Consider the following 57,630-nt stretch of genomic DNA (forward strand, 5'->3'; position numbering starts at 1 on the left):
TCATCATCATCATCATCATCACTGAAACACAATGTAATACAATACAACTCAACACATCATAACATGTCATCATCATCACTGAAACACAATGTAATACAATACAATACAACTCAACACATCATAACATCTCATCATCATCATCATCATCATCACTGAAACACAATGTAATACAATACAACTCAACACATCATAACATGAGCATTGAGCATGCAGGATATACATTGAATATGAATAATCGTAATACGTATTTTCTGTATACACGATAACATTTCTGAATCTATGGGATAAGATCTACAATTTTAACATTCATTCACAACACATTGTAAGAAACACAAAACATCCCCCCATTTTGGAATAAAAAGAGAATAACACGCGCCATAACCAACACATCACATCAAAGAAAGTAATTAAGACTTACAACAACCCCCCCCTCCCCAAAAAAAAAGAAAAAAAAAGAACAGTACAAAACACATTCGCACAGAATACAGAAAGTTACGTCAAAGTATCACATAACACAAAACAATATTTCCCAAAATATATACTTGTCTCGCACAGACACGCTGCTGCCATTTGGCTGAAATGTTGCTGCGTGCGGCGTAAAACAATACATGCATTAACTCATACGCATAACGCATCACAAAGAAAATCAGCATTTGAATATTTCTCTTTGTTATATATTCCTTGTTTGACATCAATGTTGATGAAATGGAACAATAATTATTTCGGGTTTATTTTCAGAACTCTCAGCCAAAATCAGATACGTGTACTCGGAGAGTTCGATCTGCGATATTTGGAGCACCTCTATAAATTGTAAGTATGTATATGTCATCTGTGAGAATTATTTGCATACCACAATTGTCAGAAATGTATAGTGAAAAAATGAGTAGGATCATAAATAGTTTTGAATTGGAGACTAAGGACGAATCTTTCTTAAATAGCATTAAAACATTCAAGATCCATGGTATATTAGGCTTAGTAAACATAACATACTCTCAAAACATGGTCGAAGGAAAAACAACCACGGTTGAGTGATTGAATGAGTGCGTGAGTTTAGAGCCGCTTTAAACAATAAAAATGTTTAGTTTTATCTCGGTTGTCTATGCCAGGAGTAGACGCGTAATTGAACCCACGACGAAGTGTTTATTAGGTGCTTAATGGGCAGAACTTGCAACCCCATAGACACTGCCATCAATGCCTCTGCAACAAGCAAAAAGATGCTGATATGAAACAGTGTGAACACTGAAGACAAAGTTATAGGCGAACAATTGATTTTGCATGTGTCTATAACGTGTGCCACTGGTGGGACAGGCAGTTTTCACCTTTTCGCGAACAGCTGTAACCATCCCTATTTACTATGATATAGCGGGGGTGGTACATCTGGCTATGGAATATGGACACATTTTTGTCGATTTCATCATGTTTGTTGTTGACCACATACGCCTTCATTCTCGTTCCTGTCAAGAGTTATCTATTACCGTTGATTCCAGCATATTGCTGCAATACCGCTCAATGAGACCTTACAATCAACTCCTTAATATGTGTCAATCTCTTCCCTGCCAATATCTGTAAGGGTCTTGCACTGAAATACAGTCAGTCTGTTTTGGAACCGATAAGCGAAAAAACCCCAAACATGAAGTTTACCAAGTCTATAGCACGTCTGAAGATTTGTGTCGCCGAAGTCCCTGACTCTTAGACTACATTCTCAGCCATCAGCAGCCAACTGGATAATTCTTATTATAGTTCCCCGATCATCATCGCTATTCAATTACCTACACATAATTGTCATGCAATTCTGCACTTGATTTCACCTGTTGTGATTGTCATGTGTTTTACAGAAATCTGGCAAGGAATAAAATCAGCTTAATAGAAAGCGGTGCCTTTTCATGGACGCCCCATTTACAGGATCTGTGAGTAACCGACTTAATGACTCGTTGCCAACATTGGGGAGAATGCACTAGACATTACGGCATTCTCTACCTTTTGGGACTGGATTCCAATTTGATTATTTTCCGCCTCAGCGTCAGAGACATTTCCCTTTAGTTTCATTCATATTTTATCCAAACCACTTGTATACTAGTGATTTGTAGAAGAAGGTGAAGATACTTGCTATATGTGATTTGTAGAAGAAAGTGAAGATACTTGCTAAATGTGATTTGTAGAAGAAAGTGAAGATACTTGCTATATGTGATTTGTAGAAGAAAGTGAAGATACTTGCTATATGTGATTTGTAGAAGAAAGTGAAGATACTTGCTATATCTGCATTATTTCATAATTATGACCGGATTTTCACAAGAGAATATTCTGTAAATCCTCACTCATTGATAGTGATTCACGAACACTTGATCGTGATATATCAGAATGCGAAGAAGTGATGAAAATTGCTATATCGGCATTATTTAATAATTATGACCGGATTTTCTTCTGAACATATTCGATAAGACACCATTGATTGATAGTGAATCAGATTCATGAACTCTTGATCGTGATAGAGTCAGAATTCTTCAATGGAACCAATGGAATTTAGATATTTCATATAATTACAGAAAGGCATTTTTCGCTTTTAATTATATCTGACATATTTGTGTAAAGGGAGTGCATGCTTAACATTATTTTGAGACCTCTTACTTTTTTACGCAGCCATATTTCTAATTGTATCGAAAAACGTGAAAACAATGTTTTTAAAAAGTTCCGCAGCGTTAGCGCCTTCAAGGTCATCGACGCATTGGCGAGATATTAAGAGTATTGCATGCTACACGTGTTTTGAGGTTAATAAAGATCTGTATAACCGTCTTAATCGACATCGACCAGTGTCCACGTCAAGTTGTCAATTCCATTCTTGAAACAGCAAGCTGATTATTGATATCACGTTGATTTCACGTTTTCTTTCAGAGATTTGAGTGGTAATGGACTGGCGGAAATCCGCCCGTCATTTTTTGACCAGCTTCACCACCTTCACAGGCTGTAAGTATAAAAGACCCCTTACTAATCATAGGGGCAATTATAGCTCTGACATTTTTAAGGAGGACTCCGTGTTTCCGAGGAGGATGAAAGTATTGATGTTGCGTCAGCTAAATGTATTTCTGAATGACAGATGACGTCAACGTTATAGAAACACTGGCAGTCCTTTGACTTTGAGAATAGCATCATTATTTTTATACTTCTTTTTAACAGGGTGCATAACCTTTAGGGAATACATTGATGACTAGGGGCTGTAACATATATGGAAGTGACAGAAATAAATAAAACCACTTCCCTGTACGTGTAACTACGTATGAATAAATTAAGCGTATGACGTGAATGGCGTTTGAACAACATACGTCTGGATATACTACGTGTTAACGGACTTTAAATATGGAACGTGGGAAATTTTCAAGCAAATATAGTTAGCTAAATCTATTTCAGGTTACCTATTATTCGGTACTATTTGGATACAAGGGCATTATATTCATCTCAGAAGTGCTTCACTCATTCTTAGTTAGTCCCATTATGGTCGTGATAATACTATTGCTGATAGTAAAAGCTACTGTACTGAATGACGTCGGTATTTGGCCATAAATCGTTAGCACAATTTTGGCGCTCTTAGGACCTCTCTTCGTTTTGTATGGCACTGGTGTTTTCTTTATCCATTGTAGAAATTATGTCCCCAGAGTAAGATGGAAAATTCAAAGATTTACGTGTATGATGTTAATTATAAATTATATATTCCAATTTTATACAACACTAGCAGAATCTTTTGTATGAGATATCGGATAATGATTTAATTAAATTTAAATGAAACTGGTGCGGGTTGATGAAAGACATTACATAGTCATGAATCCATAGAGTGTTTTAAAGCTAACGGTATGATCGATAATTTTAGAAATACGTTTACACCATATAAAATCTTACAATTTCCATAGTATGTCGTAATAAAATTAGACATTGTATTGAAGAATTTTTAATTTTTAATTGAACCAGTGCATTTATTTCTGTCATTCTTGCGTCTAAAATAGAACCATTATTTATCTGTTTTGGGGGCCATCTTTGGGTATCCTAAAAGGGATAATTATTTTTCGCATTCGTTTAAAACTGTGTTGCAGTAGTTGAAGACTTGTGGGAATTCGATCCAATTAGGAATGTGTAGCATCTCAAACCTATAATAGGGATCGGGACGTTTGGGTAGTACAGTGGTTAAAGCCAGCTGACGCTTTAACCAACTCTAAGTCCCCCGTGCAAAAGAAAGTATTCGCCCATGCTTGATGTTGCTAAAATGAAAGAAACAAGACATGGTTATTCAGTGGTGATCGTTTAATAAGGAGGGCGCGGTGGGCGAGCTGGCTAAGGCGCCAGGCTAGTGATCCAGCGAGGTTGAGGTGTCGGGATCGAGCCCACCTGTGACCGGGTATAAAAACCTTGGAGTCAACTTTGTGTGCAGACTCTTTCAGTGTTGTCACAACCCCTAGTGTACAGTACACAACCCTGTGCACTTAAAAGAACCCACGAATCCGTTGGTATTTGACCAGATGGTGGCCACATAAATACGTGCAAACACCTAGTTGCGGGTACAGCAACGTGCAGTGAACATGGACAAAGTACTGTGACTATGTGTCCCAGTCCACCCAGCTGTGAATGGGTATATCGTGATTTGTTTCAGGAATTTATGTTTGTATCACTTTTGTAGCTGTTTCTGACTTATACCGTGTTAATATGTATAATTTTGGGGTCCTATCCAATTTTGAAATGTACGCTTTCTTTTGACCAACATTTTCAAATATGCTTCCAACAAAGAGGCACACCTATAGGTCATCGTCTACAGTCACTGGCATTTATTTCTTGCAGTATGCTGTCCTACAACAATATCGAGTATATTGAAGCTGGTTCGTTTGCAAGCATGAACGAACTAAACATATTGTAAGTTGGAGTGTGCGAGAGTGGTGAACACTTGGTGCCTACCTGCTTAACTACAGAAAAACTTTGTTCGAATCCCATGACAGAGCGGTTTATAGTAACAGGATACAGTAACTGTTTTTTTGCTTCTTATAGGTTCAAGTGTACTGAAACAGGGATTTAGCGGTTAAGATTTTGGCCTAATGAACCAACTCTGTTTTGTTTTTACCTAAATCGATTATCGATATAAAGCTGGCAATTTGTTGATAAAGCATCGAAAGATTAAACACGCGATACCACAAATGTCAAATGAATATATAACAAGACGTTTCATTTAACCTAAATGTTAGTTCTGCATTAACCCACTGTATGGCATATTTCGCAAAGGTTGTGTATGTGGACGTGCCAATCTTCCTGATGTAGAGTTCAATGTTCCATCATGTCTTTAATGTTTATGCTTGATTTTGTTTTTCAAGGAGCCTGTCGCATAACAAGATACCCGGTCTCATGAAAGGAACGTTTGACGGCCTGGGGCAGCTGACAATGCTGTATGTCTCTATGTGTGCCAATTCTCATTCGGTGGATAAGACTGACTGACTGAGTTTGGTTTTACGCCGCTTTTAGCAATATTCGAGCAACATAACGGCGGGGGACACCAGAAATGGGCTTCACACATTGTACCCATGCGGGGATTCGAACCCGGGTCTTCGGTGTGACGAGCCAACGCTTTAACCATTAGGCTACCCTACCGCCCCAAACAGATTAGAATTAATGTTAACACTGTTTAGTAATGGGTACAATTCCAGCGGTACTAGCACTAGCAGTAGTGTTGTTTTTAGTAGTAATATTATTACCAGTGCCCCTTCCCTCAAAGCGATCGTAGCGCTACGACTGTCGTAAGTCTATGTTAATGTATGGGAGTTACGATCATCTTAGCGCTACGATCGCTTTGAGGGAGGGGGCACTGGTAATAATATTACTTACGACAGTCGTAGCGCTACAATCGCTTTCAGGAACGGGACCTTGGACATGTAGCCCCGGTGGATAAGAACCAAAAAACTGGAATATGATAACAAAAACAACAAACAACAAACAAAAGCAAAACAAAACCGAAAAAGAAAACAACCATGCAAACAAAAATGTTACATACCGTAATAATGAAATATGTATGCTGTTTCGTTACATGTATACATTACCACATTGCTGTGAAGATATGTTATTTCAGTGTTTTTTCTTCTACTGTTACTTTGGTATTTCACTGACGACATTTCAGGAAAACTCATTTCATCTGGAACAGTAGTTTCATTTTTAATCACCATATACCTTTTTGTGCAGGTTTCTGATGAAGAATGACATAGGAACTATATCTGAAGGTGCATTCGACCCGCTGTCGTCCCTGCAATCGGTGTAAGTATATACCGGAAGCCATGGCAGTAATCGGCGGTGAGGCAGCCAAGAGGTTGCAGTGATCTCTCGTCACGCCGGATGTCTGGCTCTGTTCCCTGCATTAATACAATGTGTTGCTGGAACATTCATTTGGGAAACTTCCGAAAAGGCATCGTCAACTCTCTTTACACAATGAAATGATAGCTAAAATATCTTATTCCCATTATTCAGTGGAGTTCTCCACACATTACGTTCAAATGACGACATCCTAATTTCCCGTTTCCCTTTGCCAAATCGCATTACCTGAATTTCTCTCGAGGGTTGATTAAACGGGCACGACTTGGCGGATACAATTAAATTTAAAACAATGAGCATCATCAAATGGCTATGTCTGACATAAAATCTCGCTTAAGATGAAGTTTAAAGGTGTTTCTGAATCTTATAATCTTATGTTTCATATATACCTTCTTCTGGGATCCTTTAATACGATCCTTGCGTTGAATGATACGTACAATTGTATTGTATTTCAGAGACATGACGCTAAATCCGTTTCGGCAGATACCCAAGGAGACATTTACGAAGATCCACGGACTTAAGTTCATGTAAGCAACATTACATAAACATTAAATGCTAGTTTATGTTTATAAAAGAAAATACTTGGATATCTTTGAAAAACATTTACACTGTCCGCCGATCATGAATATCTTTCTCTACGTTTAATGTGATTGACTTCTAGTTACTGACAAGAAGCAGCGAAAAAAGCTTCCCAAATATATTGTAATGTTTTTGTGCAACACTTGGTGGCGCCTATCTACTTAATGTTAATCCCAGGATACCTATAACAGTACGTTGACATTTGTAGCCATGGCAACCACAAGAACTTACCAAATAACCACAAACAACCTAACAGTGTTGTGAAACCATCACTGAATTGAATTGACACATCCCAAAACCTTACCGCATCTTCTTCACACTGCCTAAAAGAAAACAACATAAATTGTTTTCATCTATTAGTTTTATTAATCAAATGTTACTGATTTCTTAGTTTTTTAACGTTTTATCACTCTCGATGTCATAAATGATTTGAAATTCTTATACTTTTCTCTAAAGGAATATTGCAGTGCAATAATGACTCTTGCTCGGATGTTAACCCTAATGCGTCTGGGTTGTTGACTTCATTAAGCACATGTCAGAGAAATTTACACAGACTCACGAAGCGTGGTAAAGCAGTGCAAAGTACTTTACGAACCTATAAACACTGAAATTTATTTGACGTTCCTTTTTGGAATACGATTGGCAGTTTCCTTTCAAACACATTTGTTCCACTTCAGGGCTGACACAATCGTATACACGTCCTTAATCAGAAAGGGTGGAGATTGCCGTCGGACGTTAAGATGATTAAAAGGTCGTAGAATATACCGGCGTTACGATGGCGTTAATGAAAAGGCTCCGGTATTTTCAGACGCAAGTGCATTGAGTGTATGCGGTGATATATCTCAAGCTTGACATTGATCTGCGAGTCTGGGAGTTTCAGATATTCAATAAAGCTATTCCGGGATAGGTAGTGATTAATAAGGCACCATGTTATGAAACCGTTCGCGGACGATGAGGGTTAAGTATTAACTGAGGAAATTGCGTTCAATAAGTTCCAGTGCATTTTTGTAATCTGTAAACTATTAAACAGCCTGTATCATTTTTGATCAATTAAACACTGACGGAATTGCTGCGTGTAGCATCATTTTTAGAATTCCCAAACTATTTTTAGAGTAATAATTTTCTCGATGTGTTATTCATAGTCTGAAATTATGAAGTAGATACTTTGGGGGTTCAATAAGCGTTCTTGTGACGAGATTGACGTTACACCAAGCAATAAACAGGCAGTTATCTGCAAGACCAATTTTTCAGAAAGTAACATTATTGAGTCATCAACATGACGTCCACTCATTTAACATGATGTTTCTTGTTATTAGTCCAGTTAAAGAATCCTTTGTCGATGACATGGGGTTTAGTGTTCAAATACACGCTCGAACATCGATAAATCAAACTACTAACCGAGAAATATATCTGAAGTCACGAATGGGTCCCAGCAGGTGTGATCTGAAAATTCGAATACTGTCATCAAAGTTGTTAGAACCATAAATTAAATAAAAATATTATATCAGTAACGCGCGTTTCGTATTGAACGATATTGACGTTGATAGTGTTTTCAGATACCCAATAATCAGAACACATCATCTGATAGCCCAAAGAAAAAGGGGGATCGGTTGGAAAATCTATGCCACCGCAATCATTGCGTGTGATGACGTCGTACAGAAAACAACTTATTATTTAGGTCAGACCAGTTTCGATAATGTACAGGTCAAGGTTAGATAAAAACACCAATAACCATTTGATTATTTATAAGACATATCTAAACAAATCAGATTATTTTTTAAGACTTATCATTGATGTGAACAATCAAATAGTGAACGCATGCAAACACGGTTCACTCACACTGCAAAGTTAATTTGGAATAGGAATTTATTTGAAAGGTGTAAATTGGCAATTATCCCCAATGTTCAGTATGATCATAACACATTTCAGAACCAATTCAAACACGGACACTAATATTGTAATAATAAACTCTTCTGTGACAAGAGCTCATCTTCTCCAAGCATACAAATATTGCCGTGGTTGTACCAACCTGACCTACATGTGAACCCTCTTGAAAATCTTCCCTGTCAAAAGTTGTATAGTGTATTTGTGTTTCTTTAATCATACCAATACTTTATATGGATGTGAAGCGTCTTTGAATCAATTTACAAGGGTTATAACATTTTCTATTAGGCGAAGACCTCGAAACCTCATAATTTGATTGTGAATCATGAACAAATATTGATGATAAAGTCGCACATTTTCAAACTCTGCACATATTTCTGCTGATAAAGGACATGGTTCTGTTGCTTGTAGTTACACCCTGTATCCATTGCAGAGTTTCAAATAGTGACATGACTGAAGAATAACCAACATGGGTCTTCGGTTCCCAGCTAATATAATTCTGAAACATTCAGCATTAATCCACGAAGGATAGATACGACTTACTAGGACTTGCTTCCATTCATGTATTGAGCATATTCGATTTGTCCGATAGGAGTTTGCATTAAAAGCAATATCACACTTCATTAGTCATTCTAACGATGTACCCGTGTTAGAACATACACCGAAACGTCGCTCTCACAGCAATACAGAAGTTGTTCATCCATATATTGTTATCCTTCCTTCACATCATAGAGTCCCCTTAACAAAGAATCAAACCAATGATACCGTCGACAATTATTAAATTGTCGAGATACTACTTAGTGAGACGTGACACTGAGTCTTTCACCTGTAAACAAAGTATCAGATTTGACAGTGTGTACATATACACAATGTGACACAATGTTAGAATGGAAAACATGCACAAACACTTGACGCTTTTGCATATGAAAATCATATATATTTTCTTTGTTTTCAGCTACTTTGAAAAGTTTTACATGTGTGCCTATGTACAAGACGTGGTGTGTACGCCCGATGGAGATGGGATATCCAGCAAAGACAACCTTCTGGAGAATGTCGTGCTTAGGATCAGTGTCTGGGTCGTGGCAGCTCTTGCTTGCGCTGGAAACATCGTGGTGCTTCTTGGGCGGTTTCTTCTGAAGGAGGACAACCAAATTCACTCATTCTTCATCAAGAACCTTTCTCTGGCCGACATGCTGATGGGCATTTACCTTCTAATCATAGGTTCCAGGGATAAAATGTACAGAGGTGTATACATGTTCCACGATGAAGACTGGAGGAACAGTTGGGAGTGCAACGTTTCTGGAATCCTGTCCACAGTCAGCAGTGAGATGTCTGTGATGACTCTGACTCTGATAACAATGGACCGATACATGAGCATCATGTATCCGTTGTCTTTCAGGAAGCGTGGTCTGAAAGTGGCATACCTTGCCATGGGGAGTTTGTGGACGATGGCCATTCTTATGGGAGTTATACCTGTTCTTGGATTAGACTACTTTGGAAAGTCGTTCTATAGTGATAATGCTGTGTGCATTCCGTTACATTTACACGATCCCCATGTGAAAGGCTGGGAATATTCGGCCATTCTAATACTTGGGGTGAACTCGGTGTCTTTTGCTTTCATCAGTTATGCCTACGCTGCTATGTTTCTGTCCATACAGAGGACAGCAGTTCCTCTTCGGACTACGAGAGAAAGCAGAGACCGGTGTTTGGTCAAGAGGTTCTTCTTCATTGTTATTACAGACTTTGCCTGCTGGGTCCCTATTATAATCATCAAAATACTTGCTCTTTCTGGTAAGTACATGACAGATAGAAAACGAGTTTAACACATGATATTTCTCCTTTCAGACAAGACCCGTTAGAAGGCGAGTAATGGGGTCGGGTGGTCAGGCCAGGCTCGCTGACTTCGGTGACAAATGGCATCGTATCCCAATAGATCGATGCTGATGCTGTAGATCACTGGATTTTCTGGTCCAGATTCAATTATTTACAGAGTGCGGCGTAAAACTAAAATCGCTCACTCATTCCTTTCAAACACGAACAAAATTGAAACTACCTTGAATATGTATTCAATCTTTTTGTGTTACCACCAAGTTTGTTACACGGGCAAACTTTCAGTCAATTGCAAGGGTAGGTTACTTTGAGTTCGAATCCTGGATTTGCCCAGCTGTCTCTCGGCACAAGTTCATGGTGCTTGGATTCGCTCCAAAAACGGATACGTCATGAATTGTAACAAAATAGTTCTCTCACTCACTCACCCACCCACTCACTCACTCACCCACTCACTCACTCACGCCATGCTATTATGATATGGTGACAGTTATCAGTCACGTTGTACTTGTTTCTGAGTATTCATGAAGTATTTTTTCATTTCTGTGAAAACCTTAAATAGAATTATGTTCATACTGTTTCTAATCTCGTCATACATGTAAGCCCATACAGCGCACAAAACACCCACGTTTACTGACAATAGGATTAGAGGGATGAGATACAAATTTAAACCAAAAGCAAAAACATGCACGGAAAAAACGCAAGGCTGAAGTATGTAATCCTTTTCACTGCAAATTAGAAACTTTATCTTGCTAGAATCCCTACTGATTGACCTTATTAAATAACGCGCAATATTATTTCAAGAAGCATGACTGGAATCTTTTGCCATTGACAATTTTCATAGGCTGGCGTCGGTCTGGATCCGACGTTATGTAATATATGGTGAAAGTAGATTAGTAGGATCGTCAGCTTCTACCCATAGGAAATGAATTGGATTTCTATAATTGGGTAATGCTAATCCCCAATATCTCCATGTATGGCTAATTGGTTTCAAAGGGGAATTCGTGTGCGTGTAGAATGACGATGAAATTGCAGGAAATATTATAAATGGCTTATTATTGCCTTCATTACTTTTGTGGGGAAAAGGGAACTTTTTATGACAATGGCAGCTGAACCTTTTTATCATCGCATTTATATTTTTCATTAATCGGTTGATTCTTTTTGTTAAGTTTGATCAGTCTGTCAGATTCCGTTTGCAAAAAATACAGATACGTATAAAAGATATTACCATTATTTCAACTCTCCAGAGAGTCAACTCAAAATCATATTGTTTGATGCGATGGCGATTCTAAGAATGTGTGGATTAGCACTTATGATAGGAATCCTACATTCTCACTAGATACCTACATGTATGGTGATTTTTTTTTAAAAAGGGGATTTGCTTAAGTTTTTGCCTGGACATACCTTAGCATTTTCAATTAATTTGTCAACAGATAAACTGACAAAGTTTCTGGTCATAACTTTACTAGTTGTATTCCTCGTCATAGTTTGAAACTGTTGAAAGACACGATGAAGCGCAGAATCCGGAGCTCGATGCTAATATTGAAGCGATATCGCAGCTTTGCTTCTTACTTCATTATTTCTAAGGCTGTTTAGACACACAATTCTGAGTACTGAGTAAACTGTCAGCCTCAATTGTCGCGTGGATTGAACGTCTAACAGGAGCGGTCTGATATCTACGTCTCGGCAAAAGACGTGAAAGATGGCACTTGTTATTGCCTTGCCTTGCGCCTGGGTTCTAGTAGATAAAGCAAGGAGGACTCCTCGGGGTCAGTATAATGAGCAGAGTATCCATGTTAAACTGTTACGTGGTATGCAGTGTATTCGAACTTTGCATTTGTACTAACTTGTACAAGCAGCTGTATTGACACACACACACACATGTGCGTACGCACATGCTATTGGAGACCTTCGCCACTGAGGAAATATTAAGATAAAATACCCCAAGACGCTTCGCTGTCTCACGTTGTGATAACAGCCTATATGAATTACTATATGCCTTTTGATTGCTATCCTAAGTACTGCCAACATCCATTATAGTTGATGTACAAGTGACAATACTCATTGAAACATAAAATTTCCTCCTTCACGACCAGACAAGAAATATCACGAACGGACAGGATTCGATCTGTTTGACCTTAAACAATATTCTGATACAATGGCGATCAGGCGTAGGATGTATCGTTGAAGTGGTGTGTATATGGTGCTGAATACAATATCCCAGAATTTCCTAGACAGATTTAAGAAAACTATGAGGCATTACATTGACTGCATTGACCATAATCTACTCCCAGACTGACTGTTTCCATGAAAGACACATTTGGATAGAAGACCGGTATTATGGAAATGCCCTGTCATCTGTCTGAAGCATCGGCAGTCTGTACATTGATCCATATAGATGAAGACGACCATGTACCATTACACTTGGTTATCCTTGATCTGTGTGCTTTTGGTGCTGAATATGCTGATGGGAGATGGAGTATGGCAAACGACTTCTATAAATAGTTGATATTGGTTATTCCTTTACACTAACGTTCTATATTGTGTACAGTTTTGTGATGTTCATTATTATCTCAATGGATGTATTATCCATAAGGAAGAGAGTTTTATGCATGTCAACTTCTTTGTTATGAGGAACACAACGTTTCGTAGTACATGTATATCCGTTCTCCTTCATTAGGTGAAAATTTCACCCTCTGTTCCTAAGCAGGTAGCAGTTAACATGGATAAATGCCATTCAAAGACCGGTATTATTATGTCCTAAGGTATATATTATGCTTCAGTTGGTTGATATGTGCGGTAGACCGAGTAGCAGTTATCATGAATTCATGAATATTCCGGTAACAGCTCTGCCGTAGATCCGGCAAACGGTCCTCATGTTGTACACCCATCGACGAGGTCAAGCGAATACTTCGGCCAGTCACTCACCCACCACATCTCATAGTTACAGATCGGTACCACTATATCGTTACACTGAAAGGAAGGGTACATGAATCTGAATTTGACCGAAACGTCACGTACGTTTAATACAATTGATGTTATGTTGTGACAAAGAAGAATACGAACATGGTGGCAACAGCCTTTGGTATTGTGATAAGACAATGTCTAAAGGGGCATGAATACAGGTTAATTGTTGAACAGGACTTCTCAATGAGCATCATGTTTTTTGCCGTGTGCTCATTGGCTTGTTGGTACGACTATTCAATAGTCTTCATTGTTTGAGAAGATGCCTATAGAAACATACTACCCATGAAGACGCCATCCATTGTTTGCTATGTATTGAAAGATTTTATGTGACATTATATATATATATTTCAAAAATAAACCCAGATCATTTCTTCACTTCAGACAACCACGTTTCTATATTTCTGAGGTCTCAAAACGTTAAGAAGAAAGATAATTTCTGTTTGCTTGAAAGTAATTTACTGAGGATCTAATGCAGCTTTGGTTATGACTTTTTGACGTTGGGACAGTGGTTATTTGGAATAAACGCATGCAGTTGTTAAATACAATGTCTGAGTTCTGTTTGAAATAGGAAGAGAATACCATGATTCATTTAACATGGCATGTATGTATATTTGGTGAAAATATAACTCCTTTAAAACTTCTTAACTTAACTAACGGCTAACTAAGCGTGGGTTGTGCTATCATTCGATACGACATTGTGAAGGACACTTCCATTACAACCCCTGTATCAATATACGCTGTGCAGTCTCTCAAATGAAATTGTTCCTATCGTGTACCGACTGGTAAAGGACGCTGTATCAGCTACAGCGCTTCCTCTCAAATAAACCTGTCATTCTCGATCAGTGGTGTCGGATAGAGTCTTGAAATTAACTGTCATTTATATCACCGTCGACGTCTGTAACGGCACACGAGGACGGAACATATCAAAGTAACGTCGTAGTATGCAATAGAAGTCGACGTGTACAACCTCAACATCGTTTATGGATGGTAGTGTCTCTTCTACATGTAAAAAACCTTACGCTCGTACGTCAATATCGGCTGTTCTGGATGTCACATATTCTGTAATGAAAAGCAGAAAAAATCATCCCAAGGCGCACCATCTTACTTTCAGATATTTTCAACAATTTCAGTCTTTGAGAAGCAAAGTTGAACAGTCAGAATCACTTATATTTGAGTATGAAACTTTAGAGGACATTCTTGATGAACGTATCCATGAATGTATATCATGTCATCTCAACAATGCTTTGCTTTCATGAATATTTAGCGTAACTGACTATATATGAGAAAGGCGGGAACCATGTTCACAGTTAATTGCATTTGGCGTCCTAAAGACTCTGGTTCTGCAGATATTCGAGACAGATTATTCCCTGGCGTGTAAATGATATTGCTCCGATGTGAAGATATGTGTCCTTGACGTGTCCCAGAAATCTGTGGTTTGAATCCTAGATTCACCTTGATATTGTTTATCGGTTTGCCTTGTCTACCTTTGTTACATCAAAAGCGTTAAACCCAATTCACTCACCCACTCAGCTTGTTACCACCTCAGAAGCTATAAATTCAATTTCCTTACGTGTTCTAGGTTTCTTGAAGACATTCTCTGTTAGAACTAAAGGAGGTCCAACTGAAGTCAAACGTTTTAACCCGTGAAGGTCCGGGTTAGAATATTGATCTTCAGTAACCCATGCTTGTCGCAAAAGGCGACTAACGGGATCGGGTGGTCAGGCTCGCTGTCTTGGTTGACACATGTCATCGGTTCCCAATTGACGAGATCGATGCTCATGCTGTTGATCAATGGATTGTCTGGTCCAGACTCGATTATTTACAAACCGCCGCCATATAGCTGGAATATTGCTGAGTGCGGCGTAAAACTAAACTCACTCACTAACACACTCACTCAAACGTTTTAATTGATCCTATAGTTTTACTAAGAAAGGTTTCACCAAGTTACTAATAGGCATATTTTCTCAGACTTGCTAAAAAAAGCGTAACACCACTGGGAAACCTTTGGGACGCTCAAAATGAGTGTTTTTATCTGTTGTACGTTAAACTTGTGTTTGTGACTGGAGAGAAGCAAACGCAAACAAGTCAGTAAGATGCGACCTACATCCTAGTACCTATATACAAGCTGTTGTGCAGCCTGTGATCGTTCGTTACTTTGTAGGTCAATATATACATTTCACGGTTACATATTCATAAAGGTAACAATATAGCGCAGGCTCATACATACTGAAACTCCACTGATGATGACAAACTGGATAGTGTGGATGCTTGAGATGATTGATGGGGTTACTTAAGCAAGCACACCAACTACGTGTGGAGTGTTCATTAACCGCGGCTGAAGTGCGCCCTGATTGGTGGTTTATGTACATCCATTCATTTCGACCGTGGCTATAGATTTGAGATAAATATCATGAGGAGTAGAGGTCAAATCAGGGTGTTGCTGTGTATATCTTCAAACGATGAGACATATATCTTGATAAAATTACGGACCTCTATGACTTGCAGCTATCACCTCTCGACCTTAGTCTCGCTGACGCAGCAATTTGTAAAAGGTTCCGGACACGATATGTACAGAGGGTACGCAATTAGAAGAAGATTATACCACGAGAAACGCCGTTTTAAACACGGATGCCGGAATATTTATATGACTGGTTGGTCTATTTTGGTTTCTAGACACTGTTTGTTAGCATCATTTAGTTAGAGGGGATCATGTGGAGAAATTTGGCCACCATAGATCGGTGGTAGTTGCTGATTGTTAGGAAATTATCCTTGCTTGTGCTGAGGAATTGGTTTACTTGCGAAATGTAAATGAAATTCGACAAGGTCATTTTTACGGGGCGTTATATTTTGAAAGGATAAAAAGAATCGATCACAGTCTGTTTAAGGACAGTGGGGTAGCCTAGTGGTTAAATTGCTCACTCGTCACTCCGGAAACCCTTGTTTGATTCCCCATATTGGTACGATGTGTGAAGCCTATTTGTGGTGTCCCCCGCCGTGATATTGCTAGAATATTGCTAAAACGGCATACAACAATAATCACACAAACTGTGTTCATCGCTTTAAGTCGATGAGTAAGTGGTTTTACTCCGCTTGGGTAGTGTTTCACTCGTACCACGTACGTTCTGTGTGGGAACAAACAAAAACCAAAACAACAAAAACAAAAAACACCCCCAAAATCAAAACAAACAAAACACAAAAACAACAACAAAAAACAACTAAAATAATAAACTAAAAACAACTAAATAAAAACCAAACAAACAAAAGAAAACAAAACAAAAAAACAATAGCACACACAGAAAAATACCCCCAGAAAAAAGATGAAACAAGAAATAGGCACAAAACCCCCAGACAAATACAACAAAATGTGACAAAATAAACAAAACAAAAAGACAAACACCCAACTGAAGTAAAACCAAAAACAGATTGAAGCAAAAAAACTCCTAATCAAACGCACCAAACATAAGAATACATCTATTCGTGTTATATATTTTTCGTTAACAATGTAATGATAAGTAATATAACAATGATTATAGCTATTCAATGTTATTTTGAAAAATCAAATTTATTTTAGTACAGTGAGCTATTGGATACAGTTGCTACTAAAGTACAGTCGAACGCAGTTTGTTTCGAAAAGCTTTCACTTCGATACAACCGTTAGATGGACACATCAAAGTTCGACTCAAATGTGTTTGACTGTGCCGGCTTTGTCTCTGGGTGACTGTATGGAACATATGTTGCTGATTCAAACGCGTTGGTTCATCACAGAGAATTCCTGGGTCTAATTCCTCTAACGAGTGCCATGCGTGAAATGCATTCCTTGTCAAGCCGATGCGATCATAACATTGGAATACTGCTGAAATCATCATTGAAGCAACTCTCGTCTATCCACACACAAACTCCCGCGTAGTCGATGAACGACGAATGGTGCCGCACAAGTGTGTTTATTTATCCGCGAAGAAACCAAATTTTTTATTCGGTCGATTATATTTATATTAACAACCGAATCAATCATTCTGAATATTTGAATTCGCATAAGAAATGTGATGTATTTTCCTTGAGCATGTCATGAGGTTCACGAAACTCTACAATGTCATTTTTACGCATTCTGCCAAAATTTCTAACTGCGTCATAAGACATTTGTTCTTTAAACAAGCTTTCAACATTCAAGGATTTCAAAATGTTTAAAAGTAAATATCTACAAAAGATTTCCAAGTTTGATGCAACATTAATTATGTCTCTTGCCATTTGAACATGTTTCTTTGAATGTTCTCATCTTCCACACGACTTCAGTAATCGAGCACGTTTTTTATCCCACCAAGATTTCAAAGAGCGCCATACGACTTCTGCTCAAGAGTTGTCAGTTCAGGGTCGCATCCTTCATAAGTCTTAGAAAAGCTTTCAAAAAGTTTGAAACTTCAGTGACGATGAGAATGTCTTATGCAAATTTGGCTTGTATCATATTACCTGCCCGTTATTTGGCCAGATGGACCCGCAACGATTGACTTTCCGTTGCGCGTGTTTGGGACGGATGTCACGTGTTGAGCAGGATATGCTCACCTTCTATCATGATTATTTGCTTATTATACTCATGCAATAGCTAAACAGAACAGTTCTCCATTGCCTGTATCGCCAGTTTTGGTGTTGTAGGGCAAACTGTAGACGTTCACGCCGATGACGAGGGGTGAGCATAGGTCTATGGTAATGGAGGTTCCCGCTGTTAAGACATCGGCGTACTGTATCAGTACTGATTGGTCTTCCGTGTGTTGCACTGTCTGACGTGCTGTTTCGGATGCCTGCATGAAGGGATTCTGTATATGCTGTCGCACAACATGGCAGTCTTGTCATCTTGTGGTCACCCTTGGTCTGCCAGTACGGGGGCGATCATTTGTGGTGGTGGTGGCCCGGAAACGTTGCTGCAGCCTGTAGATGGTTCGAACGTTGACCTGGAAGTGATTGGCAACGGCTTGTGCAGTGTGGCCAGCTTCAAGTCTTCCTAGCGCCTGGTTCCTCTGAGCTGTCGTGAGAAGGGACATCCTGCTGACGTTGTAATGTGAATGTTTCAACCAGGTTTTGGGGTGCATTTGATAGGGGCGGTCCTTGTGAACAGCACGTGCAGCATGAGTTTCATGAAAAACATGGAGAACACCGTACCATCTCCGAGATCAGGTTGCGTTTTTGAGACCCTTTCCTGGGTTCAATTCTGAGTTTAGGAAAGAACGTTTTTGCTCAGGTAAAGTTGGAGATGTGTTGCTTAGTATATGTTCTTTCTTCAAAGCTATAACCCTTCAAAAGTATCTGAAGTCATGATGATTCCAAATTATAACATACAGGTTTTATAACACATGCAGTTGTTGAAGAGTCAAGTATATCCACACACATTGCCCCTGTGTTTCATAATAAACAAACAAAAGTCGAAAAATGCCAATGAGTATCCTTTTTGGAAACTGTTTTCAGGCGTAGTGCCATTTGCAATTACTCTCCACAATCGTGACTATATACGCATGTGTGTATGTAGAAGAAAGGGTCAAATATCACATCATGGAACCACATAGAAGAGTTAAAACACTATAAATAAGCGACACTCTGTTTAATTAGGAAACAGTTAGAGATGGCACGTAGATAGTGTGTTGTTTAGGTGTTCCGTTGCTCCAGGCTTCAGCTGCACATATGGACATGAATAGGTAAAGACATTTACAGCATCCAGCTGTATGGGTAGCGCCATTTAAACAATGTATTTTTAACGGAAGCAAATGAAATCTCAAGTAGTTCAGGTCACCTTGTGTGCGTGTCACAGTAACAGGGCATAATGGTTTCCTTGGTCTGCCTGGACGCCGCCTTCAAGAAAATGTCATTTATCTTAATTTCATTAAGGCTATCAATTGTAATTTGAATTAAGTGGGTAATCATTTTATCAAACGCGTTTTGATGGCATCCTGAAAAACAATGTAGCATCTTATTCGTAATTTTTTTTACCGAGAATACGATATGGGACATGTGTTCGTCTACGTTCCTGAAAAACCGGATTTGTTATCTGCAATAAGAATATCGAATTCAAGTTTGACGTCGTAATCTTATCAAGTAGTTTTGAAGTTTCGATTTAGTGTTCAGATCATTTGACAATGAAGTTGATTATTTGTAGATTGTTTGACTTAATTTGAAAATGACGTATAGCATTTGAAAATGCTGTGCTTACTTTGATAACAGCGTACACATTTGACAATGCATCTATTGAACACTATCGTTCCCTGAAAGTTGAGTGATCCGCTGTGTCAGTTGGGTATAAATGCTTTATCGCGGGCTGTCGATGCTCTTACTTTTGATCAGAGGATTGTCTGGTCCAGACTCGAATATGCGGCGTTAAACAACATCCTTTCCATCAGAAAGCTAACAAGATGTACAGCCCGCAATATCACTGAAGCACTGTTTAAAGCGTTTCAGTTATGTCGCGGTCTGTATAACACTGCTGTAGAACACTTATAAACTTTCTCCACATATCTGCCATATTTTCCATATTTTGGAAGCTTCACTTAGTCCTAGAATAATGTAACCATCATTTTAATATCAGGCTCTTTGACAGAGCATGCTCATTTGTACCTAAAATGTGTGAAATGTCGATACCAAATGCTGGAGGCCTGTGTCTCTATGACGATAATGGTATCTGTGAAAAACCTGTTAATGAAATAATTTTCATAACCGTTTCAAAAGTTTTGTCTATTTCTTAAATCGTGTGTATTACGAGGGCCATAACGTGTCATTCTGTCCTTTTAAAAGCACATAAGTTTAATTTAATGTTAACACCAGGTGTTCTAAATGGGCGAGCATGTTCTTCCTGGTCGATAACAACAGCTGTGCGAGGTTGGGATAAGCATGCATTTGGTCAGAATCTATAATACTCAGGTCTTCGTGAGCGATGATTGTATGATGTATATCTACCAGCTTTGCTAGACCTTGTCAGGTACTTTGGTGATGGCGGTACAATTTAGAACTTCTACGAGCTCATACAACAACCTATTTACGTCATCAATAATACTTATACTGTCTTGAAGCAACATTAAATCATCCTATATTACTACTTGGCGATTTCAATTTGATGGCGGAGTGTCGTAATATTTTCTGGTCTGAAATCACGATCCCAAAATAACCCCAAATTCATCATGTAGACATTTTATTAACTATGACATTTGTAACTGTCTGGATATGATAGCTTCTTGGACGACCAATGGTAGAATAGAAGCACCAAATGTTAGCTTATATTGTTAAGGTCAGTATCATATGATTGCTACTTTAAAACTTCCTAGGTCTTAATGACTTTACGTTTTGTTAGATAAACACTGTACAAAACGCCATATGTGCAAACTAAAACACAGCCAGGTATCTTCTCAGATTGACATTATTGCTATCGTCTTTAGGCAACGTTATCAAGCCTCACCAGAGGCTGCAATAAGATTTGGTGGTAAGATGGATAACCTCCTTGCCCTACTGGCAGCCGCACGTGTGTATACAGCCTACTCCGGCTGGCCTTGCTATGTTCCTCGTTAAACGTGAGTGTCATAGGCACCGGAGATGCCCCTTTAAGATATAGGGAAAAGGTTGGGGCGTGTGGTTCTCAAAGTTGATATTAAGTGCATATTGATTCCAGGGATGGTGCGACCGATTAGTGGAATGTGTGATGTGTAGGATAAAAGACGACTCCGACGTTTTGGTTGAGAATGTTAAACCTTAAGGGAAGGAAATCCCGAGGGCGCTATAGCGCCCGAGTGATTTCCCTGACACTGAGGTTTTACATTCTGAACCAAAACCGAGGAGGAGTCTTTTATCAAACTTATAAACCGTCTAAGAAAATTACATATGTATTATTTTCAATTTGTGCATGTACTGTGTAGAACAACATTGATGGAACAGCCCGCAAATGATGGAACAGCCTCATGCAATCGTAAAACCTCTACCGAAGTTATTCCATAATGCGAAGCAACTGCAAGAACAATAGACAACATTGGCCATAGGTTTATAAGAGGCAAGATATAATATAATCACCAATAGGATATAATACATATGAATTATGTTGAATTAAACATAAAGTGGCATTGCGTTTCTTACAGTGACATATATTCAAACGTTTGTTTATGAGAGTAAGTGAGTGTGTGTAATTTTGGGCAGCTTTTACGAGGTAGCAATATTCCAGCAATGTCACGACTGGGGACCCTAGAAATAGGCTTCACACAGTGCATGTACCCATGTTTATTAGAGGCTATAGGCCCATATACATGACTGACTGAGTTTGGACGTCTGTATTTCTCTCACTTCATTAGGACAAACATTTCTGTCATCCATGAGAAATTCGCGTTCAAGCAGGGTCAATTGTACAATTCTGACTAAATACTAGAGAAGACTGACTGACTGACTGAATTTGGTTTTACGCCGCTTTTAGCAATATTCCAGCAACATCACGGTGGGGGACACCAGAAATGGGCTTCACACATTGTACCCATGTGGGGATACGAACCCGGGTCTTCGGCTTGACGAGACCACGCTTTAACCACTGAGCTATCTAACCGCCCCACCCATATACATGAAGTGCATATGGTACAGTATCAGATGATTTTAGCAAAATATTCCCTTTTCATATTATCAATCCGTTTCTGCTCTTGAAGTCACATTAGAAGTATAATATTACATATTTTAAATGGGAAACATGCATTCTTGTATTCAAGTTTAATACGTACCGAATAGATATTATCATAACAAACCCGTTTCAACATAGCATATTTTGTATGGAAATGTGAGGACGTGGATTATAATTACGATTCTTACTGTAAGTTATAAGTTACAGACATTATTTCACTATCATCATCATCTGTGGTTATATAATGTCTGTCAACATCGTAAATATAATCAACTGACCTGTCCGGTTGGAAACACGGCATAATATCTGATTAGAAGTATATTCTAATTTTCATTCTCTATGGCACAACTGATTCCAGAAAAGAACAAAAATTGTGGCATGTGAAGTTCATTGTACAGCACTTTAAGGCAAAACGGGGATCCGGACGTATAAGGCGTCGGTGTTGCGGTGTTCGGGAGCGCCAGAAACCTAAGAAGTTGGTCAGGCCCAAAATGGCAAACATCTATGTACCACAACCAGTGATGGATATTTTGAACGACAATACAACGGTTCCCCCGTTATAGTGTTGGGCGGTGGGGTAGCCTAGTGGTTAAAGCCTTTTCTAATCATGCCAAAGACCCGGGTTCGATTCCCCACATGGGTACAATGTGTGAAGCCTATTTCTGGTGACCCCCGCCGTGATATTGACGGAATATTGCTGAAAGCGGAGTAAGACTTAACTCACTCACTTATCCCATTATAGTGAGACACTAGGGCTGGAATATTAGCAAACAAACTCACTGTTGGTTGTTTAACTATAGCCAACTGTCACTCATAATGGAGACTGTAACATCTCAAATCGTAATGGTGAATTCTTTACATTCGTTATGAGATGAACGGTTGTTCACACACCAATTCAGCTAGTAAAACCCCGCACAATTCCCTGTAAACACGTTCCACATGCTCATTCGATTAAATGGCCTTGTACGAGACACACTGTACAAGACGCTTCAGAATGATGCTGCAGATAAGGCGATCATGTGATAAATGTAAGACGAAAGTCACTTTAAAAATGGTCACTTAAAATATTTCATTGCAAGGCACCTCTTCGATGTGACACATCAAAATGTACATTCATGTAATTGCACAACTGACTGACTTTCTTAATTGAGGGACAAATGAAAATATAACGACATTGTGTTTATGCAATTGAAAATTGACGAACTGTTGTCAAATTGGTTTTGTCTATTCCACCAATCATTGCTACAAAAGTTTTACAAAAATCTGTGAAAGAATCCGTGACTGGAAAGGTTTGTGTATGAATGAGTGATTAAGTGTCGGTGATGAAGACTTTGGTAGGAAATGGATTTGGAACCATATTTTTGTAAAGTTGTGACGAATACTGCACTTATTTTTTATTTTCATAGATAAGATATAGTATCGCCAATTCAAGATATTTTCAATTATAATTATAATTGTATACTCCCCAGGAAGTTGAGATTGATAATACGATGTGCCGTTGAGATTGACATCCAATGATCGAGGGAAAAAATACCAACGCCTTGAGCATGCACTAGTTCCCTGGATATGTGCGCTATGTAAATATCATATAATAATAATGATGATCCAGAAAGGTAGGGGATGGAGGAGGGAAAGCCAGAAGAGGACCTGGTAAGGGTGGTTGGGGTGTGTGTTTGGGTGGGGGTGGGAAAGGAGGATTCGGATGGGAGGCAAGTGGTTTAGGCGTGTGGGTACATGGGCACATGCATATGCCTAATACGGCGTAATACAATGTTGAATCACTCAATTTCCTTGAGGTAATATATATGACAGAAAATATTATGACATTCCTCGTAATTATGTTTCAAAGAGCACCATATGATTTCTGTTCAAGAGTTGCAAGCAATCACGGCCTTAGAAAATATTTCAAAAAGTTGTATGATATTGAGGACATATCCAAATGTGAAACTTCAAAGGCGATGATGATGTCTGATGCAATTTAGGGTTGTACCATATTACCTTCCCGTTATTTGGCCAGATGGACCCGCAACGATTGACTTTCCTTTGCGCGTGTTTGGGACGCGTTACTGATGTCACGTGTTGCGCAGGATATGCTCACCTGCTATCATGATTATTTGCTTATTATGCTCATGCAATGGCTAAAAACACAGGATGATAATGTTCATGGAAAGAGCTTTGTGGCTTTTACTACACCCGATTTTTCGATGTCCTTAAGATATAATCATTAATGTAACCCGTCATATGACTATATGTGATGAAATTTAAGTAGCAAAACGTATTTCACATTGGCAATGAATAAGTGCGTACACATCATTACACATGAGTACTTGTATAACTATCTTTCTGCATTTGTCAGTTATGTTCTTGCTTTACACCTAGGGCCCTACAGAAGTGTCTGAAGTGAAGAGGATTCCAAATTATTACTTAAAGGTTTTAACAAATACTTATAACAAATTCAGTTGCAATTGTGGAAGAGTCAAGTATATTAACAAATATTGCGCCTGTGTTTCATGATAAACAAACAAAACTCGAAAAATGCCTGTGATTATCCTTTTTGGAAACTATTTTCAGGCGTAATGTCATTTGCAATTACATGTACTCTTCCCATCCGTGACTATAGGCATTGGTGCATGTAGAAGAAAGGGTGAAATATCACATCGTGGAATCAAACAGAAGAGTCAAAACTCTATAAACAAGCGACACTCTGTTTAATTAGGAATCAGTAAGAGATGGCACGTAGATAGTGTGTTGTTTAGGTGTTCCGTTGCTCCAGGCTTCAGCAGCACATATGGACATGAATAGGTAAAGACATTTACAGCATCCAGCTGTATGGGTAGCGCCATTAAAACAAGGTATTTTTAACCGAAGCAAATGAAATCTCAAGTAGTCCAGGTCACCTTGTGTCCGTGTCACAGTAACAGGGCATCATGGCTTCCTTGGTCTGCCAGGACGCCGCCCTCAAGAAAATGTCATTTATCTTAATTTCATTAAGACCGCCAATCGTAAATTGAATAACCTGTGTAATCCTCATATCAAATGCATTTTGATGGCATCCTGGAAAACAATGTAGTAAAATGGGACATTTGCTCGTCTACATCGAAAACCGGATTTGTTCGCTGCAATAAGAACATCGAATTTAAGTTTGACGTCGTAATCATATGGACTAGTTTTGAAGTTGCTTTTGTTTTCAGACCATTTGACAATAAAGCTTATCATTTATAATTGGTTGATATAATTTGATAATGAAGTATAGAATTTGAATTAGTTTTCAGACCATTTTACAATAAAGCTTGTCATTTATAATTGGTTGATATAATTTGATAATGAAGTATAGAATTTGAATTAGTTTTCAGACCATTTGACAACTTGTCATTTATAATTGGTTGATATAATTTGATAATGAAGTATAGAATTTGAATTAGTTTTCAGACCATTTGACAATAAAACTTGTCATTTATAATTGGTTGATATAATTTGATAATGAAGTATAGAATTTGAATTAGTTTTCAGACCATTTGACAATAAAACTTGTCATTTATAATTGGTTGATATAATTTGATAATGACGTATAGATTTTGACGATGCAGTACATACTTTAAACATAGCGTACACATGTTATAATAAAGTACACCAGTTTATAATAGTCTACTCACTGATGTTGTTAACATCATTTGATAATGAAGAACATTGATCATGAAAAACACTGATAATGAGGAACATTGATAATGAAGAACACCATATGAAGTATATCAGGAATGACTGAGAAGTACATAGTGAGAGAGTCGCCTTACACTCTACTATAGAGAACATCAAGTGTGGATGATTATAGTGAAAACCAAACAGTCAGAAGAGTAGGAACAAAGGTTTAAGAATGTCCTTTTTGTTCATCGGACGGGTTTTCTGTCAAGCATGAACTAAATATAATAATGTTGGCATTCGTACATCATTTCCAGCATTGTACACAATGTGACAACCTTTTTAGACATCTAAAACATAGATAAAATGCCCCAATTTCTGGAAACCGCGCTTGTTATGACTATTACTGAATAACTTGGCACCGCTCATATTGAGAAAATATTCGAGCTGGCAGCCTGAAACACCAATACAGAAGCATAATCATGCATGAGCATATGCTCAGACCAGCATCTAATGATCATTATCGTTCCCTGAAAGTGGAGTGATCAACTGAGTGAGTTGGGCAAAAACGCTTTAAACAGTATTGTAGCTATATTGCGGGCTGTATAGCTAGTTAGCTTTCTGATGGGAACTTGGATGGTTGGTTTTTGTTGGGCGCCGTGCTGTGAAATATTACAGCTATATGATGGCAGTCTGTAAATACTCGAATCTGGACCATGCAATCCAGTTAACAGCATGAGCATCGCTTTACGCTATTGGGATACGATGACATGAGTCAACCAAGTCAAACAGCCTGACCACCCGACCCCGTTAGTCGCCTCTTACACAAGCATGCGTTGCTGAAGACCAATTCTAACCCGGATCTTCTCGGCTCCTGATGGGAAAGAAGCCCGACGAGAAATCTATTACCCTTAGTGAAAGAAATTACCGGTACTGATACCCTGAACTATAGTCGGGATTCAAACCCACAGTCATACGTTACTAGCTTGCCTAAGTGGCGGAACCTCTTCACAGTGAATTGTGAGTGTATCCGTCCCCAACGGTGATACCCATCACAAACACATGCGGAGGAAGGTCAATTGTTCCATCCTGCTCAAACGTCGGCACCCGTCACAATCACATGCAATGGAAAATATATTCCTTATCTAAAACACAGGAACATAGGTTGCAGGACAAAATATGAAATTGCATTGGACGTCAGATTTGTTAGTGATACATTGCATTTTGAATACCCTCCGTAATTCTACCATCAAACGTTCTTAAAGCTTCACTGACGCCTTGACAGCTATCACCCTATCAAATAACATCTAAGCAAGAATTTCGAGCGTACCTCAGAAGTTACAAATGTTTAACTCCAAAGGCAAGATACTGCTCGACATAAAGGCAAAATTGACTTTAGGGAATATACTGTCCACAGACATACTGTACAAGTCAAATTAGGGAATAGAATCGGACAAAATGTGTGTCATATTTTCACATAGCTGCCTAATCTTGTCGTGGTATGTTGTAACCATGATTTTCTCATGAGGCTCTTTAAAAGAGCATGTTCGTACCTAAAATGCGTTAACTGTTGATATCAAAGGCTGGAGTCATATGTCATGAGATAATGATAATGATAATGTTTAAGAAAATAGCTTTCATAATGGTTTGAAAAGTTTTGTCTATTTCTTAAATTGTGTGTATTACGAGGGCCCTAAAGTTCCATTATCATCTTTTCCTTTTAAAAAGCACATAAGTTTAATGTAATGTTAACACCAGGTGTTCTAAATGGGCGAGCATGTTCTTCCTGGTCGATAACAACCGCTGTGCGAGGTTGGGATAAGCATGCATTTGGTCAGAATCTATAATACTCACGTCTTCGTGAGCGATGATTGTATGATGTATATCTACCAGCTTTGCTAGACCTTGTCAGGTACTTTGGTGATGGCGGTACAATTTAGAACTTCTACGAGCTCATACAACAACCTATTTACGTCATCAATAATACTTATACTGTCTTGAAGCAACATTAAATCATCGTAATACATATTGCTACTTGGCGATTTCAATTTGATGGCGGAGTGTTGTAATATTTTCTGGTCTTAACTGACGATCCCAAAATATCCCCAAATCCATCATGTAGACATTTTATTAACTATGACATTTGTAACTGTCTGGATTGATAGCTTCTAAGACGACCAATGGTAGAATAGAAGCACCAAATGTTAGCTTTTATTGTTAGGGTCATTATCATATGATTGCTACTTTAAAACTTCCTAGGTCTTAATGACTTTACGTTTTGTTAGATAAACACTGTACAAAACGCCATATGTGCAAACTAAAACACACAGGTATCTTCTCAGATTGACATTATTGCTATTGCCTGTAGGCAACGTTATCAAGCCTCGCCGGAGGCTGCAATAAGATTTGGTGGTAAGATGGATAACCTCCTTGCCCTACTGGCAGCCGCACGTGTGTATACAGCCTACTCCAGTTGACCTTGCGATGTTCCTCGTTAAACGTGAGTGTCATAGGCACCGGAGATGCTCCTTTAAGATATAGGGAAAAGGTTGGGGCGTGTGGTTCTCACAGTTCATATTAATTGCATATTGATTCCAAGGATGGTGCGACCGATTAGTGGAATGTGTGATGAGACACAATTATGATAAAATCACCCACGGGATATAATACATATGAATTATGTTAAATTAAACATAAAGTGGTATTGCGATTCTTACAGTGAGATACATTCAAATGTGTATTTATGAAAGACTCATATACATAGGCTCATACATATGGAGTGCATATGGAATAGTATAGGATCATTTTAACAAAAGATTCACATTTCATTTCATTCTGTTTCTGCTCTTGAAGACATATTTGAAGTATAACATATCATATTTCAAAAGGGAAAGTTGCATTCGTGTATTTAAGTGTAATAGGTGCAGCATGATCGTATCATAACAGCTTGTTCATGATTGCATATTTTGTATGGAAATGTGACACTGGGTAGATAAAGGGTTGGTACTAACTAGAGCTGTGACGATATATCGTAGTATCGATAATCGTGATACTTTATTTGATGATAAATATATCGATACGTTTTTTCGTATCGTGATATGTATCGTTGACCTTAAAATTGTTAATTTTCATTAAATATTGAAGGTTATGTCAAAATTTCTTGCTATTAACATATGATTTTTAAAGAAAATAACTAAAGAAAGCATATCATGATATGCATCGAATCGAATCGCATCGTTTCAAGATATCGCGATACGTATCGTATCGTTAAATTTCTGTATGGTCACACCTCTACTACTAACTAGAACACACATTAATCAGTTCAAGAAGAGTTTAAACTCAACATCATCATCATTAGTCGTTATTAAATACCTGTCTACATCATAAACATAATCAACTGACCAGTTCGGACGTAAAAACGGCATACTGTCTGATTAGAAGCATATTCTAATTCATTATTCTCTATGGCACAGCTGATTCCAAAACAGAAATGGAATCGTGGCATATGAAGTTCATTTCATGCAACTTTATCCTGACGTTAGGAGTTCGGGGGTCCGGACGTTTAAGGTGTCGAAATTCCCTATTCGGTGTTGCGGTGTTCGGGGCGCCAGAAACCTGAGAGGTGGTTGAGCCCAAAATGGCAAACATCTAGCTACCACACTCAGTGCTAGATATTATGACGACGATTCAACGGTTCCGCCATTATAGTGAGAAACTGTTACTGGAATATTTGCAAACAAACTCACTCTTGACAGTTTAACAGCCAACTGTCACTCACAATAAACACTTTTAACATCTCAAATCGTAATGGTGATTTTCTTACATTCGTTATGAGATGAACGGTCGTTCACACACCAATTAAGCTCGTAAAACCCCGCACAATTCCCTGTAAACACGTTCCACATGCTCATTCGATTAAATGGCCTTGTACGTGACACACTGTACAAGACGCTTCAGAATGATGCTGCAGATAAGGCGATCATGTGTTAAGTGGAAGAGGAAAGTCACTTTAAAAATGGTCACTTAAAATATTTCATGCATGGCACCATTCGATGTGACACATCAAAATGTACATTCATGTAATTGCACAACTGACTGAATTTCTCAATTGAGGAGTAAATGAAAATATAATGAGTTTGTTTTTATGCAATTGAAAACTTAAGAGCTCAAATTTGGTTTTATCTATTTAACCGTTAATCATTACTGAAACAGTATTAAATACATTGTGAAATAATCCGTGGCTGGGTAACTTAGTGTAAAAGAGATTGATTCGGTAGCAGTGATCAAGACTTGGGTGAGAAATGGATTTGCAACCACATGTACCTTCTATGTTGAAAATATTGTGAAGCTGTGACGAATACTGCACATCTGTTGATTTTCATGAATAAAACATAGTATCGCCAACTTTTCCGATGGTTGGTGGCTGGTGATTATTCGGTGCTCCAGGCGTTCGCTCGTCATGGTGAAAACCTCGGTACACTGTGCAAGTCGAAAGTCCTCGGCAGTGATATTGCTCAGACATTGCTAAATACGGCGTAATACAATATTCAATCAATCAATGTCCTTGACACAAAAAACACGACACAAAATATTACGACATTCTTCAAGCCCTCCAGTTCACTTGCCTCTTCACGGATGTGTTTCCCAAATGTTTTTAAATGTTCCGCTATGACTTCATACCACAATACAAGAGACCGTTATAAGAATTACTTTGGCAATAGTGAGTACATTGCCAGAAAATTATTGCAGGAATCAGTGTGTTACAAATAATTATTTTGCATGTGCGTCCGCAGATTGTTGGTCTATTTTCTAATGAGTCGTAGACGCTTCAACTCTCAACAAATGGGTAATAGCGACACTTGAATTGGGCTGTGGTGTGCTAAAAAATTACGAAAATTGCCTTAAAACTGTGTGTCTGGTCGAATCCATTCCGTGCACAGATCACCCCACCGCGCGTGGGGAAACACTTACTGCGAATCTTGGGACTGCTGCCAGGAGGTAATGAGCAGGGATGCCAAGTGAATATTCTTTTTGTACGTGTCTGTAACATGTGTTCAAGAAGAATGTATTTGTCGTTAATGATGAGACATCTAACTCTTGAGACTTGTTTTCGAGTGTTAAGTTTGTAATGTTCTTTTTGAGTGTCTGAGTGGGTTTGTCATGTTGCACTACAAAACCGGTGTTAGTTCGGACTCGTGAAAGCAACATCAGTCGTACAGGTACATACATACATATACGTCTACGTTCCCTGAGACATAAGTTCTAGACTACTGGTCACTATTATTCACTCACACACTCAGTAGCAAAATGAGATGTTCTTGTCTATTATTTGACTCTGGCTAGATCGCATCCTGCCAGAATCACTATCGAACAGAGAGGACACCTCTGTCATCGCTGTCCAGACACATGTGACCATTAGTTCGATTCCCGATTCCCCACGCTAAATGTTTCAATGTCTGTCAGCAAGAAAATCGTGCACATTAGTTTCACAAAAGTGTTCCTGGACATGTGGGGCGGTTCCTGCACTACCTGTTGCACCCATCAGTAACACATGCAAAGACACGGAAATATGAAAAACACACATTTTGTTATGTAAATTGTAAAAAACCCCGAAAAACCAAGGCTATAGTATGTCTCACAGTCCCTGAACTAAAGCCCTAAATAAAGCAAGTCTACATTTCCTCTTGTTCAGTATCTCCCATCTAACTAGGGCTCCTTTTCTATTTAAATGGGTTTATTTGTTACTATCAAACGAGTATACAATGCATATTCAGTGCCGGAATAGCGGTCGACATACAGGCAAAATTGTCTTAGTTGACGTTATTCCTTTTGTGGAACAGTCTTATTAATTGCTAGGAAACCATTGCATCTCAAGAGCATTGGTTTTTAATATTTACGTCTTGGCCGAGCGTCAGAGATAGGCTTAATTATTTACAGGGCGGGTTTTAAAATAGATGGACTGAAATATAACCATTAACAGTGTTTTTGAAAATATGTCTTGACTTAAACGTAAGCATGTATGTCTCATTTTGTTTAGAGACTGACTGACTGAGTTTGGTTTTACGCCGCTTTTAGCAATATTCAAGCAACATCACGGCGGGGGACACCAGAAATGGGCTTCACACATTGTACCCATGTGGGGATTCGAACCCGGGTTTCGGCGTGACGAGCGAACGCTTTAACCATTAGGCTACCCCACCGCCCCATATTGTTTAGAGAAAAGAGACTTACCATCATTTAATACAAATCCATATTAGTAAGATTTTGGTTAGTCGAATTGGTAAAGCGTTCGTTCGCCATGCTATAGGTCCAGTTCGATTCCACACAATGAGTTAGTGCTAAGTCTGGTAATTTTGTGTGTCCCCCTACATCAAAATACATTCATATAATTCTACAAAGAGTTTGTTTTATGCAATTGAAAACTGAAGAACTGTCAATTTGGTTTTGTCTTTTTAACTATCAATCATTGCTGGGGCGGTGGGGTAGCCTAGTGGTTAAAGTGATCGCTCGTCACGCCAAAGACCCTGTCCGACTCCCCACGTGAGTACATTGTGTGAAGCCCATTTTGTGGTGTCCCGCGCCGTGATATTGATGGAATATTGCTAAAAGCGGCGTAAAACTAAACTCACTCACTCAATCATCGTTGCAACAGTTTGACAAAATCTGTGAAAGGGAACTGTGACTAGTAAATGTTGTTTACCATTTCATTGGCATGTTTAAAGTTAGCTAACAATTTAATGTGGATTGTTTTGAAGGTGTAAAGATCAGCGGTGACCTATACGCCTGGGTCGTGGTGTTCGTTCTGCCCGTGAACAGTGCCCTCAACCCGCTCCTGTATACAATCACCACCAAGCTGTTCAAACAGAAACTCTTCTCCAAGTTTTCTTCCGTTGTGTGGAGACCACAGGTCAATAAGGAGTCTTCACAGTCTTTGTCCAGTGCCAGGGCAAACCGGACGTCGGTCAGTCAGCGTCATGTCCTGAATGACATGGAGGTGAGTCTACTATAATCTCGAATCACGTATACCTCGAACCTCCTAGCTCACGTTGAACCTCAGTAACTTTAACAAATGTTAACATTGTTACCTCGCGCCTTCGAACTTCGTTAGCTTAACTCATGTTAACTCGATATCTTAAACTCCTTACATCTTAATAACAGGGACAAAACCAATTCCATGGCCAAAAAAAGAGCAAATTAAAATACAGATTCTTGACTTTCTTCAGAGCCAAAAGCAGTTTGTTGTAAAGGAGAATTTTTTTATAGTAAATTCTTCTAAAAGCAGATCAAAACTCAGTTGTACGATTCGTCTATATCATGCGCACATTTGTATTAATCACTGTTAATTTCTTCCATCTTGAAACAATCTACACCGAAACTTGCTATTTGATGCTGTATATGTGAAGTGGGACAACAATCAATAAGCCATTGTCTCTCTTTATGATCAGGTATAATTCATTTGGAGACAAAAATTATATTAATGACTATTCGGTAATATGCAGCATGTAACGTATGCTATATTTGGGATTACACTTTCTTAGTAAAGTACAGATTCTAGTTCTTTTGGGTTGAGTCCAATCCGGGATTCGAACCCACACCCTCAGAGTCAGGCACCTAATCGCCAGCACGCAAAGTCAGACGCCTAGACCGCTCATTTTGTGTGGAAGCCACGGTGGCTGAGCGGTCTAGGCGTCTGACTTTGTGTGGGTTCGAATCCCGGATTGGATTCAACCCAAAAAGTACTAGAATCTGTACTTTACTAAGAAAGTGTAATCCCAAATATAACATACGTTACATTTGACCACTTTCTAAAATGGCATTGTGTATTTAATATGCAGCATAATGAATATCCAATTTCACTGGAAAATTAAGGTTGAAGGTCTTCGTACTTACATGATTACTAGGGTGATAATATTATCATTCTCGTTGCTTGTGGATATTTCTCCGGTATGTTCACCTTATGAAATAGGACTGAGGAGATTGTTTGATTACGTTGAGCTCCTGATTGACTTGACTCATGGAAGTGAGGATATATCGAAGTGTAGATACAGATATTGGACGAAAAATATAGATGGTTTCATAAACACCATCCATGATACCCGATGAATCAGGATGCGGTAGAATTAAATTTAACCTCCTTTAGAAGGTGATTTCATGACGCCATTGATCGTCGTCGGTGTGTCTCGCTGTTTCAACAAATGGTTTGTCTGGTCCAAACTGGAAAATGTACAGGTCGTGGTGTTACTGTGTGGCTTTCAACATTCACTCTCTCACTTCACCTCAAACAGAGGCATCCTATCGAGCACTGAATGCAATGGGTATCACATTATCTGAAACAAGCGCCATCGGTACAGATCAGCATTTCCTCCCCATAGCATCATAAACACAAGTAGACGTGTCTGCGTTCTGTGTGGAAGGGGCAAATGTGTTACATACCATGTAAGACACATGGCTGCTGGTTTGGCTTCATCTTCTCTGCTGTATCACCCGGTCACTGTGATACTAGGCCCCCGCAATGCTTTGAAGCATCACAACCACCTTCTGGGAGTCGTTACAAGAGAACACTTCCATCACTGTGGCAGAAGAGTCATGTCCATTGCCCTTAAGCTCCTTAAAATGTGAAAAACAACTTTCAGGTTTTTCATATTTGCTGCATGGCCAGGGTACATGGCTGGTATCAGCAGGCGCTTTACAATTCAACAGGCAGGACAAACTCACAAACAAACTCTCCCAAAACACTCAAAACATATTCTGAAGCTAGAGAATATAATAGCCGCAGGTTATTTAGGTCATTGACCTCTGTACAGTATAAAGTAATTTGTTCAACCCATGATGCTTCTTCTATAGGAGGGCGGTGGGGTAGCGTAGTGGTTAAAGCGTTGGCTTGTCACGCCGAAGACCCGGGTTCGAATCCCCACATGGGTACAATGTGTGAAGCCCATTTCTGGTGTCCCCCGCCGTGATGTTGCTGGAATATTGCTAAAAGCGGCGTAAAACCAAATTCAGTCAGTCAGTCAGTTTTCTCTAGGATTTAGTCAGAATTGTACAATCGACCCTGCTTGAACGCGAATTTCTTATGGATGACAGAAATGTTTGTCCTGATGAAGTAAGAGAAATACAGACGTCCATCACTGATCGGTACTGTCAAACAGGTTGAAAGACCGGATGATCACGACCAGCTAAACAAATGCCTCATCGCGACCAAGCTGTGAATCAAACTGCGATTGTTTATTCGGTGGTCCGATGAAGAAATGAAAATCACTTGAAAAGTAATTTTATGAACGCTTCGTTTATGTTCTTGTTCTACACGCAGGGAAATAAATGCTGATCAGCGTATGCTATGCGTAGACCGATCAGTATTTGTTTCTCCATATTTCCAGTTGTCCTCTTGTCAAAAGAATATGTTAATGCATTAACTTATGAGCATTTGTTCATCAGTGTTTTGAGAAACGATTACTGATCAGTGTTTGCATGTCATCGTTTTGAATGGCATTCAAATATTGAGATGACGCCGCACTAACAACATTCCAGCTATATGGCGGCGGTCTGTAAGTAAGCGAGTCTGGACCAGATAAGCCAGTGATCAACATTATGAGTATCGATCTACGCAAATTGATGACATTTGTCTGCGATACTGTCCACCCAATTACGATAGTCGCCTTCTAAGACAAGCATGAGTTGTTGATGACCAATGTTAACCCGGACCTTCAATTATTCAAATTGTTCAGAATACTGAGAAAAGACTTCACTAAAATCATTTTGACACACATGTTCGTATGATATTCTCTGTTAATAATTGTGCATGTTTTCGCTATAGAACGAGAAAGTATATATTAAACTGTACTTTGTATTTCAGATGCAGTGCCTTAGGAATTATCGTCATGGAAATGAAAGATTGACTGGTCATAAAAAGAAATCCATTTTGAAAAATAAACTCATCAAGAAGTGTGACGTATCAGAGCCTTTAAACGAGGAAGTGAATGGACAATTGTCTCCACGAGACGAACCCACAAAACAAACATCTGTGGCGGGGTCACCCCCTTAGTGACCATTCGGAAGGTCTGGAGTATCAAGTTTGTGACATTTATCTGTACAGAATTGTTTCATTCGGGGTTGAGAGACTTGACGAAATGGGTAAGCAAATAGAAAGCTTAGAGTTCCAATGTCGCAGTATATCCACGTAAGCCTTCAAATTCAGCATAACTATTAGTTTGAAGTGCGTTGTTATGGAAAAATACTTTTTCGTCATATATTGCATTGTTAGAGAGAGGGAGGGAGGGAGAGAGAGAGTATGAGAAAAAAAGGGAGAGAGAGAGACTGATACAGGGAGAAAGAGAGACAATGAGAGAGAAAGCTTATACTTGATTATGTATATATGGAATTGGAAAAAGATACTCTCCACTGTTCTGGTATATCTATATTCCTCACGGGTACCCATCATGCTGATGTTTGATTGTTTCATGTTAAGCTGGCACGTTTCATTTATTACTCATGTTCACCGTTTAAACCTAGCACATTTCATTTATCATTCATGTTTACAGTTTAACCTAACATATTTCACTTGTCAGAAATTGTTCATCCGATGCTCAATTCACCATGACAGACATGCATCTATACACATGCTATTCGTAGTACAGAATGAAACCATCGACCGTTAGCGCAAAGAAAACGCACTTTTTAGCCCACTCAAAGTGTCTTATTCTAGTTGCAGAAACCTTTGAAAATTATCAGACACGTTCAGGTGACTCAACTCAGTGCTTTTCCGTCTTAAACTTTCACTTGTGAGGCTTCTGACATGGCCAACGCTAAAGGAGTGAAAAAGACGATTTATATGTTGTAAGTTTTTCTCCGATGATTTCGAAACTGGCGTACAAAAGAATGTACACAAGTAGTGCTTTCGGGTTGTTAAAAAAACAACAATTATCTACGTGAAACATGTTTTGATTGTGACTTAAAAGTAACCAACGTTGTGCATGTGTTGAAAAATAATCTCTCAGAACAAAGTGCCTACTTTCTTTCGTTGTCAGTTTATCGCATCACACGTTGCAACTATTTTAATCTACACCTCGTAAGAAAATACACCTGTGTCAAAGCCTCGCTCATTTTAAACTTCGCTTCCTGACCATCTTTAATATTAGCCCGTTTTGACACATTTCTCACCAACGTAGTGTGCGCTGCCATTAGTCCCGAACATACACTATAGAAATTAATTTCTCTGATGTATTGTAAACGTAAGGTTTTCTCATTTCGTCAATATATCATATCCAATGGGTGATTACATCAGTGAGAGGTTAGATCTGGGGACAACTGGCTTAAGAAAACCATTATAGTGCCTTCGGAACGTTTTGATATTAATTTGATGATAAATAAATAACACAAAAGCAATGAAGCAAAGCTTTGCTAAAACACTCTGAATAGAAGCTTCAATTAGATTTTTCAGATTTGCAGTTGAATGTGACGGCCGTACAAAGATACCATTTAAAGAAGGTCTCTGTTCAGTGTGCTAGTTATGTGGAAGATTGTTGTATAATTCATATATGGCAGCTATTCCCTACCCCGTGAGGACTTTGTAAATGTCATCGGACATTATGCACAAGATTCAATGTCTGAGAAAAATCGTTGCAAACGTGTGAGGACAAGAATCTGAACATATATCACTGAAACTTTAAAATGCAACAAGACTTTAACTTTGACAGTATTTCAATATGGATAGTTTTGTACTTCGCGGATACAAAATTTGCATACCAGGGCCTATATTCCAGACTGGTTTGCCTCCTGTTCAACGCTAATTGGTTTCTGACGATTACATGGACTTTATAGTCTGTCAACCCAAGTTTTGGGACACCCCTTTTGTAAAATATCTTCCAAATAACATCAACTGACCTCATGCCAGTAATGTATATCTCCCCTTTGACGTAGTAAGAAAAAATAGTTTTAACTTCGTTGGTCACTTGGTGAAAAAGTTACTTAAGTAACTATCATTAAGATTTCTGTTTGTTTTGGCGTCAAGAGACGGGGCATAGTCACAGTAAACATAACAGCTTAAGGGTCAAGTCAGGGCGCTATTCACGTGCATGACCTCGGGTCACAGCAGCGTGGGCTTCAAGTTCACATGTATATCAAGGGAACGTCTCAAAAACATTAAAGAATAATAACACTTACGTTAGTCACCGTCAGACAATCCCGCTTCAAAATCAAAGCTACCAGTGTCAGTGTCGTCATCAGAGTCTAGATTGACTATAGTCAAAGCGGGTGGGCGACTGCTGGACTCTTGTTGCTCATACGAGACTGTTACTCCAGCCACTTTTTAAGCAGGCACATGTAATCACATTGTTCATCCTGTTTTATATCAGCCCGTGGGCCTCAAGAACAGGATAAATTCTAAACGTCTGTGTCTGGCGTCCTGGCCATGCACCATCACGCACGTGGCTTGTTCAACGTCATATTGATGGGTACCACGTATCTTGTTGAATGGACGGCTGTTTGATTACATAATAAGAATAGGGTGTACATGTCGCAATGTTCTTTATGGCGAATGTAGGATAGTGCATTATAACAGCATCAGAGAGCACAAATATTGTCTCATCTCTTCATGGAAATTGTTATCCATTTACCACATCATGAATCATGTTTACATTTCTTCCTTATTTACCTCAAATATGTATTATTATTTTGCAAAATAAACAGTTATTCTACGCGCTAGTTCTGTTGTACATAAACTGCGTGTCTTTTACCTTGGTTTAATGTTGTAAAGGGGCCACCCCTGAGTGAGTGAGTTTAGTTTTACGCCGCACTCAGCAATATTCCAGCTATATGGCGGCGGTTTGTAAATAATCGAGTCTGGACAAGACAATCCAGTGATCAACAGCATGAGCATCGATCTGCGCAAATGGGAACCGATGACATGTGTCAACCAAGCCAGCGAGCCTGACCACCCGATCCCGTTAGTCGCCTCTTACGACAAGCAAGGGTTACTGAAGGTTCATTCTAACCCGGACCTTCACGGGTCTCAGAGAGAATATGTACGTTGAGATCTGTGATTGCCGCTTTCTGAGGTTTTCAAGTGTGACATTAACCTGTAGTTTTCCAGATAATCAATGGGGTAGTCTAGTGGTTAAAGCATTCGCTCGTCACCCTGAAGATTTCATCACGTTGGTGCAATCTATGGCAGATGCCCGCCCAGTTCTGGTGTACCACGTGATATTGATAGAATATTGTTAAAAACTGTCAGTGTATATTCGTACATCTCACTCAGTGTTAACAAATGTCTTAAAAGAATTTACTCACAGAAAACGACTCGACGTGCAGGGTTTTGACGTGATGTCAGCCATTCCGTTTGTTGCTTCGCGCCTCACTCATCAATAGTTTAGCTATATGACAGCCATTCATATGCATGTATTCATATATATTCATATGTGTGCAGACTCTTTCAGTCTTTCCTAGTGTACAGTACACAACCCTGTGCACTTAAAAGAACCCACGAATCCGTTGGTATATGACCAGATGGTGGCCACATGAATACGTGCAAACACCTAGTTGCGGGTACAGAAACGTGCAGTGAACATGGACAAAGTACTGTGACTATGTGTCCCAGTCCACCCAGCTGTGAATGGGTACCTCGTTAGGATGAGAAAGCCACAATAACGCAACAGTTGTATACTCCCCAGGGAGTTGAGATTGATAATGCGATGTGCTGTTGAGATTGACATCCAATGATCGAGGGAAAAATACCAGCGCCTTGAGCATGCACTAGTGCGTGGATATGTGCTCTCTCTCTCTCTCTCTCTCTCTCTCTCTCTCTCTCTCTCTCTCTCTCTCTCTCTCTCTCTCTCTCTCTCTCTCTCTCTCTCTCTCTCTCTCTCTCTATATATATATATATATATATATATATATAAACGCACAAAATGTCCAAAGTAGTACAGGTGTTCAGTCATAAATATTGCATAGATAAATAAAAACAGAATGCCTTTTTTTTTTTTAATTTTTATATATTATATATATATTATATATATATATATATATATATATATATATATATATATAAAGAAAGTGATGAGAATACCGAGCGTACAGTAGTACATATATAAGAAGAAGTTTCTGAAATAATCACCCGACACGGATCTTCTCCAACATGTTTCACTTTTATCTTCAGGGAGAAGTGCCACGACAATCCATATATATTATATATATTCATATATTCATACATACAAACCAGAGATGGGCATCAACACATGCATTAATGACCCGCCGCGACCAGTCGATCCCCAGTTTAGCCTTACCCAGTCGTGGCTACACTCATAAACAAATTCCAGGTGGTGTAATGGACAAACTGCTATCAATGGATCACTGAAAATCAGCCATGACTCCAGGTGTTCGCGAAAAGGGTAAGTATGTCCTGCCACACAGGGTGCATCCATCATTCACACAATTTACCTTGTGTAACAGGTAATGTACAGCCGGTGGCCACACAGCAGAACTCCTGAGACTGCATCCAGTAAACCGACCAAATAATCAAGACATGAACCAACAACATACAGTGAATGTTCGATTACGACAACTGTGAAGAAGTTCAGATACGCTTCCACGACGTCTTATATAATACTCGTCACGATATGGCTGAGATATTGCCGATGTGACGTTAAATATTAATTCACTCTCACTCACTCTTATACAATAAACATAATGTCTACTTTTATCTAGTATTTGATTCGTATAATGAAACGTGAGAAAGATATTTCTGATTTTTTATCAGTTCGGCCAGGTCTGTCTAATGTCTTCCTTGAAGAATGTATCAGTACCTTCCTCAAACACTCTCGTGACTGTTCACCACACCACATGATTAAAAACATGAGAACTGTGTTGATGGCGTAGAAGGTTCGGATGCTCATGCGTCAGGTGCAATCACAATTCGGTCAATTTGAAACTATCAATTTGTTCAGATCATCTTGACCAAGGGTGTTTTTATCTATGATGGTTGACATCCAATCTGGCATGGCCTTGCCAAAAGGCTGGCCAATTTCACAAACGCAATGATTGGAACTCACGTGAAATTCCCACCTATCAAGTCGAACATTGATTAAATTAACGTCAACTGGCAACACGTGTGTATTGATTAATGTTTTTCCAGTAATGCACGATGAAATTGATACTGACGTGTGATTAAATTATCTCAAGATCAATATCCTCTGTTTCTTTACTTCAACAGTCATTATTATCATCTATCCTCTTTTTGCTTGGTTGTGAATATCGCAAATATCAGGACGCCTAAAAGCTTTATATGCGTGGTTCCATTCAGATCAATGCCTGTACACCACGGTTTTAACATTGCAAATTTCATACATGTGCCTTGCCCGGGCGCTTTGAGGTCATTCATACAACTTTCGGCATTCCTTTGCCAATGGAATCATTGTCAGCAGATAACATAGACTGTTTGTTCTCCGCCAATGATGTTTCATCATTTTAAGAGCGTGTGATTAATGCGCCGTTGTACCAAATTGGGTCTCTTGGCAATTGGGAATCTTTGGTTGTTGGGATGAATCCCACAATCGTCCTAATCATCTGTCAATTTCCTGCCCATGTTCATGTGCACATAACAAACACAACTGTTGTTCTATTCGTTGTATAAATGACCCGTGAAGGTTCGGGTTAGAATATTGATCTTCAGTAACCCATGCTTGTCGGAAGAAGCGACTAACGGGATCGGGTGGTCAGGCTCGCTGACTTGGTTGACACATGTCATCGGTTCCCAATTGCGCAGGTCGATGATCATTCTGTTGATCACTGGATTGTCTTGTCCAGACTCGATTATTTACAGACCGCCGCCATATAGCTGGAATATTGCTGAGTGCGGCGTAAAACTAAACTCACTCACTACTAGTGACTTTGTTGAGGTATGTGTCTTTTCACTCGTCTGCAGTTACAAAGTGACATTTAATCTAACAGTACTGGCTATTTATAAAGCGCCTGTATCCACGCACTTGTGCATGCTCAAAGCGCTAACGCATTGTTACCCCGCATAACCCGAGGTGCATGTGAGACGCAAGAAGGTTACCAGTCATATGACTTATCCCACCGGGTAGTCATTCACTGCTGGGAAGATAAAGGCAATTCATGAACAAACTTACTTGCTTAAGGTGAGACCACAAGTGCCACGTATGGTTCGTTGTGGGGCAGGACTGAAGAAACTCTCAGGAGTCAAGCTGCCAAACAAGGTCATCCATCCACTGACTGTCTCGCGACCAACGTTGTTTAACTTCACCTGATATGTCACCTGGACCCTGTTCCTCAAAGCGATCGTAGCGCTTAGACGATCGTAACTCCCATGATTTAACATAGACTTACGACAGTCGTAGCGCTACGATCGCGTTGTGGAACAGTACCCTGGACTGTATGTACAGGAGCACACACCATAATACTATGAATATGTTGCAATACTTTCAAAACAGTGATATTAAAATGTGAGTACCGTTGGTATAATGTGTATCCATGAGTTAATAACACTATATGTCTATACTAGGAAATGTCAACAATCCTTTTCTATAAATTTGTCAACACTGTGTATTTCATCTTTTTATAACGTATGTACAAATAATTGGAAAACCAACCTTAAAATCTGATTTGCCATGTAGACTTCACGGAGAAAACTAAAACACAACATAGCTTCATATCCTCCTTATCGCCATTAGAGAAACAGCAGATTATGTATTTCTGTGTCTGCTCCTCGTTCCATATCTCGTCTAGCCATAAACACTGCTTCCTTGTTTCCCAGGGGTAACTTGCAACGCCCCGTAATGTCATTATACATGATTCTATCTTACAAATCATGTAAAGCTTGTCTCTTCATACATTATCAGTAGTAACGTGCTTATCGGTAATGTAACAATGTAATTGTGATGTCTTAAGAGTGAATGAGTTTAGTTTTGCGCCGCGTTTAGCAATATTCCAGCAATACCACAGTAGGGACACCAGAAATGGGCTTCACATATTGTACCCATGTGCGGAATCGAACCCGGGTGTTTAACCACTAGGCTACCTCACCACCCCTTATGTCTTAAGAGACGTTCAGGTAAACGACAGAGAATAACCAGTCTCGATTACCCGCCTGAGCTGATTCCATTGGGCGTAGAATGCAAAATAGTAAAATGGTATGAACGGGTCATTGAAAATCAGTGATGACACCAGGTGTTCGCTAAAAGAGGACCGCCTCCGTGGTGTAGTGGTTAGAGCGGAAGGTCGCGGGTTCGATCCCCGACAGCGTCATATATATATAAGATGTTTAAATATGGTACTTGTTGGTTCCTGCCTGGCGCTCGGCATTAATGGGTACAACAAGGACTGGTCGGCTCGGAGTCAGTATAATGTGTCTGAGTGGGGTATTCATGCTTCACTGAGGCATGGTATCTCAGTGGGCTAGCATTATAAAACCAGCTTCAGTCTGGGCTAGTACAAGCAGCCGCACATACACATACACACGCATGCACGTCGTCATATGAGCGAAATATTCTCAAGCACGACCCAATTTCACCTCACCTAACCTCAAAATGCAAAACAAAATACTTCTGGTCGCAAAGATTACATGTTCATATAATTGGTTTTGACGGTGAAAAGACGGTGGGAAGGATACGCTCACCTTTTCACCTGCTTTCGTCGTAATTTGATTGGGATTCATGTACGGATGCATAATATAGTTAGAATGGCACAATGGATTCTGCATTTGGCAGAGATTTCTTATGAATATTGAAAAGGTTTTGAAATTTGTTTACACTTATTTACACATAATACGTCTTTGAACGAGTGTTATTATATGGTTATTATATTATTGGTTCCTGCCTGGCGCTCGGCATTAATGGGTACAACAAGGACTGGTCGTCTCGGAGTCAGTATAATGTGTCTGAGTGGGGTATTCATGCTTCACTGCGGCATGGTATCTCAATGGGCTAGCACTATAACACCAGCTTCAGTCTGGGCTAGTACAAGCAGCCACACATACACATACACACACATGCACGTCGTCATATGAGCGAAATATTCTCAAGCACGACGTTAAACCCAATTTCACCTCACCTCACCTCACCTCGCTAAAAGAGTGAGCAAGCCACGAACTAAACACATTTGTAATAGTTTAGAATGTAGAGAAAGCTGTAATGTATAGATTTCAGCATCACGGTGTTGCGAGATCATCCATATCTGCACAATGTATTGGAAACATTAAACTAAATTAAACTAAGAGAATAATTTACCTATAGAGTATATTTATGAATGTGAATCAAGTGCCAACATACCGTTACATGAATATACAGTCGGTCTCTCTTTCATCATTGTGTTGAAATAAACTACGTTCATTCCAAACCTGGAAATAAAATGTTGTTTATTTTCCAAACAGAACGAGGAACGTTCAGAATTTCTCGTATCCATTACCTTCATTCTTCATTCAACACTGCAGCACAATAACTTGTTAAAATTTCGAACTTCAAATCATTTTCTTCCAATCGAGACAGGTAGATGGCGACGAATCCCAGGTGTACTATGTGTAACCTAAATGAATTGGTGACGAATTTCAATATTTATTTATATGTCCCAAATTAGAATTAGAAAGAGAAAAATATATCCAGAAGTATTATTATATTAGACCAAATGAATATCCTATTTAACACCAAGAAACTAGGAACTTTAAGAAAACTATCAATTTTTGGTAAAATAATTATGGCTTTATTTAAGAAATAATTTCATTAACTTAATATGTAACTAGCTCGATGTACATTGCACCTATCATACCGTTTGTATATACTTTTTATGTTGTATATAAATGTAAATATTATTTATGTACCTCTTATGCTGCAGTTTGCAGCCTGAGTGAATAAAAGTTCAGTTCAGTATAGCACAATCCGGGTCGCTGGGGTAGCCTCATTGTAAAGCGTTCACTCGTCACGCCGTAGGCCTGGGTTCGACATGCCTATTTCTGGTGTCCCCGATCGTAATATTGCTGGAATATTGCTAAAAGCGGCGTAAAACCATACTCACTCAATCACAGCACAACCCAGCAACAATTCAACTTAATGTCAAGCAATGTTGCATTTGCAGGGCACACAGCGAGTGCAATGAACGGAGGTTCAGTCCATGTTTTTTCAATGTGTACATTACACATGAGGTCTTTTGTAAGTCTCAACAAACACACCGACTATACCTTTACTGAAATAAGCTTTATTGTTAGTCGTTTGTCTAGTACACAAACACTTGATTACATATTGAGGTATTTACAATCAATATATATACAAATAAACACATGTTGTTTAGGGCTTCAAATGCAAATCATGTTTTCTTTTGAATCAACTGACTAATCTGAAAGAAAAATCGTTTCTTTCGAAGCGCGACAATGGGTAATAGATCAGCTTGCATATGAAAACTCCCATTGACAATTACCTTTTCCTCAAACACAAATTTGAAAAATAACCTGATATTCAGATTGGTGAAGTAAGTCAATATTAAGAATGATCAATATTATCAAGACAAATCTGATTTCGTTGTTCTTTCTAAAAAATACTGATTATAACTCTTTTATGCTGAGTCCAAACATATCTTATTCTCAGCTTACTGAACCAATTTGTCCCATGATCATGAAATGAAACAATGAAACAATAAATGCAATCATTGATTCCAATGGGTATGTATGTACATATGTACAAGATATACTCCACAGTTCCTAACATGAACAAAGGGAGGCTTCGCAGCTCACACTATATACAAAGGGAGATTATTCTCCATCCTGTATATACAAAGGGAGATTATTCTCCATCCTGTATATACAAAGGGACATTACTCAGTTTTACAATCTTCGCTTCCAATATTCATGGGGGCGTGGCTCATCGCTCTTGATTCCAAGGAACCTAAACCTTGTATTGATTTGTTGTGACGTTATTGTGTGAGCAAGAGTGATTGTATTGTTAGTAATAAGTTGTGGCCTCCGTAAGTAATTCTGGTCCTCCCCCATTGAACATATTAACAATCTTAACAATCTAAACAGTAAATGCTTCCTCAAAAGGTAAATATTACAAACTTTATAAAGAAATACGCCATCTAGGTTCTTATCTTCCGGACCTATCTCCAAATCTTTGAAATATGGTACACCTGCTTTGAGAACAGGTAATCGTAGATTACACATAGAAACTTGAAGACGGACTAGCGTTGTCAGATCTGACAAACAATGTACATGCCTAAGTCTAGCAACCCTAACTATTTTTGTAATAATTCCTCAAAAAATATATTCACCTCAGTTATGAAACAGACTTAAATACCACTTCCTTTCAAAATTAGCCAAATACATCAAGGGAGGTATGTGTTTGTACAAATGAAATCTATCTTGTACATAATTGTACATTTTTACTGTTGCCATGTATAACGTCATTCTGTTCATATTGTAAATTGTCCGTATGTTCTCTGTCACATCATGTGATCTATGTGAATATACGTCTTCTTCTTCTTCTTTTTCTTCTTCGTTCATATTGTAAGTTATCGGTATCTCTATGTCACACCATGTGATTTATGAGAATAAACCTCTTCTTCTCTTCGTCGTTGAGAGTTGTCCTGTGTAGATATCCTTACCTTGGGGTGAACGTGAAGCTGATTGGTTTCTTCACTTGACCAAAAGTTGTGTAAATGATGTCATAATTTCGATCTTCTTCAGATACCGTCACTTTGAAATTCTGTAAAATCTGCAAGGCATATAGTGGAATAGGTTTACTAACACTATAAGACAGTGTTTGATACAATAAAGATAATGCAGTCCATTATAATTTTTCGCATTTTACGGATCGTGGCATTTCTACCAGGCAATAAACGAAGATATGGTAGCGGATGGCTCCGATGTACTCATCATAATAGAGTGAGTGAGTTCTTTTAACAATATTCCAGCTATATCACGGCGGGGGACACCACAAATGGGCTTCACACACACATTGTACCCATGTGGGCATCATAATAGAAAACATATTTATGATATACTTGATAATTAAGGATCTGACAGAAGAATAAGATGAAAAAGAAGAAGAAGCTATTCTCAATGCAGACATAGATCTCAAATCGCGTTCAGGAGAGGCATTTTCGTTGATTGAAATCGTACGATCCAGTGAAGAAGCATCACGTCATTTTTCGTTGTCGTTCGTCTAAACAAACGTGTAATCCAAAAAATCTTGCATAGTATGTTAATGTCATATTTGAGTCCACAAAGATTCATTGACTTCTGTTTTCCTTTTTTTTCATTCTTGACATGTTAATTTATATCAATATTCTAATTTTGTGTTCTCATGTACCACCGTTGGTGGTGTTACAAGAAATAATTGAAATGTTTCCTTGTCGTAATTCAATCGACATGCTTCATAATCGCGCATGCAGTATCTGTAGCATTCCTTAAATACACATATCTGTAACAACGACAATAGTAACAACAACAACACCACCAGCAGCAACAACAACAATCAAACACCTTTGTCACTGCCAACCAAAGCTCCTGCTCAGCAAATCGCCTACCGATGCATTTTCTGCGCCCAAACCCAAATGGCAGGAGGGCAACACCCGGGTAATCTTTGTCCCTCTTCTTGTTTGCCCCATATCGAAGCCAGCGTTCTGGTAGAAACTCATTCGGGGACTCGAAATACTCGCTGTTCAGTAGGAGACGGCGATTGTTGCAAACTGCCACAGTCTGGAGAGACAAATTCATCAGAACTGTTACACCATGAACCACGTGTGCAGGCTTGGGTGGTTTCTGGGGCTCTCATTCGCATTGCAAGGTTGTCTCTATTGGTCTGGCAAGGTCATGTCAATGCTTATGAATGTTACCAATAGTGTACGTCTACTTTCTGACAGATCGCTTTCACTTTCCCGCCATAAAACATACAGTTTATACCGTGACGTAGACATTGTACATTCCCGTGAACTGTGCCGGCCGGGATATTGAAGTCTCGTACTACAAAAGAGCTACAACAAATTGGTAGCTCAACATTAATAATTACAAAATTTGTTACACAAAAAGAAATGATACCGGTCCAACTCACGTTAGACCCAGAGAACGTAACTGAGGTTTGAGCATCTAGCGTTATGGTCAAGGTGGGAAATTGTGTTTCGGATTTGTTTCAACGTGAACGCTTTTCAAGTGAACTGTTCCATTAGAAAAACCTAGGTTCACTGTATCCTTGCCAGTTGTTGACAGTAAACGAGTTGTATAATACTTACTCCTTTAGGGACCAGGAAGTCTCCGATCTGTACGTCCTTTGGGAGAATACGCAATGTCCCAAATGGCAATGGGAAATTTAACCTGGAAGTTAAAAGAAAGAAGAATGAAACATGTCTGTTAACTTGTCATGGTATTATCCGTCCTATCTACAAAGGTAAAGGAAGTACAGATGGCCCTGGAAATTTCCGGACCATATGTATTATAAGTTGCCTTGGTAAATTATTTACCTCACCGGCGACATAATGTTGAGTATTATTAGCACTTTAGACCATCATAATTTGCGAAATTATGTTTGACGGACATTTATATTGTGCTCTTTACTGCAAAAGTTATGGAGATTAACCATCAACTCAAGCTAAAATTTTTGTTAACATGTACAATTTAGTTTTCGGTTTCGTTTTGCACTAAAAGAGATATGAGTAAACAGATCCTAATAAATGGCTCATTAATATGTCAAAGATTGTAAGTATATTGGACTTCATTTTAAAAACAGTAATCTTTCTGTAAAACCCCTTTGCGCATCTGCTACTACGACAATGTATTTCGTTCGGCGTACAAGAACAACTTCAACCTATCAATAAAATGCCAATTATATCTCTTTGATGCCATGGCCAAGCCAATTCTGTTACCAGAAAAGGGTTATCCACATTGTCCTCATGGGAGAATCGGTGGATTCTGCCTCACAGCGAATGCTTGACCACTAGACATCATTTTGCAAATTTTGGAATGTAATTGAATATATATAGTCACTGCAACAGAACCCAGTATACTCTCTGTGAAGCAAGGCGCAATGAAATACTCTATATCATACGGTCAACTACGCTTTCACTAAATCCAGTTCTTTATAGCCGTGGTTTGTCAATGCATTTCGAATATACAGTACGTTGCCGACCAAAAAGCCCTAAACGTTCGTTATATCATTCACTTCCTGGAGAGCGGAAGGTCGCGGGTTCGATCCCCGACCGCGTCATACCAAAAGACGTTAAAATATGGTACTTGTTGGTCCCTACCTGGCGCTCGGCATTAATGGGTACAACAAGGACTGGTCGGCTCGGAGTCAGTATAATGTGTCTGAGTGGGGTATTCATGCTTCACTGCGGCATGGTATCTCAGTGGGCTAGCACTATAAAACCAGCTTCAGTCTGGGCTAGTACAAGCAGCCGCACATACACATACACAAGCATATACGTCGTCATATGAGCGAAATATTCTCAAGCACGACATTAAACCCAACTTCACCTCACCTCTTTCACTTCCTAATAACCGTATTTGGCATGAACACTATTCACAGTATTAGTGCGTTTTCTAATTGTACACTTCAAAGAGGAGCCAATTACCAGGCCTGGGGCCTGAGTAGTCCGTAATTGTATTTGATATTCATATTCGAACACTTTTACCTGAATGACTCCTTCATGCATGACCTATAGTACTCCATCTGCTTCATGTGGTCAGCCAGGATGGGGCTGCCCTTTGGACCAATGACATCCAGGATCTCCTCGTACAACTTGTGTTGCTTGCCGGGGTTCAGGGCAAGGCTGAGCAGCAGGAACTCAACGTTTTTAGCAGTCTGTGGATGTACAGGTTACAACATGATACACCACTAGCACACCGTAATGCAAGCAACTTGTACACATGTACTAGGGCGGTCGTCAATGATTTCCGTACATGATATGCTTACTTTGTACATAAATTTTACATTGTACATGATTCTCCATAAAAATCATCATCACCCCTAGCCATAGATTATGTACGGTACCTTATTACTTTCGGAGACCCTACTAACATTTGTATGGATGGACATTTGCTTAATTCTGTTATTACTACGGACGAAATCATGGACATTGTAAATAATCTGAGGGAATGAACGTCTCATGAACCAGATCAGATTTTGGCTGACAAGCTGAATGCTTTCTTAAAATGACGTCCTTGTACTCTTGTTTCTGTACAAGTACAGATAACGGTGGAAACTATTTGTTTTCCGTTTGTTTCCTTGTTTATTCCACCACACGACAGAACAAGAAATGATCTTGGCAATTGTCATTTCCATACAGAGCAATATGATTAGAATAATTACTTCTGTACTTGATAACAGAGGTACACGTTCGGCAGATACATGAACTGCATCCTCGAAACAGAAAAGGATATTCTTTGTAAGTCATCGCTTTGTAAGTCATCGTACCAAAATATTTATCATATCGTACCCATAAATTATTGCAGATCTTTGTAAATAATACATTAGCGTATGCATTTGATGGATTTGTATTGTATGTATTAGGATGGATTTGATTGTTATCATCATACATTTTGACTGTGTTTAAGTTGGCTTTCTTTGTAAAATGTATGCAGTGCCACAGTTTTATTATTTAATATTTGTTTTTATTTCCTGTATTTTGGCATGTCCAGTTAAACTATTACTTCGGCCAGTATTTGAGAAACAGCAATTGACATAAGAGCAGGCACTAGGGCCTTAAACACTACGGTGATTAAATTGTATTACGTTTGACAGAAGAATGTGATCATTCTCGCATTAGTGTGTTCATTAAGGCTTTGTCTGGAGCCAGCTGATTTCCCGGCGTGACAGCTTAATGTTGGAAAAATTCCAAAGAAGCCGCAGATAATAGGCATTTAACACTTGGGCGAAGAAGTAGAACCGATGAACAGAGGCTTGGAGATAAGACGCTGAGATCCATTTCTGGGAGTTGTGGATATGCATGGAATCGACACAATACTCGCCCCAAAAGTATGCTATGAATGAATGAATAAAAATAAATGAATGAATGAATGAATGAATGAATGAATGAATGAATGAATGAATGAATGAATGAATGAAAGGAAGGAAGGATGGATGGATGCATTGAGGAAGTAAGGATGGATAGTTGAATGGTTGGATGGATGAAAAATATAGTGTTTGTTTTGGACCTATGTGTGAATGAATAAGACTGTTTTGGAATGAATGAATGTATGAATGAATTAATGAATGAAAAAGACACTGTTTTGGACTGACCGAGTCTGTGCCAGCGGTCAGTAGGTCCAGCATGATGGCCTCCACACTTTCCTCTTTCAAATTAGGATGAGCCTGCAGCTGAAGGATCAGATTTGGCTCCTCGGGATCAAAGGTTCCTGCCTTTATTTCACGATCAAACCTCATCATTGCTTCTCTGATGTGGACACGTCCGTAGCTGGAAATGGAAGCTGAGACTTATGAATATTTTCTAGATCTTGTGCACACACGCCCTACACATATTTCAGGCAACGAATGACTGATGTTTTAACGTGTAAAACACCAAGCACGGGCAAAACAGTTGTGGTCGGGGTATGAGGGCATAGGCCAATTATTATTATTACTTCCGATTATTCTGACAGGAATTCAACGTTGACCGCTTTGGGAAACCCATAAGCATGGTGCTTTCATAGTTAGAAACATAAAATAAGCATCGAACCCACGGTCAAATGTTTCTGGCAAACAATGTGCAAAATCTTCAAAGGCATTTAGAAGTTGGTGTAGTAATACAAGACAAATCTTATGGATAACAACTTCTTGGTTTATTTTTCACAAATTCTGCATAGCAAAATTCCAATCCTTTGTCCTCATTGATTACAGATTTAAGAGACGTGCTTTTACGCTATCAACCTATTAGAAAACGTGGTTATGTGTTAACTTATTTGTGTATGATGTTCTTAAATGAATCGTCAAAAACTCACCCATAAGCCTCCCTTGCGACATTTTCAAAGCGCCTGTACAGCTTTGTAGGGTAGACTTTGTACAGAGATAGGCCAATGTCTTCATAGAACAATGCAAAGAAGGTCTGAATGGCTGTGATGTAGCTGGCGTTCTCGGGGGACAAGTTGCTGCCATCGGGCGCCATGAAACCAAGGCGCTTGTTGAAGGCCACTACCCCGATACCTGGACAATGAATTTCTCAAATGCCATTTTGGTCAGAATGATAAATGAAGTAATATCATGGCGTGTCAACGCTTTGGCCAAACCCACGAACAAGGGTACAATGATGAACTTAGAAACAAAATGTAAGCGACCCAGATTAGTAGTCATGATAATAGCTTTCTGGCAACATAGTTGGTCTAAGCTCCTTCAAGAGGGTACATGGGTCAAATGTACTTGAGTATTGTCATAGAATGTAGCCTTAACGATCGTACAAATCCCACATCAACATCATCATCACCATCAACATCAACATCATCGTCATCACCACCACCACCACCATCATCAACATCATCATCATCACCACCACCACCACCACCACCATCAACATCAACATCAACATCAACATCGACATCAACATCATCACCACCACCACCATCAATATCAACATCAGCATCGACATCATCACCACCACCACCACCACAATCATCAACATCATCGTCATCAAGCTTACTGTGAACTAGTCAATGTAACACAAAATCGCACATAACCACGTACATACGAGCAGCGGAAAAACATAAACAATTCCTGGTAACGTTGCTATAATCACTTGATGCTTGTAAGAAAGACATGTATCGACTGATTGATTGAGAGATGATTTCTGTTGAAACCTACTTTCTGTTGCATATTGAAAAGCTCATTTCTGAACTCCTCCGGAGTGTATTTGATTGTGGACATTCTGGTGATGAGGTCGTTTGCAACCGCAGCCTGAGCGTCCACGTATACGGCGGCAGAGAGCGGTTTCAGAAGATACTGTTGGGTTGCTGAGCGGACACGGTGCCATTCTGGTCCATTTCTGAATACATGATCAATGAGAGAGAATAGAAAGAACATCATCAAGGAATTGTCGTTATCACACTGTCAAACTGTATTTTGCAACCACATCCTAAATAGGCTGTGTACAGTTTATCCTCTAATTATATGTTACAAGTTTCCCGTGTTAATGTGTATATCAATTATCCTAAAATGGATGACATCACGCTCTGGGCCTCATATCTTTTGTTCATGAGCTTCTTGTCTTTCAAACACAACTTTATCAATTTCCGTGTCGTCAAGAAATATCCAGTTTACAAACGAAAAGAAACAATTGTTAACAGTAATTCAGTTTCTATAGCTTGTGCGTCTCTGCATCAGTGTTTGTAAAAACCCACTTTAAAGTAGAAGGATGGTTGGGATCGTTAAAACGTATATCAAAAGAGTAGTCCATATTATTGCTAACGTTTATGTTTTGCATATATTAATCAGAGAAAGTATTACAACAGCCCCAAGGGTGAGCATCTTTAAACTGATTTGTCGCATTGTAGACCCATGGGCAAGTTAGGCCGGGGCTTGGTTAAACATGTTTCAGCAACCCGAATAGACCATATTGATGTCCTTTACTCATACACCTTCTGATGTCCTTTTCAAACACATAGCCACAACGTCCTATACTCATACACCGTCATCGACGTGCTTTACTCATACACCGTCATCGACGTCCTTTACTCATACACCGTCACAGACATCTTTTACTCATACAGCGTCATAGACATCCTATACTCATACACCGTGATAGACGTCCTTTACTCATACTCCGTCATCGACGTCCTTTACTCATACACCGTCATCGACGTCCTTTACTCATACACCGTCAACGACGTCCTTTACTCATACACCGTCAACGACGTCCTTTACTCATACACCGTCATTGACGTCCTATACTTATACACCGTCATTGACGTCCTATGCTCATACAACGCCATTGACGTCCTTTACTCATACACCGTCGTCGACGTCCTTTACTCATACATCGTCATTGACGTCCTTTACGCACACACCTTCATAGACGATCTTTACTCATACACCGTCACAGACGTCCTTCACCCATACACCGTCATCGACGTCCTTTACTCATACACCTTCATAGACGATCTTTACTCATACACCGTCACAGATGTCCTTCACCCATACACCGTCATCGACGTCCTTTACTCATACACCGTCATTGACGTCCTTTACTCATACAACGTCATTGACGTCCTTTACTCATATACCGTCATTGACGTCGTTTACTCATACACCGTCCTCGACGTCCTTTACTCATACGCCTTCATAGACGATCTTTACTCATACACCGTCACAGACGTCCTTCACCCATACACCGTCATCGACGTCCTTTACCCATACACCTTCATAGACGATCTTTACTCATACACCGTCACAGATGTCCTTCACTCATACACCGTCATCGACGTCCTTTACTCATACACCGTCATAGACGTCCTTTACTCATACACCTTCATAGACGATCTTTACTCATACATCGTCATCGACGTCCTTTACTCACACACCGTCATAGACGACCTTTACTCATACACCGTCACAGACGTCCTTTACTCATACTCCGTCATTGACGTCCTTTACTCATACACCGTCATTGACGCCCTATACTCATACACCGTCACTTACGCCCTATACACATACACCTGCATCTATGTCCTTTACTCATACATCGTCATTGACGTGCTTTACTCATACACCTTCATCGACGACCTTTACTCATACACCGTCCCAGACGTCCTTCACCCATACAACGTCATCGACGTCCTTTACTCTTACACTTTCATCTATGTCCTATACTCATACACCGTCAGTGACGTCCTTTACTCATACACCTTCATCTATCTTCTCTACTCATTCCTCATACTCCGTCATTGACGTCCTTTACTCATACACCGTCATTGACGTCCTTTACTCACACACCGTCATTGACGTCCTATACTCATACTCTGTCATAGACGTCCTTTACTCATACACCTTCATCTATGTCCTTTACTCATACATCGTCATTGACGTCCTTCACTCACACACCTACATCTATGTCCTTTACTCATACTCCGTCATTGACGTCCTTTACTCATACACCTTCATCGACGACCTTTACTCATACACTGTCATAGACGTCCTTCACCCATACATCGTCCTCGACGTCCTTTACTCATACACCGTCATCTATCTCCTTTACCCATACTCCGTCATTGACGTCCTTTACTCATACACCTTCATCGACGACCTTTACTTAGACACCGTCTTTGACGCAATTTACTCATACACCGTCCTCGACGTCCTTTACTCATACACCTTCATCGACGTCCTATACTCATACACCTTCATCGACGTCCTTTACTCAAACAACGTCCTCGACGTCCTTTACTCATACACCGTCATAGACGTTCTATACTCATACAGCGTTGGCTCGTCACGCCGAAGACCCGGGTTCGATTCCCCACATGGGCACAATATGTTAAGTACCATTTCTGGTGTCCCCTACCGTGATATTGCGATTGAATATCCTCGGCGTAAAACTAAACTCAGTCAGTCACGTCTATACTCATGACGTCATTGACGTCCTTTACTTTACACACCGTCATTGACGTCCTATACTCATACACCTTCATTGACGTACGTCCTCATACACCGTCATTGACGTCCTTCACTCATATGTCCCTTTTACTCATACATCGTCATTGACGTCCTTACTCATACTCACACACCTGTCCTTCATCTATGTCCTTTACTCATACTCCGTCATTGACGTCCTTTACTCATACACCTTCATCGACGACCTTTACTCATACACTGTCATAGACGTCCTTCACCCATACATCGTCCTCGACGTCCTTTACTCATACACCGTCATCTATCTCCTTTACCCATACTCCGTCATTGACGTCCTTTACTCATACACCTTCATCGACGACCTTTACTTAGACACCGTCCTTGACGCAATTTACTCATACACCGTCCTCGACGTCCTTTACTCATACACCGTCCTCGACGTCCTTTACTCATACACCTTCATCGACGTCCTATACTCATACACCTTCATCGACGTCCTTTACTCAAACAACGTCCTCGACGTCCTTTACTCATACACCGTCATAGACTCATACACCGTCACTGATGTCAACAACTCATACACCTTCATCTATGTCCTTTACTCATACTCCGTCATTGACGTCCTTTACTCATACCCGATCATTGACGTCCTTTACTCATACTCCGTCATTGACGTCCTTTACTCATACACCGCCATTGACGTCCTTTACTCACACACCGTCATTGACGTCCTATACTCATACACCGTCATTGACGTCCTATACTCATACTCCGTCATAGACGTACTATACTCATACACCTTCATCTATGTCCTTTACTCATACATCTTCATCTATGTCCTTTACTCATACTCCGTCATTGACGTCCTTTACTCATACACCTTCATTGACGTCCTTTATTCATACACCGTCATAGACGTCCTTTGCTCATACTCCGTCATTGACGTCCTTTACTCATACACCGTCATTGACGGCCTATACTCATACACCGCCATTGACGCCCTATACTCATACACCTGCATCTATGTCCTTTACTCATACACCGTCCTCGACTTCCTTTACTCACACACCTTCATAGACGATCTTTACTCATACACCGTCCCAGACGTCCTTCACCCATACATCGTCCTCGACGTCCTTTACCCATACACCTTCATCGACGACCTTTACTTATACATCGTCCTTGACGCAATTTTCTGATACACCGTCGTCGACGTCCTTTACTCATACACCTTCATCGACGTCCTATACTCATACACATTCATAGACGTCCTATACTCACACACCTTCATAGACGATCTTTACTCATACACCGTCACATATGTCCTTCACCCATACATCGTCCTCGACGTCCTTTACTCATACACCGTCATCGACGTCCTATACTCATACAACGTCATTGACGTCCTTTACTCATATACCGTCATTGACGTCGTTTACTCATACACCGTCCTCGACGTCCTTTACTCATACACCTTCATAGACGATCTTTACTCACACAACGTCACTGATGTCAACAATATCTTCTTCTGATTCACCCGTCATCGACGTCCTTTACTTATAAACACCGCCATATAGCTGGAATATTGCTGAGTGCGGCGTAAAACTAAACCCACTCACTAAAAAAACTTATAAACAGTTAGTGACGTCCTTTTCTCATATATCGTCACCGACGTACTTTTCTCATACACCGTCAACAACGTCCATTACTCATACATCTTCATCGACGTCCTTTGTAACTAAATGCTGTGTTTTATTTCAAAACTCTGAGCTACCCAGAAGTTTGGCTTGGTTTCAATTCCTCATGTTCGTAAAATCCGATTTCTGGTTCCACCACCATGCTAATGCTGAAATACTGCACAAGATGTCGTAAAACCTCCCTCCCTCCCCAAAGCCCACTCACTCACTCACTCACTCGCAAATGATGCGCAAATCCACCTCCACCGACATATGAAGAACCACCATGCAGTGGTTTGGAATGAGACCAATCAGTTCATTCATACACTACAAGTATTTTTAATGAAATGATCTAAAGAACAGAACTCACACAAGTGACATCCCTCGTTCCTGGTTATTGTTTTTGGCATACTCGTCAAAGAGCTCGACTGGGGCCCTCGCGGGGTATTTGCCCTCGTTCCTGAAGATGATCTCCATATGCTCGGGTTCTTCCGTCACTACCGACATCCCGAGGAACTCCATCCTGAACGTCGGTCCGTACTTGTTGTGTAGGGAGTCGAGAATCTTGTGT

The 57,630-nt window shown here is 39.5% G+C and overlaps 2 protein-coding genes across 2 annotated transcripts; one reads left to right on the top strand and one right to left on the bottom strand.

Annotated features, from left to right (window-relative positions):
- The first annotated feature begins 651 nt into the window (after nucleotides 1-651).
- On the top strand, nucleotides 652-35,885 carry LOC124277807 (G-protein coupled receptor GRL101-like). The gene is made up of 10 exons (XM_046713522.1): nucleotides 652-810; nucleotides 1,836-1,907; nucleotides 2,890-2,961; nucleotides 4,819-4,890; nucleotides 5,343-5,414; nucleotides 6,202-6,273; nucleotides 6,783-6,854; nucleotides 9,746-10,581; nucleotides 32,599-32,837; nucleotides 35,697-35,885. Exons 1-10 carry the CDS (start codon nucleotides 695-697, stop codon nucleotides 35,883-35,885), a joined length of 1,812 nt encoding a protein of 603 aa, XP_046569478.1. The 5' UTR covers nucleotides 652-694.
- A 10,105-nt stretch (nucleotides 35,886-45,990) lies between these two features.
- LOC124277808 (probable cytochrome P450 12d1 distal, mitochondrial) lies at nucleotides 45,991-51,931 on the bottom strand. Its single transcript, XM_046713523.1, has 7 exons — nucleotides 51,768-51,931; nucleotides 51,070-51,244; nucleotides 49,463-49,632; nucleotides 48,065-48,146; nucleotides 47,319-47,534; nucleotides 46,439-46,548; nucleotides 45,991-46,030 (listed from the first exon to the last, which is right to left on the bottom strand). The coding sequence occupies exons 1-7, from the start codon at nucleotides 51,929-51,931 to the stop codon at nucleotides 45,991-45,993; spliced, it is 957 nt and encodes a 318-aa protein (XP_046569479.1).
- Between the last annotated feature and the right edge of the window lie 5,699 nt (nucleotides 51,932-57,630).

The sequence above is a fragment of the Haliotis rubra genome, unplaced genomic scaffold (genome assembly GCF_003918875.1).
Source record: "Haliotis rubra isolate DU_JTF1 unplaced genomic scaffold, ASM391887v1 Scf228, whole genome shotgun sequence".
NCBI lineage: Eukaryota > Metazoa > Mollusca > Gastropoda > Lepetellida > Haliotidae > Haliotis > Haliotis rubra.

Coding starts and splice junctions, on each gene's coding strand:
- LOC124277808 (XM_046713523.1), bottom strand. CDS start 51,931: ATGGCGCCCGATGGCAGCAACTTGTCCCCCGAGAACGCCAGCTACATC. Junction 49,633..51,069: donor TGACCGCTGGCACAGACTCG/GTCAGTCCAAAA, acceptor GTACATCCACAG/ACTGCTAAAAACGTTGAGTT. Junction 47,535..48,064: donor ACTTCCTGGTCCCTAAAGGA/GTAAGTATTATA, acceptor TTGTCTCTCCAG/ACTGTGGCAGTTTGCAACAA.
- LOC124277807 (XM_046713522.1), top strand. CDS start 695: ATGTTGATGAAATGGAACAATAATTATTTCGGGTTTATTTTCAGAACT. Junction 811..1,835: donor TTGGAGCACCTCTATAAATT/GTAAGTATGTAT, acceptor TGTGTTTTACAG/AAATCTGGCAAGGAATAAAA. Junction 5,415..6,201: donor CTGGGGCAGCTGACAATGCT/GTATGTCTCTAT, acceptor CTTTTTGTGCAG/GTTTCTGATGAAGAATGACA.